Raw genomic sequence first — 72,089 nt, 5'->3', positions numbered from 1 at the left:
TTCCAATCAACCTGCCAAATTTAGGCCTATTTCGACACCGTCGTGACAAATGACAAAATTGCCCCTGGAGCTATTTTGCTTTGTTAATTTTCTGTATAACACTTAAGCAACTTTATATAATTAATAAGAAAATTAATTATTCGATGGGCTAAACAATGTAATTTGGCTAAAATCCAGTGATCTCGGGTCTGTGCCCCGACTCAAATATCTCGGGCCATTTCCAATCAACATGCCAAATTTCGGCCCATTCCGACACCGTCGTGACAAATGAAAAAATTGCTCCTGGTGTGGTTTTGCTTTGCTAATTTTCTAACCAACACTTCTTCAACCTGACATAATTAATACGAAAATTAATTATTCGGAGGCCTAAATGAAAGAATTTGGCTAAAATATTGAGATCTCGGGTTTTGAACCCGATTTCAATTTCTCAGGCCGTTTCCAATCAACCTGCCAAATTTCGACCCATTCCGACACCGTCGCGACAAATGACAAAATTGCCCCTGGTGCGGTTTTGCTTCGTTAATTTTCTATCCAACACTTCTTCAACCTGATATAATTAAAACAGAAATTAATTATTCGAAGGCCTAAACGAAGGAATTTGGCTAAAATCCTAAGATCTCGAGTCGATGACCTGAGTCCAATTTCTTGGACCGTTTCCAATCAACATACCAATTTTCGGCCCAGTTTGACACCTTCGCGACAAATGGCAAAATTGCCTCGGGTGCGGCTTTGCTTTGTTAATTTTCAGTCCAACACTTCTTCAACCTGACATAGTTAATAAGGGAATTAATTATTCGGAGGGCAAAACGAAGTAATTTGGCTAAAATCTCGTGATCCCGGGTCTGTGCCCCGACTCCATGTTCTCGGGCCGTTTCCAATCAACATGCCAAATTTCGGGCAATTTCGACACCTTCGCGACAAATGACAAAATTGTCCCTGGTGCGGTCTTGCTTTGCTAATTTTTTGTCCAACACTTCTTGAACCTGACATAATTAAGACGAAAATTAATTATTCGAAGACCTAAACAAAGGAATTTGGCTAAAATCCCGAGATAACTGAGTCCAATTTCTCGGGCCGTTTCCAATCAACCTGCCAAATTTAGGCCCATTCCGACACCGTTGCGAGAAATGACAAAATCGCCCCTGGTGCGAGTTTTCTTTGTTAATTTTCTGTCCAACACTTCAACCTGACATAATTAATACGAAAATTAATTATTCGGAGGCATAAACGAAGGAATTTGGCTAAAATCCCATGATCCCCGATCAGTGCCCGAGTCCAATTTCTCGGGCCGTTTCCAATCAACCTTCCAAATTTCATCCCATTCCGACACAGTCGCGACAAATGACAAAATTGCCCCTGGTGCTGTTTTGCTTTGTTAATTTTCTTTCCAACAGTTCTTCAACCTGACATAATTAATAAGGAAATTAATTATTCGAAGGCCTAAACGTGGGAATTTGGCTAAAATCCCGTGATCCCAGGTTTGATTCTCGAGTTCAATTTCTCGGGCCATTTCCAATCGGCCTGCCAAATTTCAGTCCATTTTGACACCGCCGCGACAAATGACAAAATTGCCCCTGGTGCTATTTTTCTTTGCTAATTTTTTGTCCAACACTTCTTCAACCTGACATAATTAATGTGAAAATTAATTATTCGGTGGCCTAAACGAAAGAATTTGGCTAAAATCCCGAGATCTCGGGTCATCAACCCGAGTCCGATTTCTCGGGGCGTTTCCAATCAACTTGCCAAATTTCGGCCCATTCCGACACCGCCACAACAAAGGATAAAATTTCCCCTGGTGCGGTTTTGCTTTGTTAATTTTCTATCCAACACTTCTTCAACCTGACATAATTAATACGAAAATTAATTATTCAGAGGCCTAAACGAAGGAATTTGGCTAAAATTCTAAGATCTCAGGTCGATGACCTGAGTCCAATTTCTCGGACCGTTTCCAATCAACATACCAATTTTCGGCCCATTCCGACTCCTTCGCGACAAATGGCAAAATTGCCCTTCGTGCGGCTTTGCTTTGTTAATTTTCAGTCCAACACTTCTTCAACCTGACATAGTTAATAAGGGAATTAATTATTCGGAGGGCAAAACGAAGTAATTTGGCTAAAATCTCGTGATCCCGGGTCTGTGCCCCGGCTCGAAGTTCTCGGGCTGTTTCCAATCAACAAGCCAAATTTCGGGCAATTTCGACACCGTCGCGACAAATGACAAAATTGTCCCTAGTACGGTCTTGCTTTGCTAATTTTCTGTCCAACACTTCTTCAAACTGACATAATTAACACGAAAATTAATTATTCGAAGACCTAAACGAAGGAGTTTGGCTAAAATCCCGAGATAACTGAGTCCAATTTCTCAGGCCGTTTCCAATCAACCTGCCAAATTTTGGCCCATTCCGACACCGTTGCGACAAATGACAAAATCGCCCCTGGTGCGATTTTTCTTTGTTAATTTTCTGTCCAATACTTCTTCAACCTGACATAATTAATGCGAAAATTAATTATTCGGAGGCATAAACAAAGGAATTTGGCTAAAATCACGTGATCCCGGGTCAGTGCCCCGAGTCCAATTTCTTGGGCCGTTTCCAATCAACCTTCCAAATTTCATCCCATTCCGACACAGTCGCGACAAATGACAAAATTGCCCCTGGTGCTGTTTTGCTTTGTTAATTTTCTTTCCAACAGTTCTTCAACCTGACATAATTAATATGGAAATTAATTATTCGAAGGCCTAAACGTAGGAATTTAGCTAAAATCCCGTGATCCCAGGTCCAGGTCTGTAGTTCGATTTCTCGGGCCATTTCCAATCGGCCTGCCAAATTTCAGTCCATTTTGACGCCGCCGCGACAAATGACAAAATTGCCCCTGGTGCTACTTTTCTTTGCTAATTTTCTGTCCAACACTTCTTCAACCTGACATAATTAATACGAAAATTAATTATTCGAAGGCCTAAATAAAGGAATTTGACTAAAATCCCGAGATCTCGGGTCTCTGCGTCGAGAATTTCTTGAGCCGTTTCCAATCAACCTGCCAAATTTCGGCCCATTCCAACACCGTCACGACAAATGATAAAATTTCCCTTGGTACGGTTTTGCTTTGTTAATTTTCTATCCAACACTTCTTCAACCTGACAAAATTAATACGAAAATTAATTATTCGGAGGCCTAAACGAAAGAATTTGGCTAAAATCCTAAGATCTCAGGTCGATGACCTGAGTCCAATTTCTCTAACCGTTTCCAATCAACCTACCAATTTTTGGCCGATTCCGACACTTTCGCGACAAATGGCAAAATTTCCCCTAGTGGGATTTTGCTTTGTTAATTTTCTGTCAAACACTTCTTCAACCTGACATAATTAATATGGAAATTTAATTATTCGGAGGGCAAAACGAAGTAATTTGGCTAAAATCCTGTGATCCCGAGTCTGTGCCCCGGCTCCAATTTCTCGGGCTGTTTCCAATCAACATGCCAAATTTCGGGCAATTCCGACAACGTCGCGACAAATGACAAAATTGCCCCTGGTGCGGTTTTGCTTTGCTAATTTTCTGTCCAACACTTCTTCAACTTGACATAATTAATACGAAAATTAATTATTCGGAGGCCTAAATGAAGGATTTGGCTAAAATCCCGAGATAACTGAGTCCAATTTCTATGACCGTTTCCAATCAACCTGCCAAATTTTGGCCTATTTCGACACCGTCACGAGAAATGACAAAATTGCCCCCGGTGCGGTTTTGCGTTGTTAATTTTCTGTCCAACACTTCTTCAACCTGATATAATTACTAAGGAAATTAGTTATTCGGAGGCCTAAACGAAAGAATTTGGTTAAAATCCTGTGAACCCGGGTTTGTGCCCCAAGTCCAATTTCTCGAGCCGTTTCCAATCAACCTGCCAAATTTCGACCCATTCTGACACCGTTACGACAAATGACAAAATTGCCCCTCGCGCGATTTTTCTTGGTTATTTTTCCGTCCAACACTTTTTCAACATGACATAATTAATACGAAAATTAATTATTCGGAGGCCTAAACGAAGAAATTTGGCTAAAATCCTGAGATCTCAGGTCATTGATCTGAGTCCAATTTCTCGGGCCGTTTCCAATCAACCTACCAATTTTCGGCCAATTCTGACAACTTTGCGACAATGACAAAATTGCCCTTGGTGCGGTTTTTCTTTGTTAATTTCCAGTCCAACACTTCTTCAACGTGACATAATTAATACGGAAATTAATTATTTGGAGGCCTAAACGAAGGAATTTAGCTAAAATTCCGAGATCTCGGGTACAATATCCGAGTCCAATTTCTCGGACTGTTTCCAATCAACTTGCCAAATTTCGGCCCATTCCGACACCGTCACGAGAAATGACAAAATTGCCCTAGTGCGGTTTTGCTTTGTTAATTTTCTGTCCAACACTTCTTCAACCTGACATGATTAATAAAGAAATTAATTATTCGGAGGCCTAAACGAAGGAATTTGGCTTAAATCCCGTGATCCCTGGTCTGTGCCTAGAGACCAATTTCTCGGACCGTTTCCAATCAACATGCAAAATTTCGGCCCATTCCGACACCGTCACGACAAATGACAAAATTGCCCCTGGTGCAGTTTTGCTTCGTTAATTTTCTCTCCAACACTACTTCAACCTAACATAATTAGTACGAAAATTAATTATTTTGGAGGCCTAAACGAAGGAATTTGGTTAAAATCCCGAGAACTCGGGTCGATGACCCGAGTCCAATTTCTCGAACCGTTTCCAATCAACTTGCCAAATTTTGGCCCATTCCAACACCGTCTCGACAAATGACAAAATTACTCCTGGTACGGTTTTGCGTTGGTAATCTTTTCTGTCCAACACTTCTTCAACCTGACATAATTAATAAGGAAATTAGTTATTCGGAGGCCTAAAAGAAGGAATTTGGTTAAAATCTCGTGATCCCGGGTCTGTGCCCCGAGTCCAATTTCTCGAGCCGTTTCCAATCAACCTGCCAAATTTCTGTCCATTCCGACACCGTCACGACAAATGACAAAATTGCTCCTGGTGCGATTTTTCTTTGTTAATTTTTTGTCCAACACCTTTTCAACTTGATATAATTGATACGAAAATTAATTATTCGGAGGCCTAAACGATGGAATTTGGCTAAAATCCCGTGATCCCGGGTCTGTGCCCCGAGTCCAATTTCTCATTTCGTTTCCAATCAACCTGCCAAATTTCGCCCCATTCCAACACTGTCGCGACAAATGACAAAATTGCCCTTGGTGCGATTTTGTGTCGTTAACTTTCTGTCCAACACTTCTTCAACATGACATAATTAATACAAAAATTAATTATTCGGAGGCCTAAACGAAGGAATTTGGCTAGAATCTCGTGATCCCGGGTATGTGCCCCGAGTCCAATTTCTCGAGAAATTACCAATCAACTTGCTAAATTTCAGTCCATCTTGAAACCGCCGTGACAAATGACCAAATTGCCCCTGTTTTTTTTTTTTTTTTTTAATTTTCTGTCCAGCACTTCTTCAACCTGACATAATTAATACGAAAATTAATTATTCGAAGGCCAAAATGAAGGAATTTGGCTAAAATCCCGAGATCTCGGGTCTCTGTGTCGAGTCCAATTTCTCGGGCCGTTTCCAATCAACCGCCAAATTTCGGCCCATTTCGACACCGTCACGACATATGACAAAATTGCCCCTAGTGCGGTTTTACTTTGTTAATTTGCTATCCAACACTTCTTCAACCTAACATAATTAATATGAAAATTAATTATTCCGAGGCCTAAACGAAGGAATTTGGCTAAAATCCTGAGATCTCAGGTCGATGACCTGAGTCCAATTTCTCTGACCGTTTCCAATCAACCTACCAATTTTTGGCCCATTCCGACACCTTCACGACAAATGACAAAATTGCCCCTAGTGCGATTTTGCTTTGATAATTTTTTGTCCAAAACTTCTTCAACCTGACATAATTAATACGAAAATTAATTATTCGGAGGCCTAAATGAAGGAATTTGGCTAAAATCCTGAGATCTCAGGTTATTGATCTGAGTCCAATTTCTCGGGTCGTTTCCAATCAACCAGCCAATTTTCGGCCCATTCCGACACCGTCTCGACAAATGAAAAAAGTGCCCCTGGTGCGGTTTTTCTTTGTTAATTTCCAGTACAACACTTCTTCAACCTGACATAATTAATACGAAAATTAATTATTCGAAGGCCTAAACGAAGGAATTTGGCTAAGTCCCGAGATAACTTAGTGCGATTTCTCGGGTCGTTTCCAATCATCCTGCCAATTTCGGCTCATCCGACACCTTCGCGACAAATGACAAAATTGCCCCTGGTGCGGTTTTGTGTTGTTAATTTTCTGTCCAACTCTTCTTCAACCTGACATAATTAATATGGAAATTAGTTAATCGGAGGCCTAAACGAAAGAATTTGGTTAAAATCCCGTGAACCCGAGTTTGTGCCCCGAGTCCAATTTCTCGGGCCGTTTCCAATCAACTTGCCAAATTTCGACCCATTCCGACACCGTTGCGACAAATGACAAAATTGCCCCTGGTGCGATTTTGTTTCGTTAATTTTCTGTCCAATACTTCTTCAACCTGACATAATTAGTACGAAAATTAATTATTCGGAGGGCTAAATGATGGAATTTGGCTAAAATCTCGAGAACTTGGATCATTGACCCAAGTCCAATTTCTCTGGCCGTTTCCAATCAACATGCCAAATTTCGGACAATTCCGACACCGTCGCGACAAATGACAAAATTGCCCCTGGTGCTGTTTTGCTTTGCTAATTTTTTGTCCAACAGTTCTTCAACCTAACATAATTAATACGAAAATTAATTATTCGGAGGCCTAAACGAAGGAATTTGGCAAAATCCTGAGATAACTGAGTGCAATTTCTCGGGTCGTTTCCAATCAACCTGCCAAATTTCGGCCCATCCGACACCGCCGCGACAAATGACAAAATTGCCTCTAGTGCGGTTTTGCGTTGTTAATTTTCTGGCCAACACTTCTTCAACCTGACATAATTAATAAGGAAATTTGTTATTCGGAGGCCTAAACGAAAGAATTTGGTTAAAATCCCGTGAACCCGGGTCTGTGCCCTAGTCCAATTTCCCGAGCCGTTTCCAATCAACCTGCCAAATTTCGACCCATTCCGACATCGTCGCGACAAATGACGAAATTGCCCCTGCCACAGTTTTTCTTTGTTATTTTTCTGCCCAACACTTCTTCAAACTGACATAATTGACAAGGAAATTAATTATTCGAAGGCCTAATCGAAGGAATTTGGCTAAAATCCCATGATCTCGGGTCTGTGCTCCGAGTCCAATTTCTCGGGCGATTTCCAATCAACTTGCTAAATTTCCGCCCATTCCGACACCGTCGCGACAAATGACAAAATTTCCCCTGGTGCGGTTTCGCTTTGTTAATTTTCTGTCCAACACTTCTTGAACCTGACATAATTAATACGGAAATTAATTATTCAGAGGCCTAAACGAAGGAATTTGGCTAAATCCCGTGATACCGAGTCTGTGCCCCGAGTCCAATTTCTCGGGCCGTTTCCAATCAACCTGCCAAATTTCGGCTCATTCCGACACCGTCGTAACAAATAACAAAATTGCCCCTGGTGCGGTTTTGCTTTGCTAATTTTCTGTCCAACACTTCTTCAACCTGACTTAATTAATACGAAAATTAATTATTCGGAGACCTAAACGAAGGAATTTCACTAAAATCCTGTGATCCCGGGTCTTTGCCCCGAGTCCAATTTCTCGGGCTGTGTCCAATCAACCTGTCAAAGTTCGACCCATTCCGCCACCGTCGCGACAAAAGACAAAATTACCCCTAGTGCGGTTTTGTGTCGTTAATTTTCTGTCCATCACTTTTTCAGCCAGACATAATTAATATGGAAATTAATTATTCGGAGGCCTAAACAAAAGGAATTTGGCTAAAATCACGTGATCCCGGGTCAATGCCTCGAGTCCAGTTTCTCGGGCCGTTTCCTATCAACTTGCCAAATTTCGGCCCATTTCGAAACCATCGCGACAAATGACAAAATTGTCCTTGGTGCAATTTTGCTTTCTTAAGTTTTAGTCTAACACTTCTTCAACCTGACATAATTGACAAGAAAATTAATTATTCAGAGGCCTCAACGAAGGAATTTGGCTAAAATCCCGTGATCCCGGGTCTTTGCCCCGAGCCTAATTTCTCGGGCCGTTTCCAATCAACCTTCCAAATTTTGTCTCATTCCGACACCGTCGCGACGAATGACAAAATTGCCCCCGGTGCGATTTTGCTTTGTTAATTTTCTGTCCAACACTTCTTCAACGTGACATAATTAATAAGGAAATTAATTATTCGGAGGCCTAAATGAATGAATTTGGCTAAAATCCCGTGATCCCGGGACTGTGCCCGAGTCCAATTTCTCGGGCCGTTTCCAATCAACCTGCAAAATTTCGGCCCATTTCAACACCATCACGACAAATGACAAAATTGCCCCTGGTGTTGTTTTACTTTGTTGATTTTTTGTCCAACACTTCTTCAACCTAACATAATTAATACGAAAATTAATTATTCGGAGGCCAAAACGAAGGAATTTGGCTAAAATCCCGAGATCTCGGGTCGATGACCCGAGTCCAATTTCTCTGGCTACTTCCAATCAACCTGCCAAATTTCGGACCATTCCGACACTGTCGCGACAAATAAAGAAATTGCCCTTGGTGAGGTTTTTTTTGTTATTTTATTGTCCAGCACTTCTTCAACCTGACATAATTATTAAGGAAATTAATTGTTCGGAGGCCTAAACGAAGGAATTTGGCTAAAATCCCGTGATGCTGGGTCTGTGCCCCTAGTCCAATTTCTCAGGCCGTTTCCAATCAACCTATCAAATTTCAACCCATTTCGATACCGTCGCGACAAATGACAAAGTTGCCCTTGCTGCGATTTTGCTTTGTTAATTTTCTGTTGAACACTTCTTCACCCCAACATAATTAATAAGGAAATTAATTATTCGGAGGCTTAAACGATAGAATTTGGCTAAAATCCCGTTATCTCGGATCTGTGCCCCGAGTCCAATTTCTCGGGCCGTATCCAATCTACGTGCCAAATTTCAGCCCAATCCGACACGGTCACGACAAATGACAAAATTGCCCCCGGTGCGGTTTTACGTTGTTACTTTTCTGTCCAACACTTATTCAACCTGACATAATTAATATGTAAATTAATTATTCAGAGGCCAAAAAGAAGGAATTCGGCTAAAATTCCGAGTTCTCGGGTCTCTGTCCCGAGCCAATTTCTCAGGCCGCTTCCAATCAACCTCCTAAATTTCGGCCCTTTCAGACACCGTCGCGACAACTGACAAAATTTCTCCTGGTGCGATTTTGCTTTTCTAATTTTCTGTCCAACACTTTTTCAACCAGACATACTTAATACAGAAATTAATTATTCAGAGGCCTAAACGAAGGAATTTAGCTAAAATCCCAAGATCTTGGGTATACAACCCAAGCCCAATTTCTCATGTCGTTTCCAATCAACGTGCCAAATTTTGGCCCATTTCGACACCATCGCGACAAATGACGAAATTGCCCCTGTTGTAGTTTTTCTTTGTTATTTTTCTGTCCAACACGTCTTCAACCCGACATAATTAACAAGGAAATTAATTATTCGAAGTCATAAACGAAGGAATTAGGCTAAAATCCCGTGATCCCAGGTCTGTGCCCCGAGTCCAATTTCTCGGGCTATTTCCAATCAACCAGCCAAATTTCGGCCCATTCCGACACCGCCGCGTCAAATGACAAAATTGCCCCTGGTGCGATTTTGCTTCGTTAGTTTTCTGTCCAACACTTCTTCAACCTGATATAATTAATGAGGAAATTAATTATTCGGAGGCCTAAATGAAGGAATTTGGCTAAAATCCCGTGATCCCGGGTTTGTGCCCCGAGTCCAATTTCTCGAGCAGTTTCCAATCAACCCACCAAATTTCGGCCCATTTCGACACCATCGCGACAAATGACAAAATTGCCCCTTGTGCGGTTTTGCTTTGTTAATTTTCTGTCCAACACTTCTTCAGCTTGACATAATTGATACGGAAATTAATTATTCGGACGCCTAAACAAAGGAATTTCCCTAAAATCCCGTGATCCCGGGTCTGAGCCCCGAGTCCAATTTCTTGGGCAGTGTCCAATCAACCGGTCAAATTTCGACCCATTCCGACACCGTCGCGACAAATGACAAAATTACCCCAGGTGCGGTTTTGCGTCGTTAATTTTCTGTCCAACACTTCTTCAATTGGACATAATTAATACGAAAATTAATTATTCGAAGGCCTAAACAATGGAATTTGGCTAAAATCTCGTGATCCCGGGTCTGTGCCCCGAGTCCAATTTCTCGAGCTGTTTCCAATCAACGTGGCAAATTTCGGCCCATTCTGACACCGTCGCGACAAATGACGAAATTGCCTCTATTGTAGTTTTTCTTTGTCATTTTTCTGTACAACACTTCTTCAATCTGACATAATTAATAAGGAAATTAATTATTCAGAGGCCTAAACGAAGGAATTTCGCTAAAATCATGTGATCCCGGGTCTGTGCCCCGAGTCCAATTTCTCGGGCTGTTTCCAATCAACCAGCCAAATTTCGGCCCATTCCGACACCGTCCCGACAAATGACAAAATTGCCCCTGGTGCGGTTTTGCTTTGTTAATTTTCTGTCCAACACTTCTTCGACCTGACATATTTAATAAGGAAATTAATTATTCGGAGGCCTAAATGAAGGAATTTGGCTAAAATCCCGTCATCCCGGGTCTGTGCCTGATTCCAATTTCTCGGGTCGTTTCCAATCAACATGCTAGATTTCGGCCCATTCCAACACCGTCGCGACAAATGACAATATTGCCCCTGGTGCGGTTTTGCGTTGTTAATTTTCTGTCCAACACTTCTTCAACCTAACATAATTAATAAGGAAATTAATTATTTGGAGGACTAAACGAAAGAATTTGGCTAAAATCTCGAGATCTCGAGTCTACGCCTTGCGTCCAATTTCTCGGGCCGTTTCCAATCTACCTGCCAAATTTCAGCCCACTCCGACATTGTCGCGTCAAATGACAAAATTGCCCCTGGTGCGGTTTTGCTTCTTTAATTTTCTGTCCGACACTTCTTCAACCTGACATAATTGATAAGGAAATTAATTATTCAGAGGCCTAAACGAAGGAATTTGGCTAAAATCCCGAGATCCCGGGTCTATGCCTCGAGTCCAATTTCTCGGGCCGTTTCCAATCAACCTACCAAATTTCGGCCCATTCCGACACCGTTGCGTCAAATGACAAAATTGCCCCTGGTGCGATTTTGCTTCGTTCATTTTTTGTCCAACACTTCTTCAACCTGACATAATTGATACGAAAATTAATTATTCGGAGGCCTTAACGAAGGAATTTGGCCAAAACCCTGTGATCTCGGGTCTGTGCCCCGAGTCCAATTTCTCGGGCCGTTTCCAATCAACCTACCAAATTTCGGCACATTCCGACACAGTAGCGACAAATGACAAAATTGCCCCTGGTTCGATTTTTCTTTGTTAATTTTCTATCCAACACTTTATTCAACCGAACATAATTGATATGGAAATTAATTATTCGGAGGCCTAAACGAAAGAATTTCGCTAAAATCCCATGATCTCGGGTCTGTGCCCCGAGTCCAATTTCTAGGGCCGTGTCCAATCAACCTGGCAAATTTCGACCCATTCCGACACCGTCACGACAAATGACTAAATTACCCCGGGTGCGATTTTACGTCGTTAATTTTCTGTCCAACACTTCTTCAACCTGAGATAATTAATACGAAAATTAATTATTCGGAGGCCTAAACAAGGGAATTTGGCTAAAATCCGATGATCCCGGTCTATGGCCTGAGTCCAATTTCTCGGGCCGTTTCCAATCAACCTACCAAATTTCGGCCCATTTCGACACCGTCGCGACAAATGACAAAATTGCCCCTGGTGCAGTTTTACTTTTTTAATTTTTAGTCTAACACTTCTTCAAGCTGACATAATTGATAAGAAAATTAATTATTCGGTGGCCTAAACGAAGGATTTGGCTAAAATCCCGTGATCCTGGGATTGTGCCCGGATCCCAATTTCCCAGGCCGTTTCCAGTCGACGCTCCAAATTTTGGCCCATTCCGACACCGTCGCAACAATAATGACAAAATTGCCCCCGGAGCGGTTTTGCTTTGTTAATTTTCTGTCCAACCCTTCTTCAACGTGACATAATAAATAAGGAAATTAATTATTCGAAGGCCTAAACGAACGAATTTGGCTAAAATCTCGTGATCTTGGGTCTATTCCCCGAGTCCAATTTCTCAGGCCATTTTCGATCAACCTGCCAAATTTTGGCCCATTTCGACACCGTCATGACAAATGACAAAATTGCCCCTGGTGCGGTTTTTCTTCGTCAATTTTCTGTCCAACACTTCTTCAACCTGACATAATTGATACGGAAATTAATTATTCGAAGACCTAAACGAAGGAATTTGGCTAAAACCCTGAGATCTCGGGTCGATGACCCGAGTCTAATTTCTCGGGCCGCTTCCAAACAACCTGCCAAATTTCGGACCATTCCAACACCGTCGCGACAAATGACAAAATTGCCCCTGGTGTAGTTTTTCTGATATTTTTCTATCCAATACTTCTTCAACATGACATAATTAATAAAGAAATTAATGTTCGGAGGCCTAACGAAGGAATTTGGCTAAAATCCTGTGAACCCGGGTCTGTGCCCCTAGTCCAATTTCTCGGGCCGTTTCCAATAAACTTGCCAAATTTTGGCCCATTCCGACATCGTTGCGACAAATGACAAAGTTGCCCCTGGTGCGGTTTTGTTTTATTAATTTTCTGTCCAACACTTCTTCACCCCGACATAATTAATAAGGAAATTAATTATCCGGAGGCCTAAAGGAAGGAATTTGTCTAAAGTCCTGAGATCTCGAGTCTGTGCCCTGAGTCCAATTTCTCAGGCCGTTTCCAATCAACCTGCCAAATTTTGGCCCATTTTGACGCCGTCTCGACAAATGACAAAATTACTCTTGGTGCGGTTTTGCTTTGTTAATTTTCTATCCAACACTTCTTCAACCTGATAAAATTAATATGGAAATTAATTATTCGGAGGCCTAAACGAAGGAATTTGGCTAAAATCCCGAGATCTCGGGTATACAACCCAAGCCCAATTTCTCGGGCCGTTTCTAATCAACCTGCCAAATTTCGGCCCATTCTAATACCGTCACGACAAATGACGAAATTGCCCCTGCTGTAGTTTTTCTTTGTTATTTTTCTATCCTACACTTCTTCAACCCGACATAACTAACAAGGAAATTAATTATTCGGAGGCCTAAATGAAGGAATCAGGCTAAAATCCCGTGATCTAGGGTCTATGCCCCGAGTTCAATTTCTCGTGCTGTTTCCAATCAACCAGCCAAATTTCAGCCCATTCCGACACCGTCATGACAAATGACAAAATTGCCCCTAGTGCGGTTTTGCTTTGTTAATTTTCTGTCCGACACTTCTTCAACCTGACATATTTAATAAGGAAATTAATTATTCGGAGGCCTAAATGAAGGAATTTGGCTAAAATCCCGTGATCCCGGGTCTGTGCCCGAGTCCAATTTTTCGGGCCGTTTCCAATCAACCTGCCAAATTTCGGCCCATTCTAACACCATCGCGACAAATTACAAAATTGCCCCTGGTACGGTTTTGCGTTGTTAATTTTTTGTCCAACACTTCTTCAACCTAACATAATTAATAAGGAAATTAATTGGTCGGAGGCCTAAACGAAGGAATTTGGCTAAAATCCCGAGATCTCGGGTCTATGCCTCGAGTCCAATTTCTCGGGCCGTTTCCAATCAACCTGCCAAATTTCGGTCCTTTCCGACACAGTCGCGTCAAATAAAAAAATTGCCCCTGGTGCGGTTTTGCTTCTTTAATTTTCTGTCCAACACTTCTTCAACTTGACATAATTAATAAGGAAATTAATTATTCGGAGGCCAAAACGAAGGAATTTGGCTAAAATCCCGTGATCTCGGGTCTGTACTTCGAGTCTAATTTCTCGGGCCGTTTCCAATCGACCTACCAAATTTTGGCCCATTACGACACCGTCGCGACGAATGACAAAATTGCCCCCGGTGCAGTTTTTCTTTGTTAATTTTCTATCCAACACTTCTTCAGCCTGATGTAATTGATACGAAAATTAATTATTCGGAGGCCTAAACGAAGGAATTTGACTAAAATCCCATGATCCCGGGTCTGTGCCCCGAGTCCAATTTCTCAGGCTGTGTCCAATCAACCTGCTAAATTTCGGCCCATTCCGACACCGTCAAGACAAATAACAAAATTGCCCCCGATGCGATTTTGCGTTGTTACTTTTCTGTCCAACACCTATTCAACCTGACATAATTAATACGTAAATTAATTATTCGAAGGCCTAAACGAAGGAATTTGGCTAAAATCCCATGATCCCGGGTCTATGCCCCAACCCTAATTTCTCGGGCCGTTTCCAATCAACCATCCAAATTTTGGCTCATTCCGACACCGTCGTGTCAAATAAAAAAATTGCCCCTGGTGCGGTTTTACTTCGTTAATTTTCTGTCCAACACTTCTTCAACCTTACATAATTGATAAGAAAATTAATTATTCAGAGGCCTAAATAAAGGAATTTGGCTAAAATTTCATGATCCCGGGCTTGTGCCCCAAGCCTAATTTTTCGGGCTGTTTCCAATCAACCTTCCAAATTTTGGCCCATTCCGACACCGTCGTGTCAAATAAAAAAATTGCCCCTGGTGCGGTTTTGTTTCGTTAATTTTCTATCCAACACCTCTTTAGCCTGACATAATTAATAAGGAAATTAATTATTCGGAGGCCAAAACGAAGGAATTTGGCTAAAATCCCGTGATCTCGAGTCTGTGCTTTGAGTCTAATTTCTCGGGCCGTTTCCAATTGCCCTACCAAATTTTGGCCCATTCCGACACCGTCGCGACAAATGACTAAATTGCCCCCAGTGCAGTTTTCTCTTTGATAATTTTCTGTCCTACACTTCTTCAACCAGACATAATTGATACGAAAATTAATTATTCGAAGGCCTAAACGAAGGAATTTCGCTAAAATCCCGTGATCCCGGGTCTGTGCCCCGAGTCCAATTTCTCGGGCTGTGTCCAATCAACCTTCCAAATTTCGGCCCATTCCGACACCATCACGACAAATGACAAAATTGCCCCTGGTGCGGTTTTGCGTTGTTACTTTTCTGTCCAACACTTTTAAAACCAGACAAAATTACTACATAAATTAATTATTCGGAGGCCTAAACAAAAGGAATTTGGCTAAAATCTCGTGATCCCGGGTTTGTGCCTCGAGTCCAATTTCTCGGGCCGTTTTCTATCAACCTGCCAAATTTCCGCCCATTTCGAAACCGTCGCGACAAATGACAAAATTGCCCTTGGTGCAGTTTCGCTTTCTTAATTTTTAGTCTAACACTTCTTCAACCTGACATAATTGATAAGAAAATTAATTATTCAGCGACCTAAACGAAGGAATTTGGCTAAAATCCCGTGATCTCGGGTCTGTGCCCCGAGCCTAATTTCTCGGGCTGTTTCCAATCAACCTTCCAAATTTTGGCCCATTCCGACACCGTCGCGTCAAATAAAAAAATTGCCCATGGTACGGTTTTGCTTCGTTAATTTTCTGTCCAACACTTCTTCAACCTGACATAATTGATAAGAAAATTAATTATTCAGAGGCCTAAACGAAGGAATTTGGCTAAAATCCCATGATCCCGGGTCTGTGCCCCGACCCTAATTTCTCGGGTTGTTTCCAATCAACCTTCCAAATTTTGGCCCATTCTGACTCCGACACCGTCGCGTCAAATAAAAAAGTTGCCCCTGGTGCGGTTTTGCTTCTTTAATTTTTTGTCCAACACTTCTTCAACTTGACATAATTAATAAGGAAATTAATTATTCGGAGGCCAAAACGAAGGAATTTGGCTAAAATTTCGTGATCTCGGGTCTGTGCTTTGAGTCTAATTTCTCGGGCCGTTTCCAATCGACCTACCAAATTTTGGCCCATTCCGACACCGTCGCGACGAATGACAAAATTGCCCCCGGTACGGTTTTTCTTTGTTAATTTTCTGTCCAACACTTCTTCAGCTTGACATAATTGATACGAAAATTAATTATTCGGAGGCCTAAACGAAGGAATTTTGCTAAAATCCCGTGATCTCGGGTCTGTGCCCCGAGTCCAATTTCTAAGGCTGTGTCCAATCAACCTTCCAAATTTCGGTCCATTCCGACACCGTCACGACAAATGACAAAATTGCCCCTGGTGCAATTTTGCGTTGTTACTTTTCTGTCCAACACTTATTCAACCTGACATAATTAATACGTAAATTAATTATTCGAAGGCCTAAACGAAGGAAATGGCTAAAATCCCGTGTCCCGGGTCTGTGCCCCGAGCCTAATTTCTCAGGCCGTTTCCAATCAACCATTCAAATTTTGGCCCATTCCGATACCGTCGCGTCAAATAAAAAAATTGCCCCTAGTGCAGTTTTGCTTCGTTAATTTTCTGTCCAACACTTCTTCAACCTTACATAATTGATAAGAAAATTAATTAATCAGAGGCCTAAACAAAGGAATTTGGCTAAAATTTCGTGATCCCGGGTCTGTGCCCCGAGCCTAATTTTTTGGGCCGTTTCCAATCAACCTTCCAAAATTTGGCCCATTCTGACACCGTCGCGTCAAATAAAAAAATTGCCCCTGGTGCGGTTTTGCTTCTTTAATTTTTTGTCCAACACTTCTTCAACCTGACATAATTAATAAGGAAATTAATTATTCGGAGGCCAAAACGAAGGAATTTGGCTAAAATTCCGTGATCTCGGGTCTGTGCTTTGAGTCTAATTTCTCGGGCCGTTTCCAATCGACCTACCAAATTTTGGCCCATTCCGACACCGTCGCGACGAATGACAAAATTGCCCCCGGTACGGTTTTTCTTTGTTAATTTTCTGTCCAACACTTCTTCAACTTGACATAATTGATACGAAAATTAATTATTCGGAGGCCTAAACGAAGGAATTTTGCTAAAATCCCGTGATCCCGGGTCTGTGCCCCGAGTCCAATTTCTCAGGCTGTGTCCAATCAACCTTCCAAATTTCGGCCCATTCCGACACCGTCACGACAAATGACAAAATTGCCCCTGGTGCAATTTTGCGTTGTTACTTTTCTGTCCAGCAGTTATTCAACCTGACATAATTAATACGTAAATTAATTATTTGAAGGCGTAAACGAAGGAATTTGGCTAAAATCCCTTGATCCCGGGTCTGTGCCCCGAGCCTAATTTCTCGGGCCGTTTCCAATCAACCATCCAAATTTTGGCCCATTCCGACACCGTCGCGTCAAATAAAAAAATTGCCCCTGGTGCGGTTTTGCTTCGTTAATTTTCTGTCCAACACTTCTTCAACCTTACATAATTGATAAGAAAATTAATTAATTAGAGGCCTAAACAAAGGAATTTGGCTAAAATTTCGTGATCCCGGGTCTGTGCCTCGAGCCTAATTTTTCGGGTCGTTTCCAATCAACCTTCCAAAATTTGGCCCATTCTGACACCGTCGCGTCATATAAAAAAATTGCCCCTGGTGCGGTTTTGCTTCATTAATTTTCTGTCCAACACTTCTTCAGCCTGACATAATTAATAAGGAAATTAATTATTCGGAGGCCAAAACGAAGGAATTGGGCTAAAATCCCATGATCCCGGGTCTGTGCTTTGAGTCTAATTTCTCGGGCCGTTTCCAATCGACCTACCAAATTTCGGCCCATTCTGACACCGTCACGACAAATGACAAAATTGCCCCCGGTGCGATTTTTCTTTGATAATTTTCTATCCAACACTTCTTCAACCTGACATAATTGATACGGAAATTAATTATTCGGAGGCCTAAACGAAGGAATTTCGCTAAAATCTTGAGATCTTACCCAAGCCCTATTTCTTGGGCCGTTTCCAATCAACCTGCCAAATTTCGGACCATTCTGACACCGTCGCGACAAATGACAAAATTGCCCCTGGTGCAGTTTTGCATTGTTACTTTTCTGTCCAACACTTATACAACCTGACATAATTAATACATAAATTAATTATTCGGAGGCCTAAACAAAAGGAATTTGGCTAAAATCCCGTGGTCCCGGGTCTATGCCTCGAGTCCAATTTCTCGGGCCGTTTCGTATCAACCTGCCAAATTTCGGCCCATTTCGAAACCGTCGCGACAAATGACAAAATTGCCTTGGGACAGTTTTGCTTTCTTAATTTTTAGTCTAACACTTCTTCAACCTGACATAATTGATAAGAAAATTAATTATTCAGAGACCTAAATGAAGGAATTTGGCTAAAATCCCATGATCCCTGGTCTGTGCCCCGACCCTAATTTCTCGGGCCGTTTCCAATCAACCTTCCAAATTTTGGCCCATTTCGACACTGTCGCGTCAAATAAAAAAGTTGCCCCTGGTGCGGTTTTGCTTCGTTAATTTTCTGTCCAACACTTCTTCAACCTAACATAATTAATAAGGAAATTAATTATTCGGAGGCCAAAACGAAGGAATTTGGCTAAAATCGCGTGATCCCGGGTTTGTGCTTTGAGTCCAATTTATCGGGCCGTTTCTAATCGACCTACCAAATTTTGGTCCATTCCGACACCGTCGCGACAAATGATAAAATTGCCCCCGGTGCAGTTTTTCTTTGTTAATTTTCTGTCCAACACTTCTTCAGCCTGACATAATTGATACGAAAATTAATTATTCGGAGGCCTAAATGAAGGAATTTCACTAAAATCCTGTGATCCCGGGTCTGTGCCCCGAGTCCAATTTCTCGGGTTGTGTCCAATCAACCTGCCAAATTTCGGCCCATTCCGACACCATCACGACAAATGACAAAATTGTCCCTAGTGCGATTTTGCGTTGTTACTTTTCTGTCCAACACATATACAACCTGACATAATTAATACATAAATTAATTATTCGGAGGCCTAAACAAAAGGAATTTGGCTAAAATCCCGTGATCCCGGGTCTATGCCTCGAGTCCAATTTCTCGGGCCGTTTACTATCAACCTGCCAAATTTCGGCCCATTTCGAAACCATCGTGACAAAAGACAAAATTGCCCATGGTGCAGTTTTGCTTTCTTAATCTTTAGTCTAACACTTCTTCAACCTGACATAATTGATAAGAAAATTAATCATTCAGAGACCTAAACGAAGGAATTTGGCTAAAATCTCGTGATCCAGGGTCTGTCCCCTAGCCTAATTTCTCGGGCCGTTTTCAATCAACCTTCCAAATTTTGGCCCATTCCGACACCATCGCGACAAATGACAAAATTGCCCCTAGTGCGGTTTTGCTTTGTCAATTTTCTGTCCAACACTTTTTCAACGTGACATAATTAATAAGGAAATTAATTATTCGGAGGCCTAAACGAATGAATTTGGCTAAAATCCCATGATCTCGGGTCTATTCCTCGAGTCCAATTTCGCGTGCCGTTTCCGATCAACCTGCCAAATTACGGCCCATTTCGACACCATCACGACAAACGACAAAATTGCCCCTGGTGCGGTTTTGCTTTGTTAATTTTCTGTCCAACCCTTCTTCAACCTAACATAATTAATATGGAAATTAAATATTCGGAGGCCTAAACGAAGGAATTTGGCTAAAATCCTGAGATCTCGGGTCGATGACCCGAGTCCAATTTCTCGGCCCGCTTCCAATCAACCTACCAAATTTCGGACCATTCCGACACTGTCGCGACAAATGACGAAATTGCCCTTGGTGAGGTTTTTTTTGTTATTTTTCTGTCCAACACTTCTTTAACCTGACATAATTAATAAGGAAATTAATTGTTCGGAGGCCTAAACGAAGGAATTTGGCTAAAATCTCGTGATGCCGGGTTTGTGCCCATAGTCCAATTTCTCGAGCCGTTTCCAATCAACCTGCCAAATTTCGGCCCATTCCGATACCGTCGCGACAAATGCTAAAGTTTCCCCTGGTGCGATTTTGCTTTGTTAATTTTCTGTCGAACACTTCTTCACCCCGACATAATTAAGGAAATTAATTATTCGGAGGCCCAAACGGTGGAATTTGGCCAAAATCCCGTGATCCCAGGTCTGTGCCCCGAGTCCAATTTCTCAGGCCGTTTCCAATCAACCTGCCAAATTTCAGCCCATTCCGACACCGTTGCGACAAATGACAAAATTGCCCCTGGTACGATTTTGCGTTGTGACTTTTCTGTCCAACACTTATTCAACCTAACATAATTAATACGTAAATTAATTATTTGGAGGCCTAAAAGAAGGAATTAGCTAAAATCCTGAGTTCTCGGGTCTCTGCCCCGAGCCAATTTCTTAGGCTGTTTCCAATCAACCTCCCAAATTTCGGCCCTTTTAGACACCGTCGCAACAAATGACAAAATTGCCCCAGGTGCGGTTTTGCTTTTTTAATTTTCTGTCCAACACTTCTTCAACCAGACATAATTAATACGGAAATTGATTTTTCGAAGGCCTAAACGAAGGAATTTGGCTAAAATCCCGAGATCTCGGGTATACAACACAAGCCTAATTTCTCAGGCCGTTTCCAATCAACCTGCCATATTTCAGCCCATTCCGACACCGTCGCGACAAATGACGAAATTGCCCCTGCTGTAGTTTTTCTTTGTTATTTTTCTATCCAACACTTCTTCAACCCGACATAATTAACAAGGAAATTAATTAGTCGGAGGCCTAAACGAAGGAATTAGGCTAAAATCTGATGATCCCAGGTCTGTGCCCCGAGTCTAATTTCTCGGGCTGTTTCCAATCAACAGCCAAATTTTGGCCCATTCCGACACCGTCACGACAAATGACAAAATTGCCCCCGGTGCGGTTTTGCTTTGTTAATTTTCTGTCCAACACTTCTTCAACCTGACATATTTAATAAGGAAATTAATTATTCGGAGGCCTAAATGAAGGAATGTGGCTAAAATCCCGTGATCCCGAGTCTGTGCCCGAGTCCAATTTCTCAGGCTGTTTCCAATCAACCTGCCAAATTTCGGCCCATTCCAACACCGTCGCGACAAATGACAAAATTGCGCCTGGTGCGGTTTTGCATTGTTAATTTTCTGTCCAACACTTCTTCAACCTAACATAATTAATAAGGAAATTAATTATTGGGAGGCCTAAATGAAGGAATTTGGCTAAAATCTCGAGATCTCGGGTCTTTACCTCGAGTCCAATTTCTCGGGCCGTTTCCTATCAACCTGTCGAATTTCGGCCCATTCCGACACCATCACGTCAAATAACAAAATTGCCCCTGGTACGGTTTGGCTTCGTTAATTTTCTGTCCAACACTTCTTCAACTTGACATAATTAATAAGGAAATTAATTATTCGGAGGCCTAAACGAAGGAATTTGGCTAGAATCTCGTGATCCCGAGTCTGTGCCCCGAGTCCAATTTCTCGGGCCATTTCCAATCGATGTTGCGACAAATGACAAAATTGCCCCCGGTGCGGTTTTTCTTTGTTAATTTTCTGTCCAACACTTCTTCAACTTGACATAATTAATAAGGAAATTAATTATTCGGAGGCCTAAACGAAGGAATTTGGCTAGAATCTCGTGATCCCGAGTCTGTGCCCCGAGTCCAATTTCTCGGGCCATTTCCAATCGATGTTGCGACAAATGACAAAATTGCCCCCGGTGCGGTTTTTCTTTGTTAATTTTCTGTCCAACACTTCTTCAGCATGACATAATTGATACGAAAATTAATTATTCAAAGGCCTAAACGAAGGAATTTCGGTAAAATCCCGTGATCCCGGGTCTGTGCCCCGAGTCCAATTTGTCTAGCTGTGTCCAATCAACCTGCCAAATTTCGACCCATTCCGCCACCGTTGCGACAAAAGACAAAATTACCCCTGGTGCGATTTTGCTTCGTTAATTTTCTATCCAACACGTTTCAACCGGACATAATTAATACGGAAATTAATTATTCGGAGTCCTAAACAAAAGGAATTTGGCTAAAATCCCGTGATCTCGGGTCTGTGCCTCGAGTCCAATATCTCGGGCCGCTTCCTATCAACCTGCCAAATTTCAGCCCATTTCGAAACCGTTGCGACAAGTGACAAAATTGCCCCTGGTACATTTTTGCTTTCTTAATTTTTAATCTACCACTTCTTTAACCTGACATAATTGATAAGAAAATTAATTATTCGGAGGCCTAAACGAAGGACTTTGGCTAAAATCCCGTAATCCCGAGCCTGTGCCCCGAGCCTAATTTCTCAAGCCGTTTCCAATCAACCTTCCAAAATTTGGCCCATTCCGACACCGTTGCGACAAATGACAAAATTACCCCTAGTGCGATTATGCTTTGTTAATTTTCTATCCAACACTTCTTCAACGTGACATAATTAATAAGGAAATTAATTATTCGGAGGCCTAAATGAATGAATTTGGCTAAAATTCCGTGATCTCGGGTCTGTTCCCCGAGTCCAATTTCTCGGGCCGTTTCCGATCAACTTGCCAAATTTCGGCCCATTTCGACACCATCACGACAAATGACAAAATTGCCCGTGGTGCGGTTTTGCTTTGTTAATTTTCTATCCAACACTTCTTCAACCTAACATAATTAACACGGAAATTAATTATTCGGAGGCCTAAACGAAGGAATTTGGCTAAAATCTCGAGATCGACCCGAGTCCAATTTCTCGGGCCTCTTCCAATCAACCTGCCAAATTTCGAACCATTCCGACACTATCGCGACAAATGATGAAATTGCCCTTGGTGAGGTTTTTTTTTGTTATTTTTCTATCCAACACTTCTTCAACCTGACATAATTACTAAGGAAATTAATTGTTCGGAGGCCTAAACGAAGGAATTTGGCTAAAATCCCGTGATGCCGGGTCTGTGCCCCTAGTCTAATTTCTCGGGCTGTTTCCAATCAACCTGCCAAATTTCGGCCCATTCCGATACTGTCGCGACAAATGACAAAGTTGCCCCTAGTGCGGTTTTGCTTTGTTAATTTTCCGTTGAACACTTCTTCACCCCGACATAATTAATGAGGAAATTAATTATTCGGAGGCCTAAACGGTGGAATTTGGCTAAAATCCCGTGATCCCGAGTCTGTGCCCCTTGTCCAATTTCTCGGGCCGTATCCAATCAACCTGCCAAATTTTGGCCCATTCCGAAACCGTCGCGACAAATGACAAAATTGCCCCTAGTGCGGTTTTACGTTGTTACTTTTCTATCCAACACTTGTTCAACTTGACATTATTAATACGTAAATTAATTATTCGGAGGCCTAAAAGAAGGAATTCGGCAAAATTCTCGAGTTCTCGGGTCTTTGCCCGAGCCAATTTCTCTGGCCTTTCCAATCAACCTACCAAATTTCGGCCCTTTCAGACACCGTCGCGACAAATGACAAAATTGCCCTTGGTGCGGTTTTGCTTTTTTAATTTTCTGTCCGACACTTCTTCAACCAGACATAATTAATACGGAAATTAATTATTTGGAGGCCTAAACGAAGGAATTTGGCTAAAATCTCGAGATCTCGGGTATGTACCCGAGACCAATTTCTCGGGTAGTTTCCAATCAACCTGCCAAATTTTGGTACATTCCGACGCCGTCGCAACACATGGCAAAATTGCCCCTGGTGCGGTGCTACGTTAATTTTTTGTCCAACAATTTTTCAACCGGCCATAATTAATTCGAAAATTAATTATTCAGAGGCCTAAATGAAGGAATTTGGCTAAAATCCCGAGATCTCAAGTCTTTGACTAGAGTCCAATTTCCCGGGTCGTTTCCTATCAACCTGCCAAATTTCGGCCCATTCCAACACCGTCGCTACAAATGACGAAATTGCCCCTGGTGCGATTTTTCTTTATTAATTTTCTGTCCAACACTTCTTCAACCTGAAATAATTAATAAGGAAATTAATTATTCGGAGGCCTAAACGAAGGAATTTGGCTAAAATCCTGTGATCAAGGGTTTGAGCCCCGAGTCCAATTTCTCGGGCCGTTTCCAATCAACCTGCTAAATTTCGGCCCATTCCGACACCGTCGCGACAAATGACAAAATTGCCCTAGTGCGATTTTGCATTGTCACTTTTCTGTCCAACACTTATTCAACCGGACATAATAAATACGTAAATTAATTATTCGAAGGCCTAAATGAAGGAATTCAGATAAAATCTCGAGTTCCTGGGTCTCCGCCCCGAGCCAATTTCTCAGGCCGTTTCCAATCAACCTACCGAATTTCGGCCCTTTGAGACACCGTCACGACAAATGACAAAATTGCCCCTGGTGCGGTTTTGCTTTTTTATTTTTCTGTCCAACACTTCTTCAACCAAACATAATTAACACGAAAATTAATTATTAGGAGTTCTTAACGAAGGAATTTGGCTAAAATCTCGAGATCTCGGGTCCAGACCCGAGCTCGATTTCTCGGGCAATTTCCAATCAACCTGCTAAATTACGACACATTTCGATGTCGTCGCGACACATGGCGAAATTGCCCCAGGTGCGGTGCTGCGTTGTTAATTTTCTGTCTAACACTTTTTCAACCTGACATAATTAATAAGAAAATTAATTAATCGGAGGCCTAAACAAAGTAATTTGGTTAAAATCCCGAGATCTCAGGTTTTTGACCAGAGTCTAATTTCTCGGGTCGTTTCCTAACAACCTGCCAAATTTCGGCCCATTCCAACACTGTTGCTACAAATGACGAAATTGCCCCTGGTGCGATTTTTCTTTGTTAATTTTCTGTCCAACACTTCTTCAACCTGAAATAATTAATAAGGAAATTAATTATTCAGAGGCCTAAACGAAGAAATTTGGATAAAATCCCGTGATCCCGGGTCTGTACCCTGAGTCCAATTTCTCAACCCGTTTCCAATGAACCTGCCAAATTTTGGCCCATTCGGACACCGTCACAACAAATGACGAAATTGTCGCTGGTGTAATTTTTCTTTGCTAATTTTCTATCCAACGCTTCTTCAACCTGATATAATTAATACGGTAATTAATTATTCGGAGCCGTAAATGAAGGAATTTGGCTAAAATCCCGTGATCTCGAGTCCCGAGTCCAATTCTCTCGGGCCATTTCCAATCAACCTGTCAAACTTCGGCCCATTTCGACACCGTCGCGACAAATGACGAAATTGCCCCTGGTGCGATTTTTCTTTGTTAATTTTCTGTCCAACACTCCTTCAACCTGATATAATTAATACGGAAATTAATTATTCGGAGGCCTAAACGAAAGAATTTGGCTAAAATCCCGTGATCCCGAGTCTGTACCTCGAGTCCAATTTCTCGGGCCATTTCCAATCAACCTGCCAAATTTCGGCCCATTCCGACACCGTCGCGACAAATGACGAAATTGCCCCTGGTGCGATTTTTCTTTGGTAATTTTCGGTCCAACACATCTTCAACCTGACATAATTAATATGAAAATTAATTATTCGGAGGCCTAAACGAAGGAATTTGGCTAAAATCCCGTGATCTCGAATTTGTGCCCCAAGTCCAATTTCTCGGACCGTTTCCAGTCAACCTGCCAAATTTCAAACAATTCTCACACGGTCACGACAAATGGTGATATTGCCCCTGGTGTGATTTTTCTTTGCCAATTTTCTGTCCAACACTTCTTCAACCTGACATAATTAATCCGAAAATTAATTATTCGGAGGCCTAAACGATGGAATTTGGCCAAAATCCCGTGATCCCGGGTCTGTGCCTCGAGTCTAATTTCTAGGGCAGTTTCCAATCAACCTGCCAAATTTCGGCACATTCCGACACCGTCGCGACAAATGACAAAATTGCCCCTGGTGCGGTGTTGTGTTGTTAATTTTCTTTCCAATACAATCTCAACTTGACATAATTAATACGAAAATTAATTATTCGGAGGCCTAAATGAAGGAATTTGGCTAAAATCCCAAGATCTCGTGTCTGTGACCCATGTCCAATTTCTCGGGCAGTTTCCAATCAACCAGCCAAATTTCGGCCCATTCCAACACCGCCGCGACAAATGGCGAAATTGCCCTGGGTGCAGTTTTTCTTTGTTAATTTTCTGTCCAACACTTCTTTAACCTGAAATAATGAATAAGGAAATTAATTATTCAGAGGCCTAAACGAATGAATTTGGCTAAAATCCCTGGATCCCGGGTCTGTGCCTCGAGTCTAATTTCTAGGGTTGTTTCCAATCATCCTGCCAAATTTCAGCCCATTCTGACACCGTCGCGACAAATGACGAAATTGCCCTGGTGCGATTTTTCTTTGTTAATTTTCTGTCCAACAATTTTCAACCTGACATAGTTTATATGGAAATTAATTATTCGGAGGTCTAAACGAAAGAATTTGGATGAAATCCCGAGATCTCGGGTCTTTGACCCGAGTCCAATTTCTCGGGCCTTTTTCAATCAACCGGCCAAATTTCGGCACATTCTGACACCATCGCGACAAATGATAAAATTGCCCCTGGTGCGGTTTTGCGTTGTTAATTTTCTGTCCAACACTTCTTCTACCTAACATAATTAACAAAGAAATTACTTATTTGCAGGCCTAAACAAAGGAATTTGGCTAAAATCCCGAGATCTTAGGTCTATGACCTAAGTCCAATTTTTAGGGCCGTTTCCAATCAACTTGCCAAAATTCAGCCCATTCCGACACCGTCACAACAAAAGACGAAATTGCTACTGGTGCGATTTTTCTTTGTTAATTTTCTTTCCAACACTTCTTCAACCATACATAATTAATAAGGAAATTAATTATTCGGACGCCTATACGAAGGAACTTGGCTAAAATCCCGTGATCCCGTATATGTGCCTTGCGTCCAATTTCTCGGGCCGTTTCCAATCAACCTGCCAAAATTCGGCCCATTTCGACACCGTTGAAACAAATGACAAAATTGCCCCTGGTGCGGTTTTGCTTTGTTAATTTTCTGTCCAACACTTCTTCAACCCGACATAATTAATAAGAAAATTAATTATTCGGAGGCCTAAACGAAGGAATTTGGCTAAAATCCCGTGATCCTGGGTTTGTGCCCTGAGTCCAATTTCTCGGCATGTTTCCAATCAACCAGCCACATTTCGGCCCATTCCGACACCTTCGCGACAAATGACGAATTTGCCCCTCGTGCGGTTTTGCTTTGTTAATTTTCTTTCCAACACTTTTCAACTTGACATAATTATTACGAAAATTAATTATTCGGAGACCTGAACGAGGGAATTTGGCTAAAATCCCTTGATCTCGGGTCTATGCCCCGAGCCCAATTTCTCGGGCCGTTTCCAATCAACTTCCCAAATTTCGTCCCATTTCGACACCGTCGCGACAAATGACAAAATTGCCCCTGGTGCGGTTTTGCTTTGTTAATTTTCTGTCCAACACTTCTTCAACCTAACTTAATTAATAAGGAAATTAATTATTTGGAGGCCAAAACGAATGAATTCGGCTAAAATCCCATGATCTCGTGTCTGTTCCCCGAGTCCAATTTCTTGGGCCGTTTCCAATCAACCTGCCAAATTTCGGCCCATTCCGACACCGTCGCGACAAATGACAAAATTGCTCCTGGTGCGGTTTTGCTTTGTTAATTTTCAATCCAACACTTCTTGAACCTGACATAATTAATACGGAAATTAATTATTCGGAGGCCTAAATGAAGGAATTTCGCTAAAATCTCGAGATCTTGGGTCTTTGACCCAAGTCCAATTTTTCGGGCCGTTTCCAATTAACCTGCTAAAATTTGGCCCATTCCGACACTGTCGCGACAAACGACAAAATTGCCCCTGGTGCGATTTTGCTTTGTTAATTTTCTGTCCAACATTTCTTCAACCTAACATAAATAATAAGGAAATAAATTATACGGAGGCCTAAACGAAGGAATCTGGCCAAATCCTGTGATCCCGGGTATGTGCCCCGAGTCTAATTTCTTAGGCTGTTTCCAATCAACTGGCCAAATTTCGGCCCATTTTGACACCGTCGCAACAAATGAAAAAATTGCCCCTGGTGCGGTGTTTCTTTGTTAATTTTCTTTCCAACACTTCTTCAACCTGATATAATTGATACGGAAATTAATTATTCGGAGGCCTAAACGACGAAATTTGGCTAAAATCCCGTGATCTAGGGTCTGTACCCCGAGTCCATTTTCTCGGGCCGTTTCCAATCAACCTGCCAAATTTTGACACATTTCGACACCGTCGCGACAAATGACAAAATTGTCCCTGGTGTGGTTTTGCGTCGTTAATTTTCTGTCCAACACTTCTTCAACCTGACATAATTAATACGGATATTAATTATTCAGAGGCCTAAACGAAGGAATTTAGCTAAAATCCCGTGATCCAGGGTCTGTGCCCCGAGTCCTATTTCTCGGGCCGTTTCCAATCAACTTGCCAAATTTCAGCCCATTCCGGCACCGTCGTGACAAATGATGAAATTACCCCTGCTGTAGTTTTTCTTTGTTATTTTTCTGTCCAACACTTCTTCAACCTGACATAATTAACAACGAAATTAATTATTCGGAGGCCTAAACGAAGGACTTTGGCTAAAATCCCATGATCCCGGGTGTGTGCCCCGAGCCCAATTTCTCGGCCTGTTTCCAATCAACCTGCCAAATTTAGGCCCACTCCGACACCGTCTCGACAAATGACAAAATTGCCCCCGGTGCGATTTTGCTTCGTTAATTTTCTGTCCAACACTTCTTCAACCTGACATAATTAATAAGGAAATTAACTATTCGGAGACCTAAACGAAGGAATTTGGCTAAAATCCCGTGATCCTGGGTTTGTGCCCCAATTCCAATTTCTCAGGCCGTTTCCAATCAACATGCCAAATTTCGGCCCATTCTGACACCGTCGCGACAAATGAAAAAATTGCCCCCAGTGCGGTTTTGCTTTGTTAATTTCTGTCCAACACTTCTTCAACCTGACATAATTAATACAGAAATTAATTATTCGGAGGCCTAAATGAAGGAATTTGGCTAAAATCCCGAGATCTCGGGTTGTTGACCCGGTTCCAATTTCAACGGTCGTTTCCAATCAACCTGCTAAATTTCAGCCCATTCCGACACCGTCGTGACAAATGACAAAATTGCCCCTGGTGTGGTTTTGCGTTGTTAATTTTCTATCCAACACTTCTTCAACCTGACATAATTAATAAGGAAATTAGTTATTCAGAGGCCTAAACAAAGGAATTTAGTTAAAATCCCGTGATCCCGGGTCTGTGCCCCGAGTCCAATTTCAACGGCCGTTTCCAATCAACCTGCCAAATTTCGGCCCATTCCGACACCGTTGTGACAAATGACGAAATTGCCCCTGGTGCGGTTTTGCGTTGTTAATTTTTTGTCCAACACTTCTTCAACCTGACATAATTAATAAGGAAATTAGTTATTCGGAGGCCTAAACAAAGGAATTTGGTTAAAATCCCTGATCCCGAGTCTGTGCCCCAAGTCTAATTTCTCGAGCCGTTTCCAATCAACCTGCCAAATTTCGGCCCATTCCGATACCGTCGTGACAAATGACAAAATTTCCCCTAGTGTGGTTTTTCTTTGTTAATTTTTTGTCCAACACTTTTTCAACCTGATATAATTGATGTGGAAATTAATTATTCGGAGGCTTAAACGAAGGAATTTAGCTAAAATCCCGTGATCCTGGGTCTGTGCTCCAAGTCCAATTTCTAGGGCTGTTTCCAATCAACCTGCCAAATTTCGGCCCATTCCGACATCATCGCGACAAATTACGAAGTTGCCCCTGGTGCAGTTTTTCTTTATTAATTTTATGTCCAACACTTCCTCAACCTGAAATAATTAATAAGGAAATTAATTATTCGGAGGCCAATACGAAGGAATTTGGCGAAATTCCTGTGATCCCAGGTCTGTGCCTACAGTCCAATTTTTCGGGCCGTTTCCAATCAACCTTCCAAATTTCGGCCCATTCCGACACCGTCATGACAAATGAAAAAATTCCCCTAGTGCGGTTTTGCTCTGTTAATTTTTTGTCCAACACTTCTTCAACCCAGCATAATTTATATGAAAAGTAATTATTTGGAGGCCAAAACAAAAGAATTTGGCTAAAATCCCGAGATCTCGGGTATTTTACCTAATTCCAATTTCTCGGGCCGTTTCCAATCCGCCTGCCAAATTTCGGCACATTCCGACGCCGTCGCGACAAATGACAAAATTGCCCCAGGTGCGGTTTTGCGTTGTTAATTTTCAAAGCAACACTTATTCAACCTGACATAATTAATACGAAAATTAATTATTCGGAGGCCTAAACGAAGAATTTTGGCTAAAATCCCGAGATCTTGGGTCAATGACACGAGTCCAATTTCTCGGGCCATTTCCAATCAACGCGCCATATTTCGGCCCATTCCGACACTACCGCGACAAATGACGAAATTGCCCTTGGTACGGTTTTTTATTTTATTTTTCTATCCAACACTTCTTCAGCCTGACATAACTAATAAGGAAATTAACTGTCCAGAGGCCTAAACGAAGGAATTTGGCTAAAATCCCGTGATCCAGGGTCTGTACCCCTAGTCCAATTTCTCAGGCCATTTCCAATCAACCTGCCAAATTTCGGCCCATTCCGATAACGTCGCGACAAATGACAAAATTGCCCCTGGTGCGGTTTTCCTTTGTTAATTTTCTATCCAACACTTCTTCAACCTGACATAATTAATACAAAAATTAATTATTCGGAGGCCTTAATGAAGGAATTTGGCTAAAATTCCGTGATCCCGGATTTGTGCCTCGAGTCCAATTTCTCGGCTTGTTTCGCATCAACTTGCCAAATTTAGGCCTATTCGACACCATCGCGACAAATGACAAAATTGCCTATGGTGCTGTTTTGCTTTGTTAGTTTTCTATCCAACACTTCTTCAACCTAACATAATTAATAAGGAAATTAATTATTCGGAGGCCTAAACGAAGGAATTTGGATAAAATCCCGTGATCCTGGGTCTGTGCCCCGACTCCAATTTCTCAGGCCGTTTCCAATCAACATGCCAAATTTTGGCCCATTCCGACACCGTCGCGACAAATGACAAAATTGCCCTTGGTGCGGTTTTGCTTTGTTAATTTCTGTCCAACACTTCTTCAACCTGACATAATTAATATAGAAACTAATTATTCAGAGGCCTAAATGAAGGAATTTGGCTAAAATCCCGAGATCTCGGGCTATTGACCCGAGTCTAATTTCTCGGGCTGTTTCCAATCAACCTGTCAAATTTCGGCCCATTCCGACACTGTCGCGACAAATGAAAAAATTGCCCATGGTGCGGTTTTGCGTTGTTAATTTTCTGTCCAACACTTCTTCAACCTGACACAATTAATAAGGAAATTAGTTATTCGGAGGCCTGAACGAAGGAATTTGGTTAAAATCCCGTGATCCCGGGTCTGTGCCCCGAGTCCAATTTCTCGAGTCGTTTCCGATCAACCTGCCAAATTTCGGCCTATTCCGACACCGTCGCGACAAATGACAAAATTACCCCTGGTGCTGTTTTTCTTTATTAATTTTTATTCCAACACTTCTTCAACCTGACATAATTGATATGGAAACTAATTATCCGGAGGTCTAAACAAAGGAATTTGGCTAAAATCCCATGATCCCGGGTCTTTACCCCGGGTCCAATTTCTCAAGCCGTTTCCAATCGACCTGCCAAATTTAGACCCATTCCGACACCATCGCAACAAATGACAAAATTGCCCATGGTGCGATTTTGCGTCGTGACTTTTCTTTCCAACACTTCTTCAACCTGACTTAATTAATACGGAAATTAATTATTCGGAGGCCTAAACGAAGGAATTTGGCTAAAATCCCATGTTCTTGGGTCTGTGCCCTGAGTCCAATTTCTCGGGCCGTTTCCAATCAACCTTCCAAATTTCAACCCATTCTGACACAGTCGCGACAAATGACAAAATTGCCCCTGGTGCGGTTTAGCTTTGTTAATTTTCTTTCCAACAGTTCTTCAACTTGACATAATTAATAAGGAAATTAATTATTCGGAGGCCCAAATGAAGAAATTTGGCTAAAATCCCGTGATCCCGAGTCGGTGCCCTGAGTCCCATTTCTCGGGCTATTTCCAATCAACCGGCCAAATTTCAGTCCATTCCGACACCATAGTGACAAATGACGAAATTGCCTCTGGTGCGATTTTTCTTTGCTAATTTTCTGTCCAACACTTTTTCAACCTGACATAATTAATATGGAAATTAATTATTCGGAGGCCTAAATGAAGGAATTTGGCTAAAATCCCGAGATCTCGGGTCTCTACCTCGAGTCCAATTTCTATGGCTGTTTCCAATCAACCTGCTAAATTTCGGCCCATTCCGAAACCATCGCGACAAATAACAAATTTGCCCCTGGTACGGATTTGCTTTGTTAATTTTCTGTCCAGCACTTCTTCAACCTAACATAATTAATACGAAAAATAATTATTCGGAGGCCTAAACGAAGGAATTTGGCTAAAATCCCGAGTTCCCGGGTCTCTGCCCCGAGCCAATTTCTTGGGTCGTTTCCAATCAGCCTACCGAATTTTTACCCATTCTGACACCGTCGCGACAAATGACAAAATTGCCCCTGGTGCGGTTTTGCTTTGTTAATTTTCTGTCCAACACTTCTTCAACTTGAGATAATTAATAAGAAAATTAATTATTCAGAGGCGTAAAAGAAAGAATTTGGCTAAAATCCCGTGATCTCGAGTCTGTGCCCCGAGTCTAATTTCTCGGGCCGATTCCAATCAACCTGCCAAATTTCGGCCCATTCTGACTCCATCACGACAAATGACGAAATTGCCCCTGGTGCGATTTTTCTTTGTTAATTTTCTGTCCAACACTTCTTCAACCTGAAATAATTAATAAGGAAATTAATTATTCGGTGGCCAAAACGAAGGAATTTGGCTAAATTCCCGTGATCTCGAGTCTGTACCTATAGTCCAATTTCTCGGGCCGTTTCCAATCAACCTGCCAAATTTTGGCCCATTCCGACACCGTCCTGAAAAATTACAAAATTGCCCCTGGTGCGGTTTTCCTTTGCTAATTTTCTGTCCAACACTTCTTCAACCTGGCATTATTAATACGTAAATTAATTATTCGGAGGCCTAAACGAAGGAATTTGGCTAAAATCCCGTGACCCCGAGTATGTGCCCTGAGTCCAATTTCTCAGTGCGTTTCCAATCAACCTGCCAAATTTCGACCCATTCCGACATCGTCGCGACAAATGACAAAATTTCCCCTAGTGCGGTTTTTCTTTGTTAATTATTTGTCCAACACTTCTTCAACCTGATATAATTGATGTGGAAATTAATTATTCGGACGCCTAAACGAAGGAATTTGGCTAAAATCCCGTGATCCCGAGTCTGTGCCCCAAGTCCAATTTCTAGCGCTGTTTCCAATCAACCTGCCAAATTTCGGCCCATTCCGACATCGTCGCGACAAATCACGAAATTGCCCCTGGTTCAGTTTTCCATTGTTAATTTTCTGTCCAACACTTCCTCAACCTGAAATAATTAGTAAGGAAATTAATTATTCGGAGGCCAAAACGAAGGAATTTGGTAAAATTCCTGTGATCCCAGGTCTGTGCCTATAGTCCAATTTTTCGGGCCGTTTCTAATCAACCTTCAAAATTTCGGCCCATTCCGACACCGTCATGACAAATGAAAAAATTTCCCCTGGTGCGGTTTTGCTCTGTTAATTTTCTATCCAACACTTCTTCAACCCGGCATAATTTATACGAAAATTAATTATTCGGAGGCCAAAACAAAAGAATTTGGCTAAAATCCCGAGATCTCGGGTACTTTACCCGATTACAATTTCTCGGGCCGTTTCCAATCCGCCTGCCAAATTTCGGCACATTCCGACACCGTCGCGACAAATGACAAAATTGGCCCAGGTGCGGTTTTGTGTTGTTCATTTCTAAGCAACACTTATTCAACTAGACATAATTAATACAAAAATTAATTATTCGGAGGCCTAAACAAGAAATTTGGCTAAAATCCCAAGATCTTGGGTCAATGACACGAGTCCAATTTCTCGGGATGTTTCCAATCAACCTGCCATATATCAGCCCATTCTGACACTATCGCGACAAATGACGAAATTGCCCCTGACATAATTAATAAGGAAATTAATTGTTCGGAGGCCTGAAAGAAGGAATTTGGCTAAAATCCCGTGATCCAGGGTCCGTGCCCCTAGTCCAATTTCTCGGGCCATTTCCAATGAACCTGCCAAATTTCGGCCCATTCCGATAACGTCGCGGCAAATGACAAAATTGCCCCTGGTGCGGTTTTCCTTTTGTTAATTTTCTATCCAACACTTCTTCAACCTAACATAATTAATAAGAAAATTAATTATTCAGAGGCCTAAACGAAGGAATTTGGCTAAAATCCCGTGATCCCGGGTCTGTGCCCCGAGTCCAATTTCTCGGCCTGTTTCGAATCAACCTGCCAAATATAGGCCCCTTCGACACCGTCGCAACAAATGACAAAATTGCCCATGGTGCGGTTTTGCTTTGTTAATTTTCTGTCCAACACTTCTTCAACCTAACATAATTAATAAGGAAATTAATTATTCGGAGGCCTAAATGAAGGAATTTGGCTAAAATCCTGTGATCCTGGGTCTGTGGCCCGACTCCAATTTCTCGGGCCGTTTCCAATCAACATGCCAAATTTCGGCCCATTCCGACACCGTCGCGACAAATGACAAAATTGCCCCTGGTGCGGTTTTCCTTTGTTAATTTTCTGTCCAACACTTCTTCACCTTGACATAATTAATATAGAAATTAATTATTCAGAGGCCTAAATGAGGGAATCTGGCTAAAATCCCGAGATTTTGGGTTGTGGACCCGAGTCCAATTTCTCGGGCCGTTTCCAACCAACCTATCAAATTTCGGTCCATTCCGACACTGTCGCGACAAATGACAAAATTGCCCCTGGTACGGTTTTACGTTGTTAATTTCTAGTCCAACACTTCTTCAACCTGACATAATTAATAAGGAAATTAGTTATTCGGAGGCCCAAACGAAGGAATTTGGTTAAAATCCCGTGATCCCGGGTCTGTGCCTCGAGTCCAATTTCTTGAGCCATTTCTGATCAACCAGCCAAATTTCGGCCTATTCCGACACCGTCGCGACAAATGATAAAATTGCCCCTGGTGCAGTTTTTCTTTATTAATTTTTATTCCAACACTTCTTCAACTTGGCATAATTGATATGGAAATTAATTATCCGGAGGCCTAAACAAAGGAATTTGGCTAAAATCCCAGGATTCCGGGTCTATTCCCCGAGTCCAATTTCTCAAGCCGTTTTCAATCAACCTGCCAAATTTCGACCCATTCCGACACCTAGCGACAAATGACAAAATTGCCCCTGGTGCGATTTTGCGTCGTTAATTTTCTATCCTACACTTCTTCAACCTGACATAATTAATACGAAAATTAATTATTCGGGGGCCTAAACAAAGGAATTTGGCTAAAATCCCGTGTTCCAGGGTCTGTGCCTTAAGTCCAATTTTTCGGGTCGTTTCCAATCAACCTTCCAAATTTCAACCCATTCCGACACAGTCACAAGAAATGACAAAATTGCCCCTGGTGCGGTTTAGCTTTGTTAATTTTCTTTCCAACAGTTCTTCAACCTGACATAATTAATATGGAAATTAATTATTCGGAGGCCCAAACGAAGGAATTTAGCTAAAATCCCGTGATCCCAGGTCTATGCCCCGAGTCCCATTTCTCGGGCCATTTCCAACCAACCGGCCAAATTTCAGTCCATTCCGACACCGTAGTGACAAATGACAAAATTACCTCTGGTGCGATTTTTCTTTGCTAATTTTCTGTCCAACACTTTTTCAACCTGACATAATTAATATGGAAATTAATTATTCGGAGGCCTAAATGAAGAAATTTGGCTAAAATCCCGAGATCTCGAGTCTCTACCTCGAGTCCAATTTCTATGGCCATTTCCAATCAACCTGCCGAATTTTGGCCCATTCCGACACCATCGCGACAAATAACAAATTTGCCCTTGGTGCGGTTTTGCTTTGTTAATTTTCTGTCTAGCACTTCTTCAACCTGACATAATCAATAAGGAAATTAATTATTCGGAGGCCTATACAACGGAACTTGGCTAAATTCCCGTGATCTCGGGTCTGTGCCCCGAGTCCAAGTTCTCGGGCCGTTTCCAATCAACCTGCCAAATTTCGGCCCATTTCGATAACGTCGCGACAAATGACAAAATTGCCCCTGGTGCGGTTTTCCTTTGTTAATTTTCTGTCCCAACGTTTCTTCAACCTGACATAATTAATACAAAAATTAATTATTCGTAGGCCTAAACGAAGGAATTGGGCTAAAATCCCGTGATCACGGGTCTGTGCCCCGAGTCCAATTTCTCGGGCCGATTCCAATCAACCTGCCACATTTCGGCCCATTCCGACACCTTCGTGACAATTAACAAAATTGCCCCTGGTGCGATTTTGCTTTGTTAATTTTCTTTCCAACACTTTTCAACCTGACATAATTAATACGGAAATTAATTATTCGGAGGCCTAAATGAAGGAATTTGGCTAAAATCCCGAGATCTCGAGTCATCAACCCGAGTCCAATTTCTCGGGCCGTTTCCAATCAACCTGCCAAATTTCGGCCCATTTCGACATGGTAGCCAGAAATGACAAAATTGCCCCTGGTGCGATTTTGCGTTGTTAATTTTCTGTCCAACACTTATTCAACCTGACATAATTAATACGAAAAATAATTATTCGGAGGCCTAAATGAAGGAATTTGGCTAAAATTACGAGTTCTTGGGTCTTTGCTCCGAGCCAATTTCTTGGGCCATTTTCAATCAACTTACCAAATTTTGGCCCATTCCGACACCGTCGCGACAAATGATGAAATAGCCCCTGGTGCGATTTTTCTATGTTAATTTTCTATCCAACCCTTCTTCAACCTGACATAATTAATACGAGAATTAATTATTCGTTGGCCTAAACAAAGGAATTTGGCTAAAATCCCGTGATCCCGAGTCTGTGTGTTGAGTCTAATTCCTTGGGCCGTTTCCAGTCAACACGCCAAATTTCGGCCCATTCCGACACTGTCGCGACAAATGACGAAATTGCCCCTGGTGCGGTTTTGCGTTGTTAATTTTCTGTCCAACACTACTTCAACCTGACATAATTAATACAAAAATTAATTATTCGTAGGCCTAAACGAAGGAATTTGGCTAAAATCCCAAGATTTTGTCTTTGACCCGAGTCCAATTTCTCAGGCCGCTTCCAATCAACCTGCCAAATTTCAGCCCATTCCGACACCGTCGCGACAAATGACGAAATTGCTCCTGGTGCGATTTTTCTTTATTAATTTTCTGTCCAACACTTTTTCAACCTGATATAATTAATAAGGAAATTAATTATTCGGAGGCCTATACGAAGGAACTTGGCTAAATTCCTGATATCCCGTATCTATGCCCCAAGTCCAATTTCTCGGGCCGTTTCCAATCAACCTGTCAAATTTCGGCCCGTACCAACACCGTCGCGACAAATGACAAAATTGCTGTGGTGCGGTTTTGCTTTGTTAATTTTCTGTTCAGCACTTCTTCAGCCTGATATAATTAATACGAAAATTAATATTAGGAAGCCTAAGTGATGGAATTTGGCCAAAATCCTGATGTCTCGGGTCAATGACCTGAGTCCAATTTCTCGAGCCGTTTCCAATCAACCAGCAAAATTTTGGCCCATTCCGACACCGCAACGATAAGTGACAAAATTGCCCCTAGTACAGTTTTGCTTTGTTAATTTTCTGTTCAACACTTCTTCAACCAGACATAATTAATAAGGAAATTAATTATTTGAAGGCCTAAACGAAGGAATTTGGCTAAATCCCATGATCTCGGGTCTGAGCCCTGAGTCCAATTTCTCGGGCCGTTTCCAATCAACCCGTCAAATCTCAGCCCATTTTGACACCGTCGCGACAAATGACAAAATGGCCCTTGGTACGGTTTTTCTTTGTTAATTTTCCGTCCAACAGTTCTTCAACCTGGCATAATTGATACGAAAATTAATTATTTGGAGGCCTAAGTGAAGGAATTTTGGCTAAAATCCTGATATCTCGAGTCAATGACCTGAGTTCAATTTCTCGGGCCGTTACCAATCAACCAGCCAAATTTCGGCCCATTCCGACACCGTAGTGACAAATGAGAAAATTGCCCCTGGTGCGGTTTTGCTTTGTTAATTTTCTGTCCAACAATTCTACAACCTGACGTAATTAATAAGGAAATTAATTATTCGGGGGCCTAAACGAAGGAATTTGGCTAAATCCCGTGATCCTGGGTCTGCGCCTTGAGTCCAATTTCTCGGGCGTTTCCAATCAACCTGCCAAATTTCGGCCCATTTTGACACCGTCGCGACAGATGACGAAATTGTCACTGGTGCGGTTTTTCTTTGTTAATTTTCTGTCCAACAATTCTTCAACCTGACATAATTGATACAAAAATTTATTACTCGGATGCCTGAACGACAAAATTTGGCTAAAATCCCGTGATCCCGGGTCTGTGCCCCGAGTCCAATTTCTCGGGTCATTTCCAATCAACCTGCCAAATTTCAGCCCATTCCGACACCGTCGCGACAAATGGCGTAATTGCCCCTGGTGCGGTTTGCGTCGTTAATTTTCTGTCCAACACTTCTTCAACCTGACATAATTAATATGAAATTTAATTATTCAGTGGCCTAAACGAAGAATTTGGCTAAAATCCCGTGATCTCGAGTTTGTGCCCAAAGTCCAATTTCTTGGGCCGTTTCCAATGAACCTGCCAAATTTTGACCCAATCCGACACCGTCGCGACAAACGACGAAATTGCCCCTGGAACGATTTTTCTTTGTTAATTTTCTATCCAACACTTCCTCATCCTAACATAATTAATAAGAAATTTAATTATTCAGAGGCGTAAAAGAAGGAATTTGGCTAAAATCCCGTGATCCCGGGTTTATGCCCCGAGTCCAATTTCTCGGGCTGTTTCCAATCAACCTGCCAAATTTCGGCCCATTTCGACACTGTCATGACAAATGACGAAATTACCCTCGATGCGATTTCACTTTGTTAATTTTCTGTCCAACACTTCTTCAACCTGATATAATTAGTACGAAAATTAATTATTTGGAGGCCTAAACGATGGAATTTGGCTAAAATCCCGTGATCCTGAGTCTGTGCCCCGAGTCCAATTTCTCGGGCCGTTTCCAATCAACCTGCCAAATTTCGGCCAATTCCGACTCCGTCGCGACAAATGACGAAATTGCCCCTGGTGCGATTTTTGTTTGTTAATTTCCTGTCCAACACTTCTTCAACCTGACATAATCAATAAGGAAATTAATTATTCGGAGGCCTATACAACGGAACTTGTCTAAATTCCCGTGATCCCGGGTATGTGCCCCGAGTCCAATTTCTCAGGCTGTTTCCAATCAACCTGCCAAATTTCGGTCCATTCCGATAACGTCGCGACAAACGACAAAATTACCCCTGGTGCGGTTTTCCTTTGTTAATTTTCTGTCCAACCCTTCTTCAACCTGACATAATTAATACGAAAATTAATTATTCGGAGGCCTAAACGATGGAATTTGGCTAAAGTCCCATGATCTCAGGTCTGTGCCCTGAGTCCAATTTCTCGGGCCGATTCCAATCAACCTGCCACATTTCGGTCCATTCCGACACCTTCGTGACAAATGGCAAAATTGCCCCTGGTGCGGTTTTGCTTTGTTAATTTTCTTTCCAACACTTTTCAACCTGATATAATTAATACGAAAATTAATTATTCGGAGGCGTAAACGAAGGAATTTGGCTAAAATCCCGTGATCCCGAATCTGTGCCCTGAGTCCAATTTCTCGGGCCGATTCCAATAAACCTGCCACATTTCGGCTCATTCCGACACCTTCATGACAAATGATAAAATTGCCCCTCGTGCGATTTCACTTTGTTAATTTTCTGTCCAACACTTTTCAACTTGACATAATTAATACGAAAGTTAATTATTCGCTGGCCTAAACAAAGGAATTTGGCTAAAATCCCGTGATCCCGAGTCTGTGCATCGAGTCTAATTCCTTGGGCCGTTTTCAATCAACTTACCAAATTTCAGCCCATTCCGGCACCGTCGCGACAAATGATGAAATAGCCCCTGGTGCGATTTTTCTATGTTAATTTTCTATCCAACACTTCTTCAACCTGACATAATTAATACAAAAGTTAATTATTCGCTGGCCTAAACAAAGGAATTTGGCTAAAATCCCGTGATCCCGAGTCTGTGCATCGAGTCTAATTCCTTGGGCCGTTTCCAATCAACATGCCAAATTTCGGCACATTCCGACATCGTCGCGACAAATGACGAAATTGCCCCTGCTGCGGTTTTGCGTTTTTAATTTTCTGTTCAACACTTCTTCAACCTGACATAATTAATACGAAAATTAATTATTCAGAGGCAGAAACGAAAGAATTTGAATAAAATCCCGAGATCTGGGGTACCTTACCCGAGTCCAATTTCTCAGGCCTTCTCCAATCAACCTGCCAAATTTCGACACATTCCGACACCGTCGCAAAAAATGACAAAATTGCCCCTAGTGCGGTTTTGCGTTGTTAATTTTCTGTCCAACACTTCTTCAACCCGACATAATTAATACAGAAATTAATTATTCGTAGGCCTAAACGAAGGAATTTGGCTAAAATCCCAAGATCTTGGGTCTTTGACCAGAGTCCAATTTCTCAGGCCGTTACAAATCAACCTGCCAAATTTCGGCCCATTCCGACATCGTCGCGACAAATAACAAAATTGCTCCTGGTGCGGTTTTTCTTTATTAATTTTCTATCCAGCACTTTTTTAACCTGACATAATAAATAAGGAAATTAATTATTCGGAGGTCTATACGAAGGAACTTGGATAAATTCCCGTGATCCCGTATCTGTGCCTCGAGTCCAATTTCTCGGGCCGTTTCCAATCAACCTGACAAATTTCGGCCCATTCCGACACCATCACGACAAATGACAAAATTACCCCTGGTGCGGTTTTTCTTTGTTAATTTTCTGTCCAACATTTTTTCAACCTGACATAACTAATAAGAAAATTAATTATTCAAAGGCCAAAACGAAGGAATTTGGCTAAAATCCCAAGATCTTGGGTCTTTGACCAGAGTCCAATTTCTTGGGCCGTTACAAATCAACCTGCCAAATTTCGGCCCATTCCGACATCGTCGCGACAAATAACAAAATTGCTCCTGGTGCGGTTTTTCTTTATTAATTTTCTGTCCAACACTTTTTCAACCTGACATAATGAATAAGGAAATTAATTATTCGGAGGCCTAAACGAAGGAATTTGGCTAAAATCCCGTGATACTGGGTCTGTGCCCCGAGTCCAATTTCTCGGGCCGTTTCCAATCAACCTGCCACATTTCCGCCCATTTCGACACCGCAGCGACAAATGACAAAATTGCCCCTGGTGCGGTTTTGCTTTGTTAATTTTCTGTTCAGCACTTCTTCAACCTAACATAATTAATAAGGAAATTAATTATTTGGAGGCCTAAACGAAGGAAATTGGCTAAATCCCATGATCCCGGGTCTGTGCCCTGAGTCCAATTTCTCGGGCCGTTTCCAATCAACCCGCCAAATCTCGGCCCATTTTGACACCGTCGCGACAAATGACAAAATGGCCCCTGGTACGGTTTTTCTTTGTTAATTTTCTGTCCAACACTTCTTCAACCTGACATAATTGATACGAAAATTAATTATTCGTAGGCCTAAGTGAAGGAATTTGGCTAAAATCCTGATATCTCGGGCAAATAACCCGAGTCCAATTTCTCAGGCCGTTACCAATCAACCAGCCAAATTTCGGCCCATTCCGACACCGTAGCGACAAATGAGAAAATTGCCCCTAGTGCGGTTTTGCTTTGTTAATTTTCTGTCCAACAATTCTTCAACCTGACGTAATTAATAAGGAAATTAATTATTCGGATGCCTAAATGAAGGAATTTGGCTAAATCTCGTGATCCCGGGTCTGCGCCTTAAGTCCAATTTTTCGGGCCGTTTCCAATCAACCTGCCAAATTTCGGCCCATTTTGACACCGTCGCGACAAATGACGAAATTGTCCCTGGTGCGGTTTTTCTTTGTTAATTTTCTGTCCAACACTTCTTCAACCTAACATAATTGATACGGAAATTTATTACTCGGTGCCTAAACGACGAAATTTGGCTAAAATCCCGTGATCCCGGGTCTGTGCCCCGAGTCCAATTTCTCGGGCCATTTCCAATCAACCTGCCAAATTTCAGCCCATTCCGACACCATTGCGAAAAATGCCACAATTGCCCCTGGTGCGGTCTTGCGTCGTTAATTTTCTGTTCAACACTTCTTCAACCTGACATAATTAATATGGAAATTAATTATTCATTGGCCTAAACGAAGGAATTTGGCTAAAATCCCATGATCCCGAGTCTGTGCGTCGAGTCTAATTTCTAAGGCCGTTTCCAATCAACCTGCCACATTTCCGCCCATTTCGACACCGCAGCGACAAATGACTAAATTGCCCCTGGTGCAGTTTTGCTTTGTTAATTTTCTCTTCAACACTTCTTCAACCTGACATAATTAATAAGGAAATTAATTATTTGGAGGCCTAAACGAAGGAATTTGGCTAAATCCCATGATCCCGGTTCTGTACCCTGAGTCCAATTTCTCGGGCCGTTTCTAATCAACCCACCAAATCTCGGCCCATTTTGACACCGTCGCGACAAATGACAAAATTGCCCCTGGTACGGTTTTTCTTTGTTAATTTTCTGTCCAACACTTCTTCAACCTGACATAATTGATACGAAAATTAATTATTCATAGGCCTAAGTGAAGGAATTTGGCTAAAATCCTGATATCTCGGGTCAATAACCCGAGTCCAATTTCTCGGGCCGTTACCAATCAACCAGCCAAATTTCGGCCCATTCCGACATAGTAGCGACAAATGAGAAAATTGCCCCTGGTGCGGTTTTGCTTTGTTAATTTTCTGTTCAACACTTCTTCAACCTGACGTAATTAATAAGGAAATTAATTATTCGGAGGCCTAAATGAAGGAATTTGGCCAAATCTCGTGATCCCGGGTCTGCGCCTTGAGTCCAATTTCTCGAGCCGTTTCCAATCAACCTGCCAAATTTCGGCCCATTTTGACACCATCGCGACAAATGACGAAATTGTCCCTGGTGCGATTTTTCTTTGTTAATTTTCTGTCCTACACTTCTTCAACCTGACATAATTGATACGAAAATTTATTACTCGGATGCCTGAACGACGAAATTTGGCTAAAATCCCGTGATCCCGGGTCTGTGCCCCGAGTTCAATTTCTCGGGCCATTTCCAATCAACCTGCCAAATCTCAGCCCATTCCGACACCATTGCGAAAAATGACACAATTGCCCCTGGTGCGATTTTGCGTCGTTAATTTTCTGTTCAACACTTCTTGAACCTGACATAATTAATATGGAAATTAATTATTCATTGGCCTAAACGAAGGAATTTGGCTAAAATCCCATGATCCCGAGTCTGTGCGTCGAGTCTAATTTCTAAGGCCGTTTCCAATCAACCTGCCAAATTTCGGCCCATTCCGACACCGTCGCGACAAATGACGAAATTTCCCCTGGTGCGATTTTTCTTTGTTAATTTTCTGTCCAACACTTCTTCAACCTGACAAAATTAATACAAAAATTAATTATTCGTTGGCCTAAACGAAGGAATTTGGCTAAAATCCCGTGATCCCAAGTCTGTGCGTCGAGTTTGATTTCTAGGGCCGTTTCCAATCAACCTGCCAAATTTTGGCCCATTTCGACACCGTCGCGACAAATGACGAAATTGCCCCTGGTACGATTTTTCTTTGTTAATTTTCTGTCCAACATTTCTTCAACCTCACAAATTAATACAGAAATTAATTATTCGTAGGCCTAAACGAAGGAATTTGGCTAAAATCCCAAGATCTCGGGTTAAGACCCGAGTCCAATTTCTCGGGCCGTTTCCAATCAAACTACCAAATTTCTGCCCATTTGGACACCGTCACGACAAATGACGAAATTGCCCATGGTGCAATTTTCCTTTGTTAATTTACTGTCCAACACTTCTTCAACCTGACATAATTAATAAGGAAATTAACTATTCGAAGGCCCATACGAAGGAACTTGGCTAAATTCCCGTGATCCCGTATTTGTGCCTCGAGTCCAATTTCTCGGGCCGTTTCCAATCAACCTGACAAATTTCGGCCCATTCTGACACCATCACGACAAATGACAAAATTACCCCTGGTGCGATTTTTCTTTGTTAATTTTCTGTCCAACATTTCTTCAACCTGACATAATTAATAGGAAAATTAATTATTCGGAGGCCTAAACGAAGGAATTTGTCTAAAATCCCGTGATACTGGGTCTGTACCCCGAGTCCAATTTCTCGGGCCGTTTCCAATCAACCTGCCACATTTCGGCCCATTCCGACACCGTCGCGACAAATGACGAAATTTTCCCTGGTGCGATTTGTCTTTGTTAATTTTCTTTCCAACACTTTTCAACATGATATAATTAATACAGAAATTAGTTATTCGTAGGCCTAAACGAAGGAATTTGGCTAAAATCCTGAGATCTCGGGTCTTTCACCCGAGTCCAATTTCTCGGGCCATTTCCAGTCAACCTACCAAATTTCGGCCGATTCGGACACCGTCGTGACAAATGACGAAATTGCCCCTGGTGCGGTTTTTCTTTATTAATTTTCTGCCCAACACTTCTTCAACCTGACATAATTAATAAGGAAATTAATTATTCGGAGGTCTATACGAAGGAACTTGGCTAAATTCCCATGATCCCGCATCTGTGCCCCGAGTCAAATTTCTCGGGCCGTTTCCAGTCAACCTTCCAAATTTCGACCCATTCCAACACCATCACGACAAATGACAAAATTGCCCCTGGTGCAGTTTTGCTTTATTAATTTTCTGTCCAGCATTTCGTCAACCTGAAATAATTAATAAGAAAATTAATTATTCGGAGGCCTAAACGAAGGAATTCGGCTAAAATCCTGTGATCCTGGGTCTGTGCCCCGAGTCCAATTTCTCGGGCCGTTTCCAATCAACTTGCCACATTTCACCCCATTCCGTCACCTTCGCGACAAATGACAAAATTTCCCCTAGTGTGGTTTTGCTTTGTTAATTTTCTTTCCAACACTTTTCAACCTGACATAATTAATACGGAAATTAATTATTCGGACGCATAAACGAAGGAATTTGGCTAAAATCCTGAGATCTCGGGTCATCGACCCGAGTCCAATTTCTCGGGCCGTTTCCAATCAACCTGCCAAATTTCGGTCCATTCCGACCCCGTCGCGAAAAATGACAAAATTGCCCCTGGTGCAGTTTTGCGTTGTTAATTTTCTATCCAACACTTATTCAACCTGACATAATTAATACGGAAAATAATTATTCGGAGGCGTAAATGAAGGAATTTGGCTAAAATCCCGAGTTCTTTCTTGGGCCGTTTCCAATCAACTTACCAAATTTCGGCCCATTCCGACATCGTCGCGACAAATGACGAAATAGCCCCTATTGCGATTTTTCTATGTTAATTTTCTGCCCAACGCTTCTTCAACCTGACATAATTAATAAGAAAATTGATTATTCGTTGGCCTAAATGAAAGAATTTGGCTAAAATCTCATGATTCCGAGTCTGTTCGTCGAGTCTAATTTCTTGGGGCCTTTCCAATCAACCTGCCAAATTTTGGCCCATTCCGACACCGTCGCAACAAATGACGAAATTGGTCCTGGCGCGATGTTTCTTGGTTAATTTTCTGTACAACACTACTTCAACATGACATAATTAATACAGAAATTAATTATTCGGAGGCCTAAACGAAAGAATTTGGATAAAATCTCGAGATCTCGGGTCTCTTACTAGTGTCTAATTTCTCGAGCCTTTTCCAATCAACTTACCAAATTTCGGCACATTCCGGCACCATCGCGACAAATGATAGAATTGCCCCTGGTACAGTTTTACGTTGTTAATTTTCTGTCCAACACTTCTTCAACCTGACATAATTAGTATTGAAATTAATTATTTGTAAGCCTAAACGAAGGAATTTGGCTAAAATCCCATGATCTTGGGTCTATGACCCGAGTCCAATTTCTCGGGCCGTTTCCAATCAACCTGCCACATTTCGGCCCATTCTTACACCTTCGCGACAAATGACAAAATTGCCGCTGGTGCGGTTTTGCTTTGTTAATTTTCTTTCCAACACTTTTCAACCTGACATAAATAATACGGAAATTAATTATTCGGAGGCCTAAATGAAGGAATTTGGCTAAAATCCCGAGTCCAATTTCTCGGGCCGTTTCCAATCAACCTGCCGAATTTTGGCCCATTCCAACACCGTCGCGAGAAATGACAAAATTGCCCCTGGTGCGATTTTGCGTTGTTAATTTTCTTTCCAACACTTATTCAACCTGACATAATTAATACGGAAATTAATTATTCGGAGGCCTAAATGAAGGAATTTGGCTAAAATCTCGAGTTCTTTCTTAGGCCGTTTCCAATCAACTTACCAAATTTCGGCCCATTCCAACACCGTCGCGACAAATGATGAAAGAGCCCCTGGTACGATTTTTCTTTGTTAATTTTCGGTCCAACACTTCTTCAACCTAACATAATTAATACGAAAATTAATTATTTGTTGCCCTAAACGAAGGAATTTGGCTAAAATCCCGTGATCCCGAGTCTGTGCATCGAGTCTAATTTCTATGGCCATTTCCAACTAACCCACCAAATTTCGGCCCATTCCGACACCGTCGCGACAAATGACAAAATTTTCCCTGGTACGATTTTTCTTGGTTAATTTTTTGTCCAACACTTCTTCAACCTGACACAATTAATACGAAAATTAATTATTCGGAGGCCAAAATGAAAGAATTTGGATAAAATCTCGAGATCTCGGGTCTCCTACTCGAGTCCAATTTCTCGGGCTTTTCCAATCAACCTGCCAAATTTCGACACATTCCGACAACGTTGCGACAAATGACAAAATTGCCCCTGGTGCGGTTTTGCGTTGTTAATTTTTTGTCCAACACTTCTTCAACTTGACATAATTAATACAGAAATTAATTATTCGTAGGCATAAACGAAGGAATTTGGCTAAAATCCCATGATCTTGGCTCTAAGACCCGAGTTCAATTTCTCGGGCCGTTTCCAATCAACCTGCCAAATTTCGGCCCATTCCGACAACGTCGCGACAAATGACGAAATTGCCCCGGGTGCAGTTTTTCTTTATTAATTTTCTGTCCAACACTTCTTCAACCTGACATAATTAATGAGGAAATTAATTATTCGGTGGCCTATACAAAGGAACTTGGCTCAATTCCCGTGATCCCGTATCTGTGCTCCAAGTCCAATTTCTCGAGCCGTTTGCAGTCAACCTATCAAATTTCGGCCCATTCCGACACCGTCGTGAGAAATGACAAAATTGCCCTTGGTGTGGTTTTACGTTATTAATTTTCTGTCCAACACTTATTCAACTAGATAGAATTAATACGAAAAATAACTTTTCGGAGGCCTAAATGAAGGAATTTGGCTAAAATCCCTAGTTCTCGGGTCTCTGCCTCGAGCCAATTTCTTGGGCGTTTCCAATCAACCTACCAAATTTTGGCCCATACCGACACCGTCGTAAAAAATGACAAAATTACCCCTGGTGCGGTTTTGCTTTGTTAACTTTTCGTCCAGCACTTCTTCAACCAGATATAATTAATATGGAAATTAATTATTCAGAGGCCTGAGTGAAGGAATTTGGCTAAAATCCCGATGTCTCAGGTTGATGACCCGAGTCCAATTTTTCGGACCGTTTCCAATCAACCAGCCAAATTTCAGCCCATTCCGACACCGTCGTGACAAATGACACAATTGCCCCTAGTGCGGTTTTGCGTCGCTAATTTTCTGTCCAACACTTCTTCAACATGACATAACTAATACGAAAATTAATTATTCGGAGGCCTAAACGAAGGAATTTGGCTAAAATCCCATGATCCCGAGTCTGTACCCCGAGTCCAATTTCTCGGGCCGTTTCCAATGAACCTGCCAAATTTCGGCCCAGTCCAACACCGTCGTGACAAAGACGAAATTGCCCCTAAAACGATTTTTCTTTGTTAATTTTCTGTACAACACTTCTTCAACCTGACATAATTAATACGAAAAATAATTATTCGGAGGCCTAAACGAAAAAATTTGGGTAAAATCCCGTGATCCAGGGTCTGTGCCCCGAGTCCAATTTCTCGGGCCATTTCCAATCAACCTACCAAATTTCAGCCCATTCCGACAACGTCACGACAAATTAAAAAAATTGCCCCTGGTGCGATTTTCCTATGTTAATTTTCTGTCCAACACTTCTTCAACCTAGCATAATTAATACGAAAATTAATTATTTGTTGGCCTAAACGAAGGAATTTGGCTAAAATCCTGTGATCCCGAGTCTGTACGTCGAGTCTAATTTCTAGGGCCGTTTCCAATCAACTTGCCAAATTTTGGTCCATTCCGACACCGTTGCGACAAATGATGAAAATACCCCTAGAACGATTTTTCTTTGTTAATTTTATGTCCAACACTTCTTCAACCTGACAAAATTAATACGGAAATTAATTATTCGGAGGCCTAAATGAAGGAATTTGGGTAAAATCCGTGATCCCAAGTCTGTGCCCCGAGTCCAATTTCTCGGGCCGTTTCCAATCAACCTGTCGTGTTTCGGCCCATTCCGACACCGTCGCGACAAATGACGAAATTTTCCCAGGTACGATTTTTCTTTGTTAATTTTCTGTCCAACACTTCTTCAACCTAACATAATTAATACGAAAATTAATTATTTGTTGCCCTAAACAAAGGAATTTGGCTAAAATCCCGTGATCCCGAGTCTGTGCGTCGAGTCTAATTTCTATGGCCATTTCCAACTAACCCACCAAATTTCGGCCCATTCCGACACCGTCGCGACAAATGACAAAATTTTCCCTGGTACGATTTTTCTTGGTTAATTTTTTGTCCAACACTTCTTCAACCTGACACAATTAATACGAAAATTAATTATTCGGAGGCCAAAATGAAAGAATTTGGATAAAATCTCGAGATCTCGGGTCTCCTACTCGAGTCCAATTTCTCGGGCTTTTCCAATCAACCTGCCAAATTTCGACACATTCCGACAACGTTGCGACAAATGACAAAATTGCCCCTGGTGCGGTTTTGCGTTGTTAATTTTTTGTCCAACACTTCTTCAACTTGACATAATTAATGCAGAAATTAATTATTCGTAGGCATAAACGAAGGAATTTGGCTAAAATCCCATGATCTTGCTCTAAAACCCGAGTTCAATTTCTCGGGCCGTTTCCAATCAACCTGCCAAATTTCGGCCCATTCCGACAACGTCGCGACAAATGACGAAATTACCCCGGGTGCAGTTTTTCTTTATTAATTTTCTGTCCAACACTTCTTCAACCTGACATAATTAATGAGGAAATTAATTATTCGGTGGCCTATACAAAGGAACTTGGGTAAATTCCCGTGATCCCGTATCTGTGCTCCAAGTCCAATTTCTCGAGCCGTTTGCAGTCAACCTATCAAATTTCGGCCCATTCCGACACCGTCGTGAGAAATGACAAAATTGCCCTTGGTGTGGTTTTGCGTTATTAATTTTCTGTCCAACACTTATTCAACTAGACAAAATTAATACGAAAAATAACTTTTCGGAGGCCTAAATGAAGGAATTTGGCTAAAATCCCTAGTTCTCGAGTCTCTGCCTCGAGCCAATTTCTTGGGCGTTTCCAATCAACCTACCAAATTTTGGCCCATACCGACACCGTCGCAAAAAATGACAAAATTGCCCCTGGTGCGGTTTTGCTTTGTTAACTTTTCGTCCAGCACTTCTTCAACCAGATATAATTAATATGGAAATTAATTATTCAGAGGCCTGAGTGAAGGAATTTGGCTAAAATCCCGATGTCTCAGGTTGATGACCCGAGTCCAATTTTTCCGACCGTTTCCAACAACCAGCCAAATTTCAGCCCATTCTGACACCGTCGCGACAAATGACACAATTGCCCCTGGTACGGTTTTGCGTCGCTAATTTTCTGTCCAACACTTCAACATGACATAATTAATACGAAAATTAATTATTCGGAGGCCTAAACGAAGGAATTTGGCTAAAATCCCGTGATCCCGGGTCTGTGCCTCGAGTCCTATTTCTTGGGCCATTTTCCAATCAACTTGCCAAATCTAGGCCCATTTCGACACCGTCGCGATAAATGACGAAATTGCCCCGGGTGCAATTTTTCTTTGTTAATTTTCTGTCCAACACTTCTTCAACCTGACATAATTAATACAAAAATTAATTATTCGGAGGCCTAAACGAAGAAATTTGGCTAAAATCCCGTGATCCCGAGTCTGTACCCCAAGTCCAATTTCTCGGGCCGTTTCCAATGAACCTGCCAAATTTCGGCCCAGTCCAACACCGTCGTGACAAAGACGAAATTGCCCCTAAAACGATTTTTCTTTGTTAATTTTCTGTACAACACTTCTTCAACCTGACATAATTAATACGAAAAATAATTATTCGGAGGCCTAAACGAAAAAATTTGGGTAAAATCCCGTGATCCAGGGTCTGTGCCCCGAGTCCAATTTCTCGGGCCATTTCCAATCAACCTACCAAATTTCAGCCCATTCCGACAACGTCACGACAAATTAAAAAAATTGCCCCTGGTGCGATTTTCCTATGTTAATTTTCTGTCCAACACTTCTTCAACCTAGCATAAATAATACGAAAATTAATTATTTGTTGGCCTAAACGAAGGAATTTGGCTAAAATCCTGTGATCCCGAGTCTGTACGTCGAGTCTAATTTCTAGGGCCGTTTCCAATCAACTTGCCAAATTTTGGTCCATTCCGACACCGTTGCGACAAATGATGAAAATACCCCTAGAACGATTTTTCTTTGTTAATTTTATGTCCAACACTTCTTCAACCTAACAAAATTAATACGGAAATTAATTATTCGAAGGCCTAAATGAAGGAATTTGGGTAAAATCCCGTGATCCCAAGTCTGTGCCCCGAGTCCAATTTCTCGGGCCTTTTCCAATCAACCTGTCGTGTTTCGGTCCATTCCGACACCGTCGCGACAAAAGACGAAATTTTCCCAGGTACGATTTTTCTTTGTTAATTTTCTGTCCAACACTTCTTCAACGTAACATAATTAATACGAAAATTAATTATTTGTTGCCCTAAACCAAGGAATTTGGCTAAAATCCCGTGATCCCGAGTCTGTGCGTCGAGTCTAATTTCTATGGCCATTTCCAACTAACCCACCAAATTTCGGCCCATTACGACACCGTCGCGACAAATGACAAAATTTTCCCTGGTACGATTTTTCTTGGTTAATTTTTTGTCCAACACTTCTTCAACCTAACATAATTAATACGGAAATTAATTATTCGGAGGCCTAAACGAAAGAATTTGGATAAAATCCCGAGATCTCGGGTCTTTGACCGGAGTCTAATTTCTAGGGCCTTTTCCAATCAACCTACTAAATTTTGACACATTTCGACACCGTCGTGACAAATGACAAAATTGCCCGTGGTACGATTTTGCGTTGTTAATTTTCAGTCCAACACTTCTTCAACCTAACATAATTAATACAGAAATTAATTATTCGTGGGCCTAAACGAAGGAATTTGGCTAAAATCTCGAGATCTTGGGTCTATGACCCAAGTCCAATTTCTCGGACCATTTCCAATCAACCTGCCAAATTTCGGCCCATTTCGACACCATCGCGACAAATGACGAAATTGTCCCTGGTGCGGTTTTTCTTCGTTAATTTTCTGTCCAACACTTCTTCGACCTGACATAATTAATAAGGAAATTAATTATTCGGAGGCCTATATGAAGGAACTTGGCTAAACTCCCGTGGTCCTGGGTCTGTGCCCCGAGTCCAATTTCTCGGGTCGTTTCCAATCAACCTGCCACATTTCCGCCCATTTCGACACCTTCGCGATAAATGACAAAATTGCCCCTGGTGCGGTTTTGTTTTGTTAATTTTCTTTCCAACACTTTTCAACCTGACATAATTAATACGGAAATTAATTATTCGGAGGCCTAAACGAAGGAATTTGGCTAAACTCCCGAGATCTTGGGTCCATAACCCGAGTCGAATTTCTCGGGCCATTTCAAATCAACTTGCCAAATTTTGGCCCATTCCGACACCGTCACGAGAAATGACAAAATTTCCCCTGGTGCGGTTTTGCGTTGTTAATTTTCTATCCAACACTTCTTCAACCTGACATAATTAATACGGAAATTAATTATTCGTAGGCCTAAACGAAGGAATTTGGCTAAAATCTCGTGGTCCCGAGTCTGTGCATCGAGTCTAATTTCTAGGGCCGTTTCTAATCAACCCACCAAATTTTGGCCCATTTCAACACCGTCGCGACAAATGACGAAATTACCTCTGGTGCGATTTTTCTTGGTTAATTTTCTGTCCAACACTTCTTCAACCTGACAAAATTAATACGAAAATTAATTATTCGGAGGCCTAAGCGGAAGAATTTGGCTAAAATCCCGAGTTCTCGGGTCTCTGCCCCAAGCTAATTTCTCGGGCCTTTTCCAATCAACCTGCTAAATTTCGACCCCATTCTGACACTGTCGTGTCAAATAACAAAATTGCCCCTGGTGCGGCTTTCCGTTGTTAATTTTCTGTCCAACACTTATTCAACCTGACATAATTAATACGAAAATTAATTATTCGGTGGCCTAAATGAAGGAATTTGGCTAAAATCCCGAGTTCTCGTGTCTTTGCCCAGAGTCCAATTTCTCCGGCCATTCCAATCAACCTGCCAAATTTCTGCCCATTCCGACAGCGTCGCGACAAATGACCATATTGCCCCTGGCGCGGTTTTGCTTTGTTAATTTTTTGTCCAACACTTCTTCAACCTGACATAATTAATAAGGAAATTAATTATTCGGAGGCCAAAACAAAAGAATTTGGCTAAAATCCCGTGATCCTGGGTCTGTGCCTCGAGTCCAATTTCTCGGGCCATTTCCAATCAACCTACAAATTTCGGCCCATTCCGACACCGTCGCGACAAATGACAAAATGGCCTCTGATGCAGTTTTGCTTTATTAATTTTCTGTCCAACACTTCCTCAACCAGACATAATTAATACGAAAATTAATTATTCGGAGGCCTAAACGAAGGAATTTGGCTAAAATCCCGAGATCTCGGGTCTATGCCCCGGGTCCAATTTCTAGGGCCGTTTCCACTAAACCTGCCAAATTTCGGTCCATTTCGACACCGTCGCGACAAATGATGAAATTTCCCCTGGAATGATTTTTCTTTGTTAATTTTCTATCCAACACTTATTCAACCTGACATAAATAATACGAAAATTAATAATTCGGAGGCCTAAACGAAGGAATTTAGCTAAAATCCCGAGATCTCGGGTCTTTGACCAAAGTCCAATTTCTTGGGCCGTTTCCAATGGGCCTGCCAAACTTCGGCCCATTCCGACACTGTCACGACAAATGACGAAATTACCCCTGGTGCGGTTTTCCTTTGTTAATTTTCTGTCCAACACTTCTTCAACCTAACATAATTAGTGCAGAAATTAATTATTCGTGGGCCTAAACGAAGGAATTTGGCTAAAATCCCGAGATCCTGGGTCTGTGACCCATGTCCAATTTCTCGGACCGTTTCCAATCAACCTGCCAAATTTCGGCCCATTTCGACACCATCGCGACAAATGACGAAATTGTCCCTGGTGCGGTTTTTCTTTGTTAATTTTCTGTCCATCACTTCTTCAACCTGACATAATTAATAATGAAATTAATTATTCGGAGGCCTATATGAAGGAACTTGGCTAAACTCCCGTGGTCCTGGGTCTGTGCCCCGAGTCCAATTTCTCGGGTCGTTTTCAATCAACCTGCCACATTTCCGCCCATTTCGACACCTTCGCGATAAATGACAAAATTGCCCCTGGTGCGGTTTTGTTTTGTTAATTTTCTTTCCAACACTTTTCAACCTGACATAATTAATACGGAAATTAATTATTCGGAGGCCTAAACGAAGGAATTTGGCTAAACTCCCGAGATCTTGGGTCCATGACCCGAGTCGAATTTCTCGGGCCGTTTCAAATCAACTTGCCAAATTTTGGCCCAGTCCGACACCGTCGCGAGAAATGACAATTTCCCCTGGTGCGGTTTTGCGTTGTTAATTTTCTGTCCAACACTTCTTCAACCTGACATAATTAATACGGAAATTAATTATTCGTTGGCCTAAACGAAGGAATTTGGCTAAAATCCCGTGGTCCCGAGTCTGTGCGTCGAGTCTAATTTCTAGGGCCGTTTCCAATCAACCTACCAAATTTTGGCCAATTCCGACACCGTCGCGACAAATGACGAAATTACCTCTGGTGCGATTTTTCTTGGTTAATTTTCTGTCCAACACTTCTTCAACCTGACAAAATTAATACGGAAATTAATTATTCGGAGGCCTAAACGAAAGAATTTGGCTAAAATCCCGAGTTCTCGGGTCTCTGCTCCAAGCCAAATTCTCGGGCCTTTTCCAATCAACCTGCTAAATTTCGACCCCATTCCGACCCTGTCATGTCAATAACAAAATTGCCCCTGGTGCGGCTTTGCGTTGTTAATTTTCTGTCCAACACTTATTCAACTTGACATAATTAATACGAAAATTAATTATTCGGTGGCCTAAATGAAGGAATTTGGCTAAATTCCCGAGTTCTCGTGTCTTTGCCCAGAGTCCAATTTCTCCGGCCATTCCAATCAACTTTCCAAAATTATGCCCATTCCGACAGCGTCGCGACAAATGACCATATTGCCCCTGGCGCGGTTTTGCTTTGTTAATTTTTTGTCCAACACTTCTTCAACCTGACATAATTAATAAGGAAATTAATTATTCGGAGGCCAAAACAAAGGAATTTGGCTAAAATCCCGTGATCCCGGGTCTGTGCCTCGAGTCCAATTTCTCGGGCCATTTCCAATTAACCTACAAATTTCAGCCCATTCCGACACCGTCGCGACAAATGACAAAATGGCCTCTGATGCAGTTTTGCTTTGTTAATTTTCTATCCAACACTTCTTCAACCAGACATAATTAATACGAAAATTAATTATTCGGAGGCCTAAACGAAGGAATTTGGCTAAAATCCCGAGATCTCGGGTCTATGCCCCGAGTCCAATTTCTAGGGCCGTTTCCACTAAACCTGCCAAATTTCGGTACATTTCTACACCGTCGTGACAAATGATGAAATTGCCCCGGGAATGATTTTTCTTTGTTAATTTTCTATCCAACACTTATTCAACCTGACATAATTAATACGAAAATTAATAATTCGGAGGCCTAAACGAAGGAATTTAGCTAAAATCCCGAGATCTCGGGTCTTTGACCAAAGTCCAATTTCTTAGGCCGTTTCCAATGAGCCTGCCAAACTTCGGCCCATTCCGACACTGTCACGACAAATGATGAAATTACCCCTGGTGCGATTTTCCTTTGTTAATTTTCTGTCCAACACTTCTTCAACCTAACATAATTAATACAGAAATTAATTATTCGAAGCCCTAAACGAATGAATTTGGCTAAAATCCCGAGTTCTCGGGTCTCTGCTGCAAGCCAATATCTCAGGCCGTTTCCAATCAACTTGTCAAATTTCGGTCCATTCCGACACCGTTGCGACAAATGAGGAAATTGCCCCAGGTGCGGGTTTTCTTTGTTAATTTTCCGTCCAACACTTCTTCAACCTGGCATAATTAATAAGGAAATTAATTATTCGAAGGCCTAGATGAAGGAATTTGGCTAAAGTCCCGTGATCCCATGTCTGTGCCCCGAGTCCAATTTCTCTGGCCGTTTCCAATCAACCTGCCAAATTTCAACTCATTCTGACACCATCGCGACAAATGATAAAATTGCCCATGGTGCGATTTTGCGTTATTAATTTTCTGTCCAACACTTCTTCAACCTGACATAATTAATGAGGAAATTAATTATTCGGAGGCCTAAACGAAGGAATTTGGCTAAAATCCCGTGATCCTGGGTCCGTGCCCTGAGTCCAATTTCTCGGGCCGTTTCCAACCAACCTGCCACATTTCGGCCCATCTGACACCTTCACGAGAAATGAGAAAATTGCCCCTGGTGCGGTTTTGCTTTGTTAATTTTCTCTCCAGTACTTTTCAACCAGACATATAATTAATACGGAAATTAATTATTCAGAGGCCTAAACAAAGGAATTTGGCTAAAATCCCGAGATCTCAGGTCTATGAGCCGAGTCCAATTTTTTGGGCTGTTTCCTATCAACCTGCTAAATTTCGGCCCATTCCGACACCGTCGCAACAATTGACAAATTTTCCCCTTGTGCGGTTTTGCGTTGTTAATTTTCTATCCAACACTTATTCAACCAGACATAATTAATATGGAAATTAATTATTCGGAGGCCTAAACGAAGGAATTTTTCTAAAATCCCGAGATCTTGGGTCAATGACCCGAGTCCAATTTCTCGGGCCGTTTCCAATCAACCTGCAATATTTCAGCCTATTCCGACACTGTCGCGACAAATGACGAGATTACCCCTGGTGCAGTTTTTTTGTTATTTTTCTGTCCAACACTTCTTCAACCTGACATAATTAATAAGGAAATTAACTGTTCGGAGGCCTAAACGAAGAAATTTGACTAAAATCTCATGATCTCCGGGTCTGTGCCCCTAGTCCAATTTCTCGAGCTTTTGCCAATCAACCTGAAAAATTTCAGCCCATTCCGATAACGTCGCGACAAATGATAAAATTGCCTCTGGTGCGGTTTTGCTTTGTTAATTTTCTATCCGACCCTTCTTCAACCTGACATAATTAATACAAAAATTAATTATTCAGAGTCATAAACGAAGGAATTTGGCTAAAAACCAGAGATCTCGGGTCTTTGACCCGAGCCCAATTTCTCGGGCCGTTTCCAATCAACCTACCAAATTTCAGGCCATTTCAACACCACTGCGACAAATGACAAAATTTCCCCTGGGGCGGTTTTGCTTTGTTAATTTTCTGTCCAACACTTCTTCAACCTGACATAATTAATAGGGAAATTAATTATTCGGAGGCATAAATGATGGAATTTGGCTAAAATCTCGTGATCCTGGTTCTGTGCCCCGAGTCCAATTTCTTGGGCCGTTTCCAATCAACCTGCTACATTTCGGCCCATTTCGACACCGTCGCGACAAATGACAAAATCACCCCTGGTGCGATTTTGCTTTGCTAATTTTCTTTCCTACACTTTTCAACCTAACATAATTAATACGAAAATTAATTATTCAGAGGCTTAAACGAAGGAATTTGGCTAAAATCCCGAGTTCTCAGGTCTCTACCTCGAGCCAATTTCTCGAGTCATTTCCAATCAACCTGCCAAATTTCGGCCCATTCCGACACCCCGCGTCAAATGACAAAATTGCCCCTGGTTCGATTTTGCTTTGTTAATTTTCTGTCCTACACTTCTTCAACCAGATATAATTAATAAGGAAATTACTTATTCAGAGGCCTAAACGAAGTAATTTGGCTAAAATTCCGTGATCCCGAGTCTGTGCACCGAGTCCAATTTCTCGAGCCGTTTAAAATCAACTTGCAAATTTCGGCCCATTCCGACACCGTCGCGACAAATGACAAAATGGCCCCTGGTACGGTTTTGCTTTGTTAATTTTATGTCCAACACTTCTTCAACCTAACATAATTAGTAAGGAAATTAATTATTCAGAAGCCAAAATGAAGGAATTTGTCTAAAATCCTGAGATCTCGGGTCTTAGACCTGAGTCCAATTTCTTGGGCCATTTCCAATCAACCTGCCAAATTTTGGCCCATTCAGACACCGTCGCAACAAATGACAAAATTGCCCCTGGTGTGGTTTTTCTTTATTAATTTTCTGTCCAACGCTTCTTCAACCTGACATAATTAGTACGGAAAATAATTATTCGGAGGCCTATACAATGGAATTTGGCAAAAATCCCGTGATCCCGAGTCTATGCCTTGAGTCCAAGTTCTCGGGCCGTTTCCAATCAACCTGTCAAATTTTGGACCTTTCCAACGACGTCGCAACAAATGACGAAATTGCCCTTGGTGCGATTTTTCTTTGTTAATTTTCTGTCCAACACTTCTTCAACCTGAGATAATTAATACGAAAATTAATTAATCGGAGGCCTAAACGAAGGAATTTGGCTAAAATCCTGAGATCTCGAGCCTTTGACCCGAGTCCAATTTCTCAGGCCGTTTCCAATCAAGCTGCCAAATTTTGGCCCATTTCGACACCGTCATGACAAATGAAGAAATTACCCTGGTGCGGTTTTGCTTTCTTAATTTTCTGTCCAACACTTATTCATCCTGACATAATTAATAAGGTAATTAATTATTCGGAGGCCCAAACGAAGGAATTTGGGTGAAATCCCGTGATCCCGGGTCTGTGCTCCGAGTCCAATTTCTTGGGTTGTTTCCAATCAACCTACAAATTTCGGCCCATTTCGACACCATCGCGATAAATGACAAAATGGCCCTTGGTGCGGTTTTGCTATGTTAATTTTCTGTCCAACACTTTTCAACCAAACATAATTCATACGGAAATTAATTATGCGGAGGCCTAAACCAAGGAATTTGGCTAAAATCCCGAGATCTCGGGTCTTTGACCCGAGTCCAATTTCTCGGGCCGTTTCCAATCTACCTGCCAAATTTCGGGCCATTCAGACCCAGTCACGACAAATGACAAAATTGCCCCTGGTGCGATTTTGCGTCGTTAATTTTCTGTCCAACACTTCTTAGACCTGACATAATTGATACGGATATTAATTATTCGGAGGCCTAAACGAATGAATTTGGCGAAAATCCCGTTATCCCGGGTCTGTGCCCCAAGTCCTATTCCTCGGGCCGTTTCCAATCAACTAGCCAAATCTCCGCCCATTCCGACACTGTCGTGATAAATGACGAAATTGCCCCTGCTGTAGTTTTTCTTTGTGTTATTTTTCTATCCAACACTTCCTCAACCTGACATAATTAACAAGGAAAATAATTATTCAGAGGCCTAAACAAAGGAATTTGGCTAAAATCTCGAGTTCTCGGGTCTCTGCCCCGACCTAATTTCTTGGGCCGTTTCCAATCGGCCTAGCGAATTTCGGCCCATTCTGACGCCGTCGTGACAAATGAAAAAATTGCCCCTGGTGCGGTTTTCCTTTGTTAATTTTTTGTCCAACACTTCTTCAACCTGACATAATTTATAAGAAAATTAATTATTCAGAGGCCTAAATGAAGGAATTTGGCTAAAATCCTAAGATCTTGGGTCATACCTAGTCCAATTTCTCGGGCCGTTTCCAATCAAACTGTCAAATTTCAGCCCATTCCGACATCGTCGCGACAAATGACAAAATTGCCCCTGGTGCGGTTTTGCATTGTCAATTTTCTATCCAACACTTATTCAACTTGACATAATTAATACGGAAAATAATTAGTCGGAGGCCTAAACGAAGGAATTTGGCTAAAATCCCGAGATCTCGAGTTTCTGCCTCGAGTCCAATTTCTCGGTCCATTTCCAATCAATCTGCCAAATTTCGGCTCATTTCAATACCGTCGCGACAAATGACGAAATCGCCCCTCGTGCAATTTTTCTTTATTAATTTTCTGTCCAACACTTATTCAACTTGACATAATTAATATGGAAATTAATTATTCGGAGGGCTAAACGAAGGAATTTGGCTAAAATCCCAAGATCTCGGGTCAAAGACCCAAGTCCAATTTCTCGGGCCGTTTGCAATCAACCTGCCAAATTTCGGCCCATTCCGACACCGTCGCGACAAATGACAAAATTGCCCCTAGTGCGGTTTTGATTTGTTAATTTTCTGTCCAACGCTTCTTCAACCTGGCATAATTAATATGGAAATTAGTTATTCGGATGCCTAAACGAAGCAATTTGGCTAAAATCCCGAGTCCAATTTTTCGGGCCATTTCCAATCAACCTGCCAAATTTTGGCCCATTCCGACACCGCTGCGTCAAATGACAAAATTGTCCCGGGTTCGATTTTGCTTTGTTAATTCTCTGTCCAACACTTCTTCAACCTGACATAATTAATAAGGAAATTAATTATTTGGAGGCCTAAACGAAGTAATTTGGCTAAAATCCAGTGATCCCAGGTCTGTGCCCCGAGTCCAATTTCTCAGGCCGTTTAAAATCAACTTACAAATTTCCGCCCATTCCGACACCGTCGCGACAAATGACAAAATGGCCCCTGGTTCGATTTTGCTTTGTTAATTTTCTGTCCAACACTTCTTCAGCATGACATAATTAATAAGGAAATTAATTATTTGGAGGCCTAAATGAAGGAATATGGCTAAAATCCCGTGATCCGGGTTTGTGCCCCGAGACCAATTTCTCGGGCCGTTTCCAATCAACTAGCAAATTTCGGCCCATTCCGACATCGTCGTGACAAATGACGAGATCGCCCTGGTGTGGTTTTGCTTTGTTAATTTTCTGTTCGACACTTTTTCAACCTGACATAATTAATACAGAAATTTATTATTCGTACGCCTAAACAAATGAATTCGGCTAAAATCTCAAGATCTCAGGTCTTTGACCCGAGTCCAATTTCTCGGGTCATTTCAAATCAACTTGCCAAATTTTGGCCCATTCCGACACCATCGCGACAAATGATGAAATTGCCCCTGGTGCGGTTTTTCTTTTGTTAATTTTCTATCCAACACTTCTTCAACCTGACATAATTAATAAGGAAATTAATTATTCGGAGGCCGAAATGAAGGAATTTGGCTAAAATCCCGTAATCCCGTGTCTGTACCCCTAGTCCAATTTCTCAGGCCGTTCGAGCCGTTTCCAATCAACCTGCCAAATTTCGGGCTATTTCGACACCGTTGTGACAAATGACAAAATTGCCCCTGGTGCGGTTTTGCTTCGTTAATTTTTTGTCCAACACTTCTTCAACCTGACATAATTAAGAAGGAAATTAATTATTCGGAAGCCTAAATGAAGGAATTTGGCTAAAATCCCGTGATCCTGGGTCTGTGCCCCGAGCCCAACTTCTCGGGCCATTTCCAATCAACCTGCCAAATTTCGGTCCATTCCGACACCGTAGCGACAAATGACAAAATTACCCCTGGTGCGATTTTGACTTGTTAATTTTCTGGCCACACTTCTTCAACATGACATAATTAATACGAAAATTAATTATTCAGAGGCCTAAACGAAGCAATTTGGTTAAAATCCCGAGTTCTCGGGTCATTGCCCCGAGTTCAATTTTTCGGGCCGTTTCCAATCAACCTACCAAATTTCGGCCCATTTCGACACCGCCGCGTCAAATGACAAAATTACCCTTGGTTCGATTTTTCTTTGTTAATTTTCTGTCCAGTACTTCTTCAACTTGACATAATATTTCTCAGGCCGTTTCCTATCAACTAGCAAATTTCGGCCCATTCCGACATCGTCGTGACAAATGACGAGATCGCCCTGGTGTGGTTTTGCTTTGTTAATTTTCTGCTCGACACTTTTTCAACCTGACATAATTAATACAGAAATTTATTATTCGTACGCCTAAACAAATGAATTCGGCTAAAATCTCAAGATCTCAGGTCTTTGACCCGAGTCCAATTTCTCGGGTCATTTCAAATCAACTTGCCAAATTTTGGCCCATTCCGACACCATCGCGACAAATGACGAAATTGCCCCTGGTGCTGTTTTTCTGTTGTTAATTTTCTGTCCAACACTTCTTCAACCTGACATAATTAATAAGGAAATTAATTATTCGGAGGCTGAAACGAAGGAATTTGGCTAAAATCCCGTAATCATATGTCTGTACCCCGAGTCAAATTTCTCAGGCCGTTCGAGCCGTTTCCAATCAACCTGCCAAATTTCGGGCTATTCCGACACCGTTGTGACAAATGACAAAATTGCCCCTGGTGCGGTTTTGCTATGTTAATTTTTTGTCCAACACTTCTTCAACCTGACATAATTAAGAAGGAAATTAATTATTCGGAAGCCTAAATGAAGGAATTTGGATAAAATCCTGTGATCCAGGGTCTGTGCCCCGAGTCCAATTTCTCGGGCCGTTTCCAATCAACTTGCAAATTTCGGCCCATTCCGACATCGCCGCTACAAATGACGAGATAGCCCTGGTGTGTTTTTGCTTTGTTAATTTTCTGTCCAACACTTTTTCAACCTAACATAATTAATACAGAAATTTATTATTCGTACGCCTAAACAAATGAATTCGGCTAAAATCTCGAGATCTCAGGTCTTTGACCCGAGTCCAATTTCCCGGGTCGTTTCAAATCAACCTGCCAAATTTTGACCCATTCCGACACCATCGCGACAAATGACGAAATTGCCCCTGGTGCGGTTTTTCTTTTGTTAATTTTCTGTCCGACACTTCTTCAACCTGACATAATTAATAAGGAAATTAATTATTCGGAGGCCGAAACGAAGGAATTTGGCTAAAATCCCGTAATCCCGTGTCTGTACCCCGAGTCCAATTTCTCAGGCCGTTCGAGCCGTTTCCAATCAACCTGCCAAATTTCGGGCTATTTCGACACCGTTGTGACAAATGACAAAATTGCCCCTGGTGCGGTTTTGCTTTGTTAATTTTTTGTCCAACACTTCTTCAACCTGACATAATTAAGAAGGAAATTAATTATTCGGAAGCCTAAATGAAGGAATTTGGCTAAAATCCCGTAATCCCGTGTCTGTACCCCGAGTCCAATTTCTCAGGCCGTTCGAGCCGTTTCCAATCAACCTGCCAAATTTCGGGCTATTTCGACACCGTTGTGACAAATGACAAAATTGCCCCTGGTGCGGTTTTGCTTTGTTAATTTTTTGTCCAACACTTCTTCAACCTGACATAATTAAGAAGGAAATTAATTATTCGGAAGCCTAAATGAAGGAATTTGGCTAAAATCCCGTAATCCCGTGTCTGTACCCCGAGTCCAATTTCTCAGGCCGTTCGAGCCGTTTCCAATCAACCTGCCAAATTTCGGGCTATTTCGACACCGTTGTGACAAATGACAAAATTGCCCCTGGTGCGGTTTTGCTTTGTTAATTTTTTGTCCAACACTTCTTCAACCTGACATAATTAAGAAGGAAATTAATTATTCGGAAGCCTAAATGAAGGAATTTGGCTAAAATCCCGTAATCCCGTGTCTGTACCCCGAGTCCAATTTCTCAGGCCGTTCGAGCCGTTTCCAATCAACCTGCCAAATTTCGGGCTATTTCGACACCGTTGTGACAAATGACAAAATTGCCCCTGGTGCGGTTTTGCTTTGTTAATTTTTTGTCCAACACTTCTTCAACCTGACATAATTAAGAAGGAAATTAATTATTCGGAAGCCTAAATGAAGGAATTTGGCTAAAATCCCGTAATCCCGTGTCTGTACCCCGAGTCCAATTTCTCAGGCCGTTCGAGCCGTTTCCAATCAACCTGCCAAATTTCGGGCTATTTCGACACCGTTGTGACAAATGACAAAATTGCCCCTGGTGCGGTTTTGCTTTGTTAATTTTTTGTCCAACACTTCTTCAACCTGACATAATTAAGAAGGAAATTAATTATTCGGAAGCCTAAATGAAGGAATTTGGCTAAAATCCCGTAATCCCGTGTCTGTACCCCGAGTCCAATTTCTCAGGCCGTTCGAGCCGTTTCCAATCAACCTGCCAAATTTCGGGCTATTTCGACACCGTTGTGACAAATGACAAAATTGCCCCTGGTGCGGTTTTGCTTTGTTAATTTTTTGTCCAACACTTCTTCAACCTGACATAATTAAGAAGGAAATTAATTATTCGGAAGCCTAAATGAAGGAATTTGGCTAAAATCCCGTAATCCCGTGTCTGTACCCCGAGTCCAATTTCTCAGGCCGTTCGAGCCGTTTCCAATCAACCTGCCAAATTTCGGGCTATTTCGACACCGTTGTGACAAATGACAAAATTGCCCCTGGTGCGGTTTTGCTTTGTTAATTTTTTGTCCAACACTTCTTCAACCTGACATAATTAAGAAGGAAATTAATTATTCGGAAGCCTAAATGAAGGAATTTGGCTAAAATCCCGTAATCCCGTGTCTGTACCCCGAGTCCAATTTCTCAGGCCGTTCGAGCCGTTTCCAATCAACCTGCCAAATTTCGGGCTATTTCGACACCGTTGTGACAAATGACAAAATTGCCCCTGGTGCGGTTTTGCTTTGTTAATTTTTTGTCCAACACTTCTTCAACCTGACATAATTAAGAAGGAAATTAATTATTCGGAAGCCTAAATGAAGGAATTTGGCTAAAATCCCGTAATCCCGTGTCTGTACCCCGAGTCCAATTTCTCAGGCCGTTCGAGCCGTTTCCAATCAACCTGCCAAATTTCGGGCTATTTCGACACCGTTGTGACAAATGACAAAATTGCCCCTGGTGCGGTTTTGCTTTGTTAATTTTTTGTCCAACACTTCTTCAACCTGACATAATTAAGAAGGAAATTAATTATTCGGAAGCCTAAATGAAGGAATTTGGCTAAAATCCCGTAATCCCGTGTCTGTACCCCGAGTCCAATTTCTCAGGCCGTTCGAGCCGTTTCCAATCAACCTGCCAAATTTCGGTCCATTCCGACACCGTTGCGACAAATGACAAAATTACCCCTTGTGCGATTTTGATTTGTTAATTTTCTGGCCAACACTTCTTCAACCTGACATAATTAATACGAAAATTAATTATTCGGAGGCCAAAACAAAGCAATTTGGCTAAAATCACGAGTTTTCGAGTTCAATTTTTCAGGCCGTTTCCAATCAACCTGCCAAATTTCGGCCCATTCCGACATTGCCGCGTCAAATGACAAAATTACCCCTGGTCCGGTTTTGCTTTGTTAATTTTTTGTCCAACACTTCTTCAACCTGAAATAATTAATAAGGAAATTAATTATTCGAAGGCCTAAACGAAGTAATTTGGCTAAAATTTCGTGATCCCGGGTCTGTGCCCCGAGTCCAATTTCTCGGGCCGTTTCCAATCAACCTGCAAATTTCGGCCCATTTTGACACCGTTGCGACAAATGACAAAATGGCCCCTGGTGCGGTTTTGCTTTGTTAATTTTCTTTCCAACACTTCTTCAACCCGACATAATTAACAAGGAAATTAATTATTCGGAGCCCAAAACGAAGGAATCAGGCTAAAATCCTGAGATCTAGTCCTATTTCTTGGGCTATTTCCAATCATCCTGCTAAATTTCGGCCCATTCCGACACCATCACGACAAATGACGAAATTGCCCCGGGTGCGGTTTTTCTTTGTTAATTTTCTGTCCAACACTTCTTCAACCTGACATAATTAATATGGAAAATAATTATTCGGAGGCCTAAACGAAGGAATTTGGTTAAAATCCCATGATCCCGAGTCTATGCCCCGAGTCAAAGTTCTCGGGCCACTTCCAATCAACCTGCCAAATCTTGGTCCATTCGAACACCGTCGCTACAAATGATGAAATTGCCCCTGAGGCGATTTTTCGTGGTTAATTTTCTGTCCAACACTTCTTCACCCTGACATAATTAATACGAAAATTAATTATTCGGACGCCTAAACGAAGGAATTTACTAAAATCACGTGATCCTGGGTCTGTGCCCCGAGTCCAATTTCTCGGGCCGTTTCCAATCAACTTGCAAATTTCGGCCCATTCCGACATCGCCGCGACAAATGACGAAATGGCCCCTGGTGTGGTTTTGCTTTGTTAATTTTCTGTTTAACACTTTTTCAACCTGACAAAATTAATACAGAAATTTATTATTCGTACGCCTAAACGAAGGAATTTGGCTAATCCCGAGATCTCGGGTCTTTTACCCTAGTCCAATGTCTCGGGTCATTTCAAATCAACCTGTCAAATTTCGGCCCATTCCGATACCATCGCGAAAAATGACGAAATTGACCCTGTTGCGATTTTTCTTTGTTAATTTTCTTTCCAATACTTCTTCAACCTGACATAATTAATAAGGAAATTAATTATTCGGAGTCCTAAATGAAGGAATTTGGCTAAAATCCCGTAATCCCGTGTCTGTACCCCGAGTCCAATTTCTCAGGCCGTTCGAGCCGTCTCCAATCAACCAGCCAAATTTCTGGTTATTCCGACACCGTTGCGACAAATGACAAAATTGCCCCTGGTGCAGTTTTGCTTTGTTAATTTTCTGTCCAACACTTCTTCAACCTGAGATAATTAATAAGGAAATTAATTATTCGGAGGCCTAAATGAAGGAATTTGGCTAAAATCCCGTGATCCTAGGTCTGTGCCCCGAGTCCAATTTCTCGGGCCATTTCCAATCAACCTGCCACATTTCGGCCCATTCCGATACCTTTGCGACAAATGACAAAATTGCCCCTGGTGCGGTTTTGCTTTGTTAATTTTCTTTCCAACACTTTTCAATCTGACATAATTAATACGAAAATTAACTATTTGGAGGCCTAAACGAAGGAATTTAGCTAAAATCCTAAGTTCTCGGGTCTTTGCCTCTAACCAATTTCTCGGGCCATTTCCAATCAACCTGCCAAATTTCGGCCCATTTCGACACCGTCGCGACAAATGACAAAATTTCCCCTGGTGTGGTTTTGATTTGTTAATTTTTTGTCCAACACTTCTTCAACCTGACATAATTAATACGGAAATTAATTATTCGGAGGCCTAAACGAAGCAATTTGGCTAAAATCTCGAGTTCTCGGGTCATTGCCCCGAGTTCAATATTTCCGGCCATTTCCAATCAACGTGCCAAATTTTGGCCCATTCCGACACCGCCGCGTCAAATGACAAAATTGCCCCTGGTTCAATTTTGCTTTGTTAATTTTCTGTCCAACACTTCTTCGACCTGACATAATTAATAAGGAAATTAATTATTCAGAGGCCTAAACGAAGTAATTTGGCTAAAATCCTGTGATCCCGGGTCTGTTCCCCTAGTCCAATTTCTCGGGCTGTTTCCAATCAACCTGTAAATTTCGGCCCATCCGACACCGTCGTGACAAATGACAAAATGGCCCCTGGTGCGGTTTTGCTTTGTTAATTTTCTTTCCAACACTTCTTCAACCTGACATAATTAACTAGGAAATTAATTATTCGGAGGCCAAAATGAAGGAATCTGGTTAAAATCCTAAGATCTCGGGTCTTTGACCCGAGTCCAATTTCTTTGGCTGTTTCCAATCAGCCGGCTAAATTTTGGCCCATTCCGATACCGTCCCGACAAATGACAAAATTGCCCCAGGTGCGGTTTTTCTTTGTTAATTTTCTGTCCAACATTTCTTCAACCTGACATAATTAATATGGAAAATAATTATTCGGAGGCCTAAACGAAGGAATTTGGCTAAAATCCCGTGATCCCGAGTCTGTGCCCCGAGTCCAAGTTCTCGGGCCGCTTCCAATCAACCTGCCAAATCTTGGCCCATTCCAACACCGTCACTACAAATGACGAAATTGCCCCTGGGGCGATTTTTCTTTGTTAATTTTCTGTCCAACACTTCTTCAACCTGACATAATTAATACAAAAATTAATTATTCGGAGGCCTAAATGAAGGAATTTGGCTAAAATACTGAGATTACGGGTCAACAACCCGAGTCCAATTTCTTGGGCCGTTTCCAATCAACCTGCCAAATTTCGGCCCATTCTGACATCGTCGCAACGAATGACAAAATGGCCCCTGGTGCGGTTTTGCTTTGTTATTTTTCTGTCCAACAATTTTCAACTAGACATAATTAATACGAAAATTAATTATTCGGAGGCCTAAACGAAGGGATTTGGCTAAAATCCCGTGATCCCGAGTATGTGCCCCGAGATCAAGTTCTCAGGCCGCTTCCAATCAACCTGCTAAATCTTGGCCCATTCCAACACCCTCGCTACAAATGACGAAATTGCCCCTGGGGCAATTTTTCTTTGTTAATTTTCTGTCCAACACTTCTTCAACCTGACATAATTAATACGAAAATTAATTATTCGGAGGCCTAAACCTAGGAATTTGGCTAAAATCCTGAGATCTCGGGTCGATGACCCGAGTCCAATTTCTAGGGCCGTTTCCAATCAACCTGCCAAATATCGGTCCATTCCGACGCCGTCGTGACAAATGACAAAATGGCCCCTGGTGCAGTTTTGCTTTGTTAATTTTTTGTCCAACACTTTTCAACCAGACATAATTAATACGGAAATTAATTATTCGGAGGCCTAAACGAAGGAATTTGGCTAAAATCCTGAGATCACGGGTCATCGACCCAAGTCCAATTTCTCAGGACGTTTCCAATCTACCAGCCAAATTTCGGGCTATTTTGACACCGTTGCGACAAATGACAAAATTGCCCCTGGTGCGGTTTTGTGTCGTTAATTTTCTGTCCAACACTTCTTCAACTTCACATAATTAATACGGATATTAATTATTCAGAGGCTTAAACGAAGGAATTTAGCTAAAATTCCGTGATCCCGGTTCTGTACCCCGAGTCCTATTTCTCGGGCCATTTCTAATCAACATGCCAAATTTCGGCCCATTCCGACACCGTCGCAACAAATGACGAAATTGCCCCTGCTGTTGTTTTTCTTTGTTATTTTTTTGTCCAACACTTCTTCAACCTAACATAATTAACAAGGAAATTAATTATTCGAATGCCTAACCGAAGGAATTTGGCTAAAATCCCGTAATCTCGGGTCTGTACCCCGAGTCTGATTTCTCGGGCTGTTTCCAATCAACCTGCCAAATTTCGGCCCATTTCGACACCGTCGTGACAAATGACAAAATTGCCCCTGGTTCGATTTTGCTTTGTTAATTTTCTGTCCAACACTTCTTCAACCTAACATAATTAATAAGGAAATTAATTATTCGGAGGCCTAAACGAAGGAATTTGACTAAAATCCCGTGATCCTGGGTCTCTGCCCCGACTCCAATTTCTCGGGCCGTTTCCAATAAACATGCCAAATTTCGGCCCATTTCGACACCGTCGCGACAAATGACAAAATTGCCCCTGGTGCGGTTTTGCTTTGTTAATTTCTGTCCAACACTTCTTCATCCTGACATAATTAATACAGAAATTAATTATTCGTAGGACTAAATGAAGGAATTTGGCTGTAATCCCGAGATCCCGGGTCATTGACCGAGTCCAATTTCTCGGGCCATTTCCAATTAACCTAACAAATTTCGGCCCATTCCAGCACCGTCTCGACAAATGATAAAATTACCCCTGGTGCGATTTTGCGTTGTTAATTTTCTGTCCAACACTTCTTCAACCTGACATAATTAATAAGGAAATTAGTTATTCGGAGGCCTAAACGAAGGAATTTGGTTAAAATCCCGTGATCCTGGGTCTGTGTCCCGAGTCCAATTTCTCGAGATGTTTCCAATCAACCTGCCAAATTTTGGCCCATTGCGACACCGTCGCGACAAATGACAAAATTGTCCATGGTACGATTTTTCTTTGTTAATTTTCTATCCAACACTTATTCAACCTGACATAATTGATATGGAAATTAATTATTCAGAGGCCTAAACGAAGGAATTTGGCTAAAATCCCATGATCCCGGGTCTGTGCCCTGAGTCCAATTTCTCAAATCGTTTCCAATCAACCTACCAAATTTCGACCCATTCCGACACCGTCGCGACAGATGACAAAATTGGCCCTAGTGCGGTTTTGCGTCGTTAATTTTCTGTCCAACACTTTTCAACCAGACATAATTAATACGGAAATTAATTATTCGGAGGCCTAAACGAAGGAATTAGGCTAAAATCTCAAGATCTCGAGTACAAAACCCGAGTCCAATTTCTCGGGCCGTTTCCAATCAACCTTCCAAATTTGGACCCATTTCGACACCGTCGCGACAAACGACAAAATTGCCCCTGGTATGATTTTGCGTTATTAATTTTTAGTCCAACACTTATTCAACCTGACATAATTAATACGAAAAATAATTATTCGGAGGCCTAAACGAAGGAATTTGGCTAAAATCCCGAGTTCTTAGGTCTCTACCCTGAGCCAATTTCTTGGCCCGTTTCCAATCAACCTACCAAATTTCGGCCCATTCCGACACCGTCACAAAAAATGACAAAATTGCCCCTGGTGCGATTTTGCTTTGTTAATTTTCTGTCCAACACTTCTTCAACCGGACATAATTAATACGGAAATTAATTATTCGGAGGCCTAAACGAAGGAATTTGGCTAAAATCCTGAGATATCGGGTCATGACTCGAGTCCAATTTCACGGGACGTTTCCAATCAACTGACCAAATTTTGGCCCATTCCGACACTGTCGCGACAAATGACAAAATTGCCCCTGGTACGATTTTGCGTTGTTAATTTTATGTCCAACACATATTCAACCTGACATAATTAATACAGAAAATAATTATTCGAAGGCCTAAACGAAGGAATTTGGCTAAAATCCCAAGTTCCCGGGACTTGCCCCGAGCCAATTTCTTGGGCCGTTTCCAATCAACCTACCAAATTTCGGCCCATTCCGACACCGTCGCGACAAATGACAAAATTGCCCCAGGTGCGATTTTGCTTTGTTAATTTTCTGTCCAACACTTATTCAACCTGACATAATTAATACGAAAAATAATTATTCGGAGGCCTTCTCGGGTCTTTGCCCCGAGCCAATTTCGTGGCCCGTTTCCAATTAACCTACCAGATTTCGGTCCATTGCCACACCGTCGCGATAAATGACAAAATTGCCCCTGGTGCGGTTTTACTTTGTTAATTTTCTGTCCTACACTTCTTCAACCTGACATAATTAATACAGAAAATAATTATTCGAGGGCCTAAACGAAGGATATTGGCTAAAATCCCGTGTTCTCAGGTCTGTACCCCGAGTCCAATTTCTTAGGCCGTTTCCAATCAACCTGCCAATTTTCGGCCCATTCCGACACCTTCGCAACAAAAGATTGTCCCTAGTGCAGTTTTTCTTTGTTAATTTTCTGCCCAACACTTCTTCAACCTTACATAATTAATACGAAAATTAATTATTCAGAGTCCTAAATGAAGGAATTTATCTAAAATCCCGAGATCTCGGGAACATTACCCGAGTCCAATTTCTCGGGCCGTTTCCAATCAACCTGCCAAATTTCGGCTCATTCCGACACCATCGCAACAAATGACAAAATTGCCCCGGTACGATTTTGCGTTGTTAATTTTCTGTCCAACACTTATTCAACCTGACATAATTAATATGAAAAATAATTATTCGGAGGCCTAAACGAAGGAATTTGGCTAAAATCACGAGTTCTTGGGTCTCTCCCCGAGCCAATTTTTTGGGCCGTTTCCAATCAACCTACCAAATTTCAGCCCATTTCGACACCGTCACGACAAATCACAAAATTGCCCCTAGTGCGGTTTTGCTTTATTAATTTTCTGTCCAGCACTTCTTCAACCTGACATAATTAATACGGAAATTAATTATTCGGAAGCCTAAACCATGTAATTTGGCTAAAATCCAGTGATCCCAGGTCTGTGCCCTGAGTCCAATTTCTCGGGCCGTTTCCAATCAATCTGCCAAATTTCGGCCCATTCCGACATCATCGCGACAAATGACTAAGTTGCCCCTAGTGCGATTTTTCTTTGTTAATTTTCTGTCCAACCCTTCTTCAACCTAAAATAATTAATAAGGAAATTAATTATTCGGAGGCCTAAATGAAGGAATTTGGCTAAATTCCCGTGATCCCGGGTTTGTACCTCGAGTCCAATTTCTCTGGCTGTTTCCAATCAACCTGCCAAATTTCGGCCCACTCGGACACCGTCGTGACAAATGACAAAATTGCCCCTGGTGCGGTTTTGCTTCGTTAATTTTCTATCCAGCACTTCTTCAACCTGACATAATTAATACTAAAATTAATTATTCGGAGACCTAAACGAAGAAATTTGGCTAAAATCCCAAGATCTCAGGTCTTTAACCCGAGTCCAATTTCTCGGGCCGTTTCCAATCCACATGCCAAATTTCGGCACATTCCGACACCGTCGCGACAAATGACAAAATTGTCCCTGGTGTGGTTTTACGTTGTTAATTTTCTATCCAACACTTATTCAACAAAATATAATTAATACGGAAATTAATTATTCGG

This window comes from Olea europaea, chromosome 19 (genome assembly GCF_002742605.1).
Source record: "Olea europaea var. sylvestris chromosome 19, O_europaea_v1, whole genome shotgun sequence".
NCBI classification, from domain to species: domain Eukaryota; kingdom Viridiplantae; phylum Streptophyta; class Magnoliopsida; order Lamiales; family Oleaceae; genus Olea; species Olea europaea.
This window is presented reverse-complemented; position numbering follows the sequence as displayed.